Source organism: Nicotiana tabacum, chromosome 21, assembly GCF_000715075.1.
Source record: "Nicotiana tabacum cultivar K326 chromosome 21, ASM71507v2, whole genome shotgun sequence".
Classification (NCBI taxonomy): Eukaryota; Viridiplantae; Streptophyta; class Magnoliopsida; order Solanales; family Solanaceae; genus Nicotiana; species Nicotiana tabacum.
Window position 1 is genome coordinate 43,621,692 of NC_134100.1, and position 72,089 is coordinate 43,693,780.

At 38.5% G+C, this 72,089-nt stretch overlaps 1 protein-coding gene and 1 non-coding gene across 3 annotated transcripts; one reads left to right on the forward strand and one right to left on the reverse strand.

Annotated features, from left to right (window-relative positions):
• The first annotated feature begins 2,836 nt into the window (after positions 1-2,836).
• Positions 2,837-33,193, forward strand: LOC107779401 (uncharacterized). Of its 2 annotated transcripts, none has more exons than XM_016599837.2 (9): positions 2,837-3,266; positions 11,599-11,667; positions 11,750-11,845; positions 18,534-18,581; positions 19,027-19,098; positions 21,974-22,032; positions 22,573-22,660; positions 22,759-22,917; positions 32,839-33,193. In XM_016599837.2, the coding sequence occupies exons 1-8, from the start codon at positions 2,937-2,939 to the stop codon at positions 22,912-22,914; spliced, it is 918 nt and encodes a 305-aa protein (XP_016455323.1). In that variant the 5' UTR covers positions 2,837-2,936; the 3' UTR covers positions 22,915-22,917; positions 32,839-33,193. The 2 variants fall into 2 exon arrangements, with proteins under 2 accessions (XP_016455323.1, XP_016455322.1); XM_016599836.2 differs by having other exon boundaries at positions 2,838-3,266; positions 32,829-33,193.
• A 15,319-nt stretch (positions 33,194-48,512) lies between these two features.
• On the reverse strand, positions 48,513-48,619 carry LOC142175640 (small nucleolar RNA R71). Its single transcript, XR_012704735.1, has one exon. It is a non-coding gene; the product is annotated as a small nucleolar RNA R71 (small nucleolar RNA).
• Between the last annotated feature and the right edge of the window lie 23,470 nt (positions 48,620-72,089).

A 72,089-nucleotide genomic window follows, 5' to 3' on the forward strand; every position in this document is an offset into this window, starting at 1 on the left:
ATTCGCGTTTTTGGAAGCTCCCGATAGTGCATGCTTCAACTCCGTCATACCTTATCCTGCCATGTGGGGTGGCCCAGAATGATCGCTTGTTGCTCTTATAGGACCCTTACCGCATCAACGACATGATCCTTTTCAGCATCATCGTGAGTTGCCTCCCGAACATATCACGGGTACCGCCTGTCGTGGACCGGCGTGGCATCGTTTCCCTCATTGTGGGTATCACTGATCGAATCCTCGAGATGAGGCTGGTCTTCTTGAACCTCAAGATTATGTGTGTTTCTTAACACCATTATCTGCCATTTCCAATGATTTTTTGTTAAGATAAATAATCAAAACACGTTAGTAAAAGAGGTAAGGATCAACTTAATTATACGGCTATCTAGGCCCCACGGTGAGCGCCAAATTATTTACCCCTAAAACGATACAGTTTAATTTATACGTAATTTCTAGACAAGTGAATTAATTTGATCCTGAAATAATAAAATAATTAAAGAAATGCACAATACTTAACCTTGAAATGAAGATGAAATCACGAAAAATAGTAATTTTGGAGGCAGAGTTTCCGGGCAAAACAGTGATGAAACTAAGGAACAAGGAAGTAAAATTGTGTAAAGCTTTTAATCAATTATAGCATAAGTTTGCCAGAAAAGTCGTGTCCTTACAATGATAACAAATCTTACTATTTATAGCTACGCCTAGGGAACAAGGTCCTAGGATCGTGCCCTTCTTTAATGTCAATTATGAAGGCCATTGATGAAGGTGTAACGGTGAGCATAAATGACAAATTCTCTGTAACAGGCAACGCACTAAATGCTGTAGAATATTCTCCATTAAATGCTACCGGTCGGAGGATATTTATTGCATCTTTATGAGTGTCATTCTTTATGGTGACAAACAGGATAATTACCTTCGGTTCTTACTATCCCTCGCCTTAAGTTCCACGTGTCATTCTCTTGGGAGGCCACTTAGCATAGCGTATTTTATCGTATACACCCCCTCCCCAACAAAACAAACAAGTAAAGATTGAGAGAACAACAAGTTTATGTCACTCCTCAACTACAATGTCTGAGCATGCCACTCCCCTCGTTGGCTTATTTTTTGTTCTTTTTTTTTAGTTGTGAGAAGAGGGTGAAATGAGGGAAATGAGTTAAGATTTTATTGAAGGAATCGTCTTTAGATTCAATTATAGAAAGTGTCACCTTAGCTTCTTCTTTTATTGTCTCCATTACTTAGCATCCGTTTAATCTGCTTAGTAATTAACAAGCTTTGTTATGTTACTAGTGTTGGCTAATCATTGCTGGATAAATTTTGAGCACACCATCTTTTATCAGGTTTCAATAATATTCCATTGTTTATGCCTGAAAAAGACTTCTCTAAGCCCTTCAGCTAATATAGAGTAACTGCTGATGCATTCTTTATGCCTAACAAAGACTTGCTTATAATGTAGCACTGCTTCATTTGTACTGAGTATTCTACAAAATCTTATGTTTTAATTTGGTTATGAACTTTCTCCTATTATACAATATATACTTTTCAATATAAACTACTGATGTACTTCAATGAAAAAATGTCGCTAGCATGAGGTTTCAATACTTTATATTTCTATGTCTCTCTTGTATTCACCATCTTCTTTGTAGTTTACCTGTATATACGTCTTCTGATGCTATGTACATACGTGTTTCAAACCCCCTAGCTTGTGTATGACAGGTACCACAAATAATAGCCTACTACTTTTTTTATCTACCAAATTACTTTTGTCACTTGTCATTATTGATATCCTTTTGTTTTCCAATATTGCAGAAAATATGGTCAATGCACTTCACTTTATGTAACTTATTGGCATGTATATTTATATTTTTGTTAGCCGGTAAAATATATTGGTCCTGTAACTGATGTAAATAGTGCTTGCTCAAAGACTCACCAGTAACTATGATCTCCTTTTTGGCTTGAATTTGTTTTCTTCGTTCTATGATCTATCGAAGTTTCTAAATAGAAACAAAGTCATTGTTTGTCCCACTGCAAATATGAAATCTAGAGCATTATTTAAATTGTTATACGAAACAAAGTAATTCACAATGAGTTTAATGCAGTTAAGTCGTTTACTTTTTTTAATTGAAAATTCTTTTGCTATTCGTCTCAGTTTTTTCATGATAACTTAAAAGGGATTGCTCTATTACTACTGTGTTAACTATAATGTGCGCTATCCGAAAATGCGGTAAAGGATACAAATAAATGTACATAAGGAATTCCTTTTTAGTTGCTTCTATTACATAAGTATTGATTGCCTATTGATCAATAGTCTCTATACCCATTAAGCTTACTTGAGTTTACATACATGAAAAAAATCCCTACTTTTGAACTTTTGAGAGAATTCTTCTACGAGCTAATAAAATATTGTCATTGGGGATTATATTTGAATAACAAATAAACTGGTACATTTCAAATCCGCATTTGATCATAATACAAGTTACTCTCCATCAAAAGTTATTCATTATTCTCATAAGTAAATATTAGTTGCTAACTTATGAAGTTTTGGGCCGGGCTCAGCACGGGCCATTCCTCACTAGTATTAGATATAACCAGTTAGCCTAAGTTATTATATTTATTATTATTATTATTGTTTTTTAAAAGATAATAAAACCAAATAACACTATACTAATACTATTATTAAGGGTTCGTTTGGTACGCAGAATAAGGTGAAATAGGGTGATCAATTAAATTTATACCATGACCATCAACTAAACATAATATAACTTAATATTGGATATAACACCTTATTAACACCTTATTACATCAAACTTAAAATTATTATTAGTCAGCTTACCAAATGACCCCTAAGTCATCCCCTGCTGTCTTTACCTCGGCTAGTCCGCACTCCAAAAACCATCAAAAGGTGTTTGCTTCTCACTCTTGTAAGTCTCAAACTCCTTTCAAGAATGAGAACCAAATCTGTAACTGGGGCGGGTTTCTTCCTGCTGTTGATCCTTACGACGTCAGATGGGTTCCAGTCCGACGAGCTTCTCGTCGACGATGAAGAGTTCGGTCTCGAAGGTGGAATCCGATCCCGTGCAGCTGATCCCAATGACGTCAAAGTAGGTTCAGCACCTTCTTCTCCTGTTCAGTCGACCCGGAAGAGGTCTACCGGGTCGGGTTCCGATTCAGATTCGAAGATCCAGTTCACTCTAGAACATGCCTTCGGTGACTCAGATTTCTTCCCCGCCGGCACCTTCACTGCTCGCATCAAATCTCCTTCTCATGGTTCCCAGGTTTTCCCCTAATTATTCTTTCTTTTGACGATTGAAACTTTTATATAGTTATCAACGTAATTGTAATTATTTTTTGTTGAAAACTATCTCCTTAATCGTAATTATAGACATTGTTGGGTAATATAAAGATCGCAGAGCACAGGTTGATATCAGTTTACTTAATAATAAAGATAGTTTGTTAATTTCACGGACTTGCAATCTGATTTAAAAAAAGTAATGCGACTAAACAACTTTAAAAGACAAAATGTACAAAGTAATGACTCCAAAATACAATCCATTATCCGTAATATTAAGAATATTTACTGTAACTACATGTATCTGCTGCTCGTGTGAAGCATAACTCTGGATGACTTTGACTAGATGTGACTTGCAAGAATGTTATTTGGACAGAGGGACTAGGAAAACTTAGCCTTTTGGTTCTGGAATGAGGTTGTTGAGATATTGATGGGTGGGGTACTAGCACTTGTTTATATTCACAATTGTTGGGTGTCTTGCAATAATATTTAAGTCTATCATAGTGGTTGTTAAAGAACAATGGCTATAGATGGACATTTTGTTAGAGTGGGAATGACCTTATACTTGTAATTGTACAAGAAGTATCTAGTGAGAACTAGATCATGCTAGAATTTTCCTTTACCCAAAAAAGATCATGCTAGGATTGTCTGTCCGGCTTTTACCCTATATTAAGGTAGAGCATGTATAAATGGCACAACTTCTATAAAGAGTCCATTATGCAACTTGGAAAATGAATCCATTGAGCATTTGTTCTTCATGTCAATATTCAGCTGCAATATGGAGAAGATGCTACATTGGCAAGGGGTTAATATGCAAAGCCAGTGGCGGACGCACGTGGTGGCAAGCGGGTTCAACTGAACCCGCTTCATCAAAAAATAATACTGTGTATATGTATAAATTAGGATTAAAGCTGCGTAAATTTTGTATAAATATTTTATTTGAACTCATTTGACAACTACTATTTTACGACTAAAGTTATGTACTTCTAAGATTAAACCCGCTTGCACAAAATCCTCGGTCCGCCACTGTGCAAAGCTGTGGGTTGGCATGGGCTGTTGATCATGCACACATGGAGGTTTTCAGGGGCAATTATATAAAGAATGGCTTTGGCTTGCTGTATATATAGTGTCTGGTGTGAAAGGAATATGAGTATTTTTCAGCAGCAGAGCAGAACTGCCTCGTTGATTATCAATCAGATAGTTCAAGAGGTACACTGTAGAGGTGCTATGCTAGCCAGATTAAATAGCAGTTTGAAGAGCCCAAATTTTTACCCTTAGTTAAGCTTTGATTTGTAGATACTGTCACAGTCAAAAAATCCCACCAAAGGTCGTGATGACACCTAACCCACAATGCTAGACAAGCCAATATCCAAACATAGATCAAACTAAGCATAATAAGATATAATATAACTGCTATAGCATAAATACGCGAAATGAATCCTTTAACAACAACAAACACAGAAGTACTACGACAATAGTTTTCCCAAAACCCGGTAGTACAGAGTCATAAGCTCTAAAATAAGATACAACATAATCTCTCGATATTACAAATAATGTCTGAAATGTAAATAACAGTATGATAAAAGAAGGAAGGGGACTCAAAGGGTCTGCGGACAACCATGCAACACTACCTCATGTCTCCTATATTAGCTACTGGGCACCCTCCTGAGGTCCACTCGAGCCAATGCCAGAATTTGCACAAAAATATGCAGAAGTGTAGTATGAGTACGAGACAACGTGTACTCGGTAAGTATTAAGACTAGCCTCGTGAAGTAGTGATGAGGTTCAAGTCATGTGATACCTACTAAGAAATAAACCTGTACAATCCTTATTGATACACAACAAGATTATGCATGCAGATTTGGGGTTGTGTCCAAATGTTTTTTTTTAGTGTACATATTATACTTGGTAAATACATTTTTTTCTCTAACTACCTCCTTCCATAAGGATTGTTCTTCTGAGGCAAATCTCCATAACCATTTTATCATCAAACTTTGATTCTGTACTCTTAAGCTCTTGATTCCTACCCCCTGCCTTTTTGTTAACTGTAAGGGAGTTCCATCCGACCAAATGGATTTTCTTTTTATCACTGTTGCCTTCCCATAAGAAATTTCTTCTCAAGGCATCTATTATGTTCACTATGTTCACTGGCATAGGGAATAGGGACATCATATATGTAGGTAATGCATCAAGAATTATATTTATCAGAATTAATCTTCCTCCCCTAGACAAATACTGATTCTTCCCGTGAGCTAGCTTCTTCTCACATTTCTCTAAGACCCCATTCCATATCTTTTTTGTCTTGCTTTTGGACCCCAGCGGCATCCCCAAATATACTGTAGGCAGTGTCCCAATATTGCCTCCAAGAATGACAGCCAAATTTTGTAAGTCACTAACCTCATTAACTAGATAAATAAAACTTTTATACCAGTTAATGTGTAATCCAGAAGTAGCTTCAAATAGAATAAATATAACCCTCAGCATTTGCAGTTGTTCTCTGTCAGCTTCACAAAACACCAGGGTATCATCTGCATATTGTAAGTGGGAAATCTCCATGTTACTGTCTACCCTAGAATTCACCTTGAAGCCCCATATCCAATTATTTGATTGAGCAATCTTCAACATATCATTCAAACCTTCCATAGCTATGATAAATAAAAAGGGAGACAATGGGTCACCCTGTCTCAGACCCGTCTGGGACGGAAAAAACCCAGCAGGAGACCCATTAATCAGAATTTAAAATCTCACAGTGCTAATGCTTTGCAGTACTTAACCCAACCCACCCATCTACCACCAAAAGCCATCTTCCTCAAAGTTTCCAGCAGAAAGTTCCAGTTCAGATGATCATAAGCCTTCTCAATATCTAGTTTGCATAGTATACCAGGTTCCTTGCTCAAAATTCTTGAATCAACACATTTATTGGCAATTAAAATGGCATCCATTATGTGTATGCCCCTAATGAAAGCCATTTGTTGAGTATCCACCAACTTGTGCACCACTTTCTTAATCCTCCCTGTCAGCAATTTGGAGATGATTTTGTAAATACTGCCTATCAGACTAATTGGTCTAAAGTCCTTCAATTCTTTAGCTCCCACCTTCTTAGGAATTAATGCTACAAAGGTAGCATTAAAACTTTTCTCAAATATTCCTTGGTCCGGAAAGTTCTGTACAACATCTACCACTTATTTATTCACCACTTCCCAACATTGATGGTAGAAAGCCATTGAAAAACCGTTAGATTCCGGTGCTTTGTCCCCTGCACATGCCTTTACACTATCCCATATCTCCTGAATTTCAAACGGACTTTGCAACATTTGATTGTCCTCATGGGTAATCATAGGGAAATTCCTAAGATTACCCTGTGGCCTCCACTCCTGTTCTTGAGAGTATAGTTTTTGGTAAAAAGAGACAATCTCTCTCTTAATATCTCCTTGGTTGTTAACAGGTTCCCCTTCTACTACCAGTTGATCAATGTTATTATATCTCCTGTGTGCATTTGCAGTTCTGTGAAAAAAATTGTATTTATGTCCCCTTGTTTCAACCATAAAGTTCTGGTTCTTTGCCTCCAAGCCACCTCCTCACGTTTTGCAAACTCCTCAAGTTCCATAGACAAGGAAGTTTTTGCATAAATTTCCTCGTCATTCAGGGGTCTTTGGTCATGAATCTCCTCCAGTTCCTGAATCCTTCATCCCATTCTTTAGATATTAAAAATCTATGAAGTCTTGCTCCTATAACATTTCTATCCCCCTTTTTCCAAGTGTACTTGCCTCCTGCTAAGTGTAGATCTACCAATTCCATGTCGTCAATAAATTATGAGAAATCCTTCATGGCTCTTGTGATTCTATTGCAGTTTTTCTTTTCTGATGGGAACCTCACAGTGTTAAAATCTCCACAAACTACCCATGGCCCAACAAATAATCCCCTAGCCCGTGCCAACTCCCACCACACTTCTTCCATTTTTATTCTGTCATTAGGTGCATATACACTAGATAAATGCCAAAAAAACTCCTGAGTCTTACCAGTAAACTTACAGGTAATTGAGTGTGCTCCGAGACTACTAACCTCCCCATCCCAATAATCAATATCTGCTGTCCCACAAGACAATAATTCCCCCTCTAGTCCCACTAACTTCTAATTGTGCAAATTTGGCCGCCCACAATTCTTTTACAATCCCCCTGATATCCCCCTCTAATTTGGACTCCTGGAAACAAAAACATCTGCTTTCCAGCTGTGCATCAAACTTCTCACCAAACTCCTCTTCCTTTGTCGATTTAACCCCCTAACATTCCATGAAAAAATGTTAACCTTCATTGATCTTTTATAATGAGATATCCCCCCTTACTTCTAGTCCCATTGCTTTTGAAACTACTCCCCATCTCCGGCCCTTTCAATTCCTTGAAACCCTTTCTTTTGGAGTTTCAAATCACCTGTGCTGTTGACTTCCCTTTGTTTCCTTGCCTTTTGTTGTCAATTTTTGTAAAAAGCTCGAAAGCTTCTTTCTCACCGCCATGGAAATCCTCGCTAAATTCCTTGCTAACTCTGATGATGTTCTGATGAACCCAAATTGTAGCATCAAATTCTGGGTCCTTCTCTTCCTCTAAACTCATCAAGTTTAAAGGTATTGCCTCTTCAATTGCCCAATTGACAGTTTTCACCATGGCTTCTGCATGCATGTGTATGCTATTGATGCTCTGTATTTCTCCTGGACTTGCTTTCTCTTGTATTAGTGACAAAGCATTGCCCTCTTCGATCAACTCTTACTGAAATTTCTCCCCATCTCCTTCTTAAGCTTCTCTGTTATTTTCTTCCACTGAATGCTCTTCTATGCAGGCTATAACTTGTGATTCTAGTGAAGTGCTCCATTCGTTTGCTACTATCTCCTCTAAAAAAGGGTCAGGCCTGGGCTCTATTTTACCAGCCCTAAAAGTATTCTCTACTGGTAAGCATTGGGCCAAAATATTAGGGCCCAAAATCCTCACATTGTTTGGTTGGCCCATTTTTAAACCTGGGAGTACAGAAGACCCCTTCTTACGTGAAAAGTCACGGGTGGACTTCAAATAACCTTTTGAACTTCCCACGTGCCCCGTCAAATCAGAGTTATATTGAGCCCCTCCCCTTGTACTATGGGTGTCCTCTTTTACCCAAAGGTCCGATTGTCTCTCTCCTCCATCTACTCCGGTACTGGTACGCACCGGAGTTTCGCACCAGATCTGAACCTCTGAGACTATACCTTCAAACTCCAACTTCACGACTTTTGGATCTAATCCTCCATCACCTCTAACCTTCAATCTTGCCCATTTCAAGTGATTTTTAACTCTGTTTCTTCCTCATTTGGATCCAGCCACCGCAGAAATCCCCAACTTCTTTAAACACCTTTTGAGACCACAAGTGTAGAGGAAGCCCTATCAGTCTGATCCATACCTGATTAATCTTCTCGTTTCTTGGCACCGAACCCGCTGTCGGAGACCACCATTGAAGTTTAACTTTGTGCTTTTTCCAGCTCCAATCACCTCTCAGAACATGTTCGGCAGTGACTTTCGAAGAGAATTCAAAGAGAAATAGGTTATGACCCATCTCATATATGTTGGTACCATGAGCTTGCTTCCAAGTGCTGCTTGCCCAACGGCGTATCTCCGATAGAACAGGGATATCAGAGATGTCTTCTGGGAGGCTACCCACCAAACTTCTGCCTAGAAGGACGTTTTGTGTTGGGTTGGATTCTCCGGATATGCGTATTGTATCTCCTTCTGTCTGGATCATGGCTTCATTCATTTCTCTAGAAGACCATTTATGTCTTCTGGTTGTTTCTGAGTACAAAAGCCCTTCCTCTGTAATTCTTGGAGCATTTATAACTGTTCTGTTGCTTTTGTTATTAATGAACCTTTCGATCTTTAATGCAATATCCAGCCATCCCGTATTAAATGCCATCTCGGGTATAATAATGACTGATCTCCTTCTTCCTTGGACGCTGATGATGGTTATGTATCGAGCATAATTGTTATAGTTCCTGGCACAGAAAAACTCAGAAAAATGATCATGAAATTTCCATCTCTTTACATGATTGCCCTTGATTTTTGATGCTTCCTTCAATGTCTCGCATAACCACGCCATTGTCTTCCTGTTGAAAGTGGTTCTTCTGATTAGGTTCCTACCGCGCTCCGTCCATTCATACCACTCGTCGGCTCTGGTCACACTTCTAATAATATCATATGACTTAAATCCCACTGCAAAATAAATGATATTGTCACCCATGACTAATAAGGTTAATAATCTTAAACTTTTGTTGATAAAACACTGCTTAAATTCCGGCCAGTCAACCGAAATTTCCCCTGAAAAAGTGGTTAGGATGAAAGACAAGACTAGAAAGAAATTAGTCTTGGGAAATGTGCCTGGGAGCATTCAAAATTTTTCCATACTGGTGTAGCCTTGAAATTTTCAAGTTCTCGTTAGATTCTGGGGGATAATTATCATCAGTGTGCAGTATGTTGTTCTTAGTGTTGCAGCAACTTCATTTTTTTGTAAAGCTGTATTACAGCAACTTTGTAGCAGCTTATAAATAGGTTGCGTATGTATCTTAAATCATGCTACGTCTTGTCATTAATATTTTGAATAGAAGTTGCACCCAAGGGTGTGGCCTAGTGGTCAATGAAGTGGAAGGAGAACCATGAGTTCTCAGGTTCTCAAATCCCAGGGATGCAAAAAGCACTAGGTGATTCTTCCCATCAGCCTAAGCCTTGGTAGCAGAATTTTCTGGTACGTGTGCTAGTGTGAGGTACCTGCTACCCGATGGAATAGTCGAGGTGTGCATTTGTTTGATTGGTAAAATAAAAGTTTTTTGTTTCAGTTATTCAATTAGAGTTGTCAGTGATAAAACTGTTGAGAGCCTAGATAAACCTGTACCTGTTCCTATCTCTCTCCCCTCTTGTCATGTCCTCTCAAATACCATCCTAGTTCTTGCAATTAGGTGAGAAAATTACTCTTTCTCTAATTTAGTACTTGCCTCCTCTCAAAGACCAAGAGAAACAACATACTAGCATCTCACAGATATATGCCATCTGTATCAGATGGCCACAATGAGATATTAAGTAGTAATGAAATGATAGGAGAAGTTATTTAAGATATTACCCGTCCAAATGGAATTGAAAAAAAAGACGTAATTACTGATATGCAATCTCACATTCATTTGCAAATCATTTAAAGCTGAAATATGACAACTTTTTGGACTTTAAACATCTGGGGTTAAAATCATTCTACATTTATTGAGATGTTGAGCCAGTTCCATTTCTTGGGATTAGAATTAGGAAACATTCCTTACTAAGGGTGTAGAAGTGTTATATTGGCATGTGTTTTTTTTGTTGTTTTTTTTGAACTGTCGTTTAAGTTTATTACTTCCCAAGCAAGCAACTAGCAGGAGTAACAAGTTCTGATCTGGCTCGTTATGAATTGATATTAGTTGTTTCTGCCTTCTGTGGTAATTGCAGCTAGATATAAAAAGCTTTTAAGTTTTAAGGCATTAGCAGCTACTTAAGAGAATAGTATGTGGTAGCTTTGGCTTATAGAAAGCTTGTGTAGCGGGCTAGCAATGATAGAGTTATCCAGAAACTTAGGTAAGTACTCAACTTTTCATGATGCCATATAAATGTCTCTAGCATTCAATTGAGGGAGGTGGAACAGAGGAAATCTCTTTGGTAGGTTGAAGAGCTTTTTCAATATTTTATAACAAGATTGTGCTTTGAGCCCCACTTTTATTCAAATTCTTTGAAGCAGTAAATTATCTAGAGTTTTGTCCAGCTATCATTTTCACATGAAACAACTCTTATCTTAATAACATCCCATATTAAAATTGCTAATAAATTTTGTTGGAGAGAGAGTCCAATAGCTAAGGTAATAAGTGTGTGTTTAAAGTGATGAAGAGATGTGAAGTGAGGGAATTATTGCTTCATGGGTGAAGGCATGCGCTTTAGAGAAGTTTTCGCTATCCACAACTTGATTTCTGTGTCGCTTTTTTGAACATCATCTTTGAGTTGGATTAATAATGGTTGTATATTGGATGCTGAAATTAGTTATGTTAATTGCAGTTTAATTTTTAATGTACTAAATTCATAGATGGTTGATACTTTTTTTAATTTCTCGAATTCCCGTACATTGTGCGCTTCACTTCAAAGAACTCACTTTTCGCTTCAACTCCAATGGATCTGGTCGCTTTTTGTGCTTTTCACTTTCAATAATTCTTGGCTGACTTTTACTGTCCACCTATGTCTGGTTGATGTTTGACTTTTTACCATCCAGTAATAGATTTTTTGCACTTCTTGTTGCAGACGCAAACGCTGACAAAGCTTCGCTTCTCCAGAAATGCTTTTACTGAAACAGAGAAGGAGGATTTCAAAGTAATTCTATTTTCTGTTCGTACAATCATGGCACCCTTTTTGTTTTATTTGTAACTTTTCTTGTGAATTTTATGTGATGCAGAAACTTTTGAAAGGTGATGACTTTTACAGAATAAGAGTACCGTCAAAAGTATTGAACCTTCCTGGAAGAGAATATGTTCTTTCCTCGGTGAAAGCAGTAAGTTTGGAACTATTGTGGCTAGAAGTATCAGCATTTTGTACATGTGGTGTCTATACATTTAAACATTCGTAAGGAAGGAATAGTTTGAAATGGTGTCAATACTTTGCCTTTGTGTACACTGTACAGATGTATGCCCATGTCTTTCTGTCCTTGTGACATTGAAATCTTAGGAATAGGAAAGTTAAATATTATGGTGAATGACAGCACGAGTTTTCTTTTATCAAGCAAGGGCATTTTGTCTGTAAAACTTCTTTCTGGGAAGAAACTTTCATGTAATTTAACACATACTTTCTAAAGGGCAAGTTTTCTTTTATCTAGCGAGGGCATTTTAGCTAGTAAAATTTGTTTGTCAGAACAAGAAGTTTCATATATTTGCGACTTTAATACTGTATCTCTTATGGAATCTTAATAGAAATATTGAAACTTATTAACTTCTTTCTGGTGCTACTGGATCTGCGTATGTGCATTTAGCCTTGCTCTTGTTTTGAGTTAAAATTTATATCGCCCTAGGAAGATTTAAATCATTGAGAAGCCGTCCAGAGTGCTAATTAACAATTGCTTACCCCAGTTAGATATTTCTCCCCCTCAAGAAAAAGAAAAAGTAGTGCATAAAAAGCTGAATGAGCTAGTTTGTCCCCCTTTACAATTTTATTCCTCTGTTTTGTTAGATGTAAACAGCATTGAGAAAAAGTTCCCAAGAGGGCCCTTTCTTGCTCAATGATACTTAATCATAGTTTTATTCTGTGAAAGTCTACAGCTCGCTGGCTGCTCTGCCTATAGTATCCAGTTTCTTGATATTGATTTTTATTTTGTACCTTGGAATTATCGGTTGGTTTAAATTGATTATCCAATCTTAACCTTTGTAGTACAAACTCTGAATTCTTTTCAACTTAGGTGCTCTCCTTTGTCACACACGATCCTTTATACTCTATTTTTTTTGAAAAAGTTAACAATTATATTCTTCAGCACCCAAAAAACAGGGCTGGTATCTAATATTTTCAAGTATAACCCCTGAAAATCTTACAGAGAATCAAAAAGGTCTAGTAGTGATTCTACATCACCTTTCAACTGTTCTTTACACCAAAAATGAAAAAGAGAAATGCAAGAACTCTTGATTTTCTATGTTGAACTGCTCTTGCCTTCAAAACATCTTGCATTCCTCTCGTTCCAAATTGTCCACCATATGCAAACTGGAACATTCTTCCACCATTCCTTGTGACAGGTTCTTCCCCTAATACTGTTCCAGCTGCATATCAGGCCAATGATATCTTTGGACATCACCCAAACAATACCAGCTAGTGCTATAAAGAGCTGCCAAAGTTGTCTAGTAATAACATAATGTAAGAAAAGATGTTCATTGGTTTCATCTTCCTGGACAACATAATGTAAGAAAAGATGTTCATTGATTTCATCTTCCTGCTGACATAGAAAGCATGTAGAGCTAGTCTGAATACCTCTTCTTTGAAGAATTTCTAGAGTGAGGCAGGCTTTTCTTACCACTAACCATGAAAGCAAGTAACTTTGAATGGTACTTTGATCTTCCAAATCTTTTATCAAGGCCAAGGATTGTTGGGATGTCCTCTAGATGATAGATAGTTGTATGCTGGCTTAACTGTAAATTTAGAGCTACTGCCTCCTTTCCATGTAAGAGAGTCCTCCGCCTCACTTAATCCTGCAAAACGTTCTAGCATTTTAAGAATCTCAGTAGCTCTAGTGACTTCCCAGTCATTGAGAAGCCTTCTAAAAATTAGGTTCCAGCCCTGGGAGCTCCAAGATTCTTCTACTGTGGCATTAGGTGAAGTGGTGAGATTGAATAGATCAGGAAAAAGGTCTTTCAATGCTCCATGACCAATCCAATCATCATGCCAGAATGATACCTTCCTCCCATTTCCTATCCTAAAACCTGTGTTTGTTGAAAACTCCTTCCATAGATTCCTGATGGCTTTCCAATTGCCAACTCCATAAGGAGTTCTCATTGGTTTGGTGCTCCAATGTCTTGATTGCTCATACCCGCATGTGACAACTTGTCTCCATAAGGCTTGCTTCTCAGTGTTGAATCTCCACAACCATTTCATTAAGAGGCTCTTGTTTTGCAAACTTAAGTTTCTAATGCCTAGACCGCCAACTGTCTTGCTGGAGATGAGAGTGTTCCAGTTGACAAGATGGGAACCTTTGGACTCCCTGTTGCCTTCCCAAATAAAGTTCCTTCTCAGCTGGTCAATTCTTCTCCTTACTTTGGCTGGGATAGGAAATAAGGACATAATGTAGGTGGGCAGGAGTTAAGTATTGTGCTTTCCACCTTGTAAGTCTCTTTTCACATATATCCAAGTACCCCTTCACATATATATGCAACTTTGTTCTTGGAACCTAATTATAATCCCAAATACTTAGTTGGTAAATTTCCTACTTCACAACACAAAATGCCAGCTAGAATTGGACTGTGGAGGATCTACTAGCTGTAGATCATTGATTGTGTCGGAGAAATCTCTCATAGCTCTGGTTAGACAGTGGTTGTTGCTTCTTTCATTTGAGTGTATGGTTGTGTTGAAATCCCCACAAACCACCCATGGCCCATTACAAAGCCCTTTTGAGGCTGCTAGCTCCCACCATAAGTCTTGCCTCTAAATTCTAGAATTTGAGGCATATATCCCTTTGATGAACCATGAGAAATCTTGGCCTATTGCAGTCAATCTACAAGAGATACTCTGACTACTAGAAGTAATCAACTCCCCTTCTAATATTCTTTTATCCCACATGATAAGAATTTCCCCACTAGTACCAATAGCTTCAAGATTGACAAAATCCACCCATCTACTCCCCCATAAATGTCTGGCAACAAGAGTTATCACCTTCTATCTTTGTTTCTTGAAGAACCACTACATCACATCTCCATTCATTAAGAGCAGTTTTAATAAGTCCCCTTTTCTCCCCATCATTCAATCCCCACACGTTCCATGACAGTATATCGATCTTCATTAATCAACTTTGAGGGTGCCTCTCCCCCTGACCCTAGACTTCCCATCTTTATATTTGATGCATGATTTTAACCTCTTTAATTGCTTCTGACCTTTTGGTTTGATTGCAGTGTTGCTTAAGGTTGTGGTATCTTCCATCTTCTTGTGCCTTCTACTGTCAATCTTCATGAATTAAGACATGACATCCCCTTCACACCCTTCAAAATCAACCCCAAATTGCTTAGTTTAAGAACATTCATATGCACCCACAATGAAGCTTCTTCTTCCTCCCTTTGTATTTGCATGTCAATTGGAATAGCTTCTTCATCAATACATGCAGATGGATCCCCAAAAATAACCAACTGTTTGCTACCCTCGTCCGCATGCAATGACTCCCCTTCTCTGATGAGTTGAGTTCCCTGGACCGAGTGCAAGATTAGAGGAACCTGTACCAAGTCCTCTTCAATGCTCAGAATAGAGTCAGTAGAAAGAGAAGAAGAATTGAGTTCCAAAAGCATAGGATCAAAATGGTCTTCCTTCATCTCTTTTGTCTGCTCCTTCGAAGACATAAACATCAACACTTCCAAAGATGGCAATTGAGATCCAGAAATTTGCCTGATGTCTATTTGGTTAGTAATAATCAGCCCATTAGAGTCTTTGGTAGATGGGCCATTAGAATGTTCGTCAGTTCGGCCTTTAGGGATAGCCACATGTGGTCCCTCAAATTCTTGGATTTGCATCTGCAATAAAGGGTCAAAAGAATTAGGATCCGCACCAATTAAGAATTTAGGGTTGGGCCTTTGCACCAAGAATCAGTTGATGGATCTGTCAAAATTGAGCCCACACGAATTAATTAACTTTGGCCCAGAACTCCCTTTTGTTTAAAGAGTTCAACATCAACCTCACGTGACTCGGGCACGTGATGTTACACTGTAGAGGTACTATGAGCAGGTATTGATTGAAGGATGAATGAACCAAAACATGTAACAACTAATTGACAGGTAACAAGGCATGAATAACTAGGCATGAATAACAAACAAGGACATGTGGCAAATCAAAGCATGTAACGAAATATAACATAGAATAAATAAAGATATAAAGGTAAATAGCCCAACCCGCATGCTTGAACCCATGGCAACACATATGCACTCGTCACCTCGCATATACGCCGTTCCTACACATAGGTTCACGTAGCAAATAGACCAAACAAGTCCTAATTCTCTCAAGGCAAAGTTAAACATGATACTTACCTCTTTCCGCAACCAAATCAATACTCAACCACGACGTTTTCTTTGGAACAAGCCTCCAAACCAACCGAATCTAGCAAAATATCGTTCAAACAATTCAAAATAAGCTTTAGAAACTACCCACGAGTGAAAACGATTCAATCTTTAGTTAAATTGAAAAAATCAACCCCGGGCTCGCTTGGTCAAAGCCCGAGATTCAGACCAAACCCGATTACCCATTCACCCCCGAGCCCGGTTATGTGATTTGTTTCGAAATCCGACCTCAATTCGAGATCTAAATCTCAATTTTAGAAAATCCCTTAATTCTACCCGAAACCCCTAATTTCTACCATGAAATTTCTTAGATTTGATGTTAACAATTCATGAAAAGTAATGGGAATTGATTGAAAACTAGTTAAGATTACTTAGTGTTCACAAATGCCATGTCCGCAAATGCGAGGCACTGGTCGCAAATACAAACAGTGCATTAGATACACAGATTTGCGAAGGACACCCCCTTAGCTTCGCAAATGCGAAGATCCAGCCCCCAGTCCATGCTCGCACATGCGATCACTGACCGCAAAAGTGAGGCTCGCAAATGCGAGCTAGACCTCGCAAATGCGAGATCTGCAACTGACTATCAGCAACTGAAATGCATCAGTTATTCCGAATCAATCCGCAACGCCTCCGAAACTCACCTGAGCCTCTCGGGTTCCAAACCAAACATGCACACAAGTATATTAACATCATACAAACTTGCTCGCTACCTCAAATCATCAAAATAACATCAAATAACAAGAATCGATCCTCAAAACTCAAGATTTCAACTTGAAAACTCAACTTTCACAATTTTTCACATAACACGCCGAAATTTGCTCGGTTCACCCCGGACCCCAACCAAACATGCGTACAAGCCCCAAAACATCATACGAACCTACCGGAATGTCAAAACACCGATCCGAGGTCGTTTACCCAAAATGTTGACCATGGTCAACTCTAGCCTCATTTTAAGTCAAAAATCACATTTTCATCAAAATTTTACGTAAAAGCTTTCCGGAAAACGACACGGATCACGCACGCAAATCGATAAACATCAAATAAAGCTATGGGGAGTCTCGAAACACAGAAATAACGGCTAGTACCCAAAACGACCTTATCGGGTTCACAGCTGTCCACTTGTATATCTTTCGGCACCTTACTCCCATCTCCCTTCACTTTGATTCTAGCCCCGTGTAAATGGTTTTTTAGTGTTGTCTCCTCTTCCGTTTCAATCCAACCACCACATTGATTACCTATTGCTTTGAAAACTTTCTGTGACCCAAGGTTAATAGGAAGTCCCAGAAGCCTAATCCAAACCCAATTACGCTCCACCTCTTCAGGCCAACAGCCAGTAGTAGGTGTCCACCATTCAAGGATCACTTTGGTCTTCTTCCAATACCATTCACCCTTAAGAACATGTTCAGCATCCTTCGTTGAAGTTCAAACAAGAACTTGTAATCGTTCATCTTGTACACATTCACACCAAAGGTAGATTTCCATGTGTCACAGGCCCATCTCCGGATGTCATTCAAAGTTGGAGTCTCCTTCATAGGAGTCAGAACTTTTTCAACTATGCACCTTCTTAGCACATCTTTGTCCGATAATTCTGAACCCCCAGGGATGATGACTTTGGAATTGTTGGATTTGATCGGAGAAGATTTCGTCCCTTCTGATGGCCATCTACTGGTTCTGATTACTTCGTTATAGGACGACTCTCGCTGTGGGTTTCTGACAATAGGGACATTCTTCTCTTCTTCTGGGACATTTATGAACCTTTGTATTTTTTGAGCTATGATTCCCCACCCTGCCTTAAATGTAACTTCTGGTGTAATAATGACATACCTGCGCTGCCCCTGTACAGCAATGAAACTGATGTACCTTCCGTGATCATTGTATTTAAGAGTGCTATAAAATTCTGCATAGTGACATATTCCACCTCCTTATTGCCCTGCCATGCTCCTTTGAGGCCACATTAAATACCTCTACGACCCACTTCATAACTTTGAGGCTTACATACAATTGCTTCCCTCATCAGGTTCCTGCTACGTTCAACCCATTCGAACCAAACTTCAGACCTAGAACAATTTTTTGTAATGTGAAAGGATTTAAAACCAGCATGATAGTAAATCCTGTCACTATCCATATTAACAGAATAACACGATTGGGGTTTAAACAATAATCACAGTAGGTGAGGGGGTGAATTCCGGTGGAGAATCACACCGGAAAAGGTTATTCGACAGTCCTAGAAAGTAGGAAAGGGAAGTGTCTCGGGAATGGTGCCTGGGAGCATTTTGCTCAAAGGTTCTTTACCTTAATGAAGGTCATTTCTTGTCTATTTTTATATTTCCATTTCAGACAATGGAATTTCCTTTGTGATTTGGCTAATTATTCCGGTATTTTCCTGGAATACTGCAAGCTTCAAATGACACGCTCATCATCTAATTGCTATTACTGTTTTTGCCTCAGAGGTGTCTTCCTCGGGATGGTTTGGAGGAGCACTTTGTCATACATATGGTAATATTCAACTTAATACTTGTTACCTAAGTTTTCTATTTAGGTTCCAGTATGATATGTTTCTTTTCAGTTTTCCTTTTCTTTATTTCCTTTTTTGTTGGATGTAGGTGGTTAAGAATATAATTCTGTCTTGTCTAACAGGATTTGTTAAGTACTTCGGCTACTGTGGAATGTAAAGAAAATAAAGTTAAATTAAGATATTTCAACATGACGTATTTCCTTTATATATCATATTAGCGTGTTTTGCATTTTGTATTTTCTTCTAAGGGAAATAGGTGGTTTCCTTGGCTAGTTTAAGTATTTTCTCTTGAATTTCAATAAAGACATATAAGGTCAGAGTTTTTGTTATTATGCGAACTAATCAAGTTGGCACAGTTTCCTCTTTATTTGTGCAAATCTTTCATTTTTATCTGTTAGGAATTTGACTTTGATGTGTTCATTGCAGGACGGTGTGAATATTTTGGCTGTTAATTATGGTTCCCCTGGTGCATGCCAATACCCTCGTCAATTGAAGCTTGTAAGTATTGATCCCTAAGTTTTAGACCCCTACTCACCAGCTAACCTCCCCGTCCTTTCTGCCCAACTTATATGAAGTATATCATGTATGTCTAATCAGTAGTTCTCGGATTTGAGCTTGAGAATTTTGATAGGGCAATAGAATGATACTACTCTGTTTGAAAGCTTTAAGCTGTTGGATCAGGAAATAACTTAAATGTAATTACCAATATCTTGGCAATCATTCAAAATTTGGGTGCTTTTCTCTGAAAGCATCTATTAGTATCTGAAGATCTTTTACCAAAAGATACCTTTTGGAAGATTACATGATGTATTTAGATTTCCTAAGGGAATTATAACCTCATTTTTCAAGGAACCTCTATATTTGCTGTACTTTTGATTTTTAGGTTTAGACCAATGACTGAGGCAAAATGATTTTTCACTCGCAACTTTTGTGATACTTTTTACAATTGAAGTGTTCTATTGCGAAAAAATAATCTATCTCATACAGAAGAGGTATACAATATAGATACCAGCCGGTGATTTTGACATCGCCACCAAGAATATTCTTTTCTTTATAACTGAGAAATCCCCAAGGGATAGTGGCGCACAGCTTGAAACTTGATGGATAATGGGCCTAGAATATCTTATATGCAGCTGCGTGCCAAGATATACCCAAAAAAACAGCAAAATCTATGGATAGTGGAAGCATTTTTCCCATCAGTAGCTCTTGTATTTCTCCTCCCAACTAGTCACATGATAGCTTGACAGATGATATCTCAAGCTCCGCTTCTTCCGATGGAGCTGGCTTTGGACCTTCAGCTCCAAAGTAGATTTTTGCACTGTTAGGCATAACCCAGTTTGTAGCGGAAAATTTCCAGTCTTGTCACCCTTGGAGCTGATAAGTGGGTGGTCGACTACCCATTTATCAGGAAAAAAAATATTATTCCAGTCTTGTCACATACTTGGAACTTATAAGTGGGTGGTCAACATCTGCTGTTTCTTTACCATAAGAATCTCCAAATGTGTATTCTTCTCTGCCTTATATTATTAGCCGTACGTATAGTGTTCCAAGCAGTTACATAAAAGTATCAACCTCCTGGGGAGCTCTACTTCGCAAGCTACTGAATGTGGAGAAGTATCTGGTTGGGTTTTTCAGCAAATTAGGATTTGACTTTATATTGTCTTGTCATATGTCCCTTCCATAGCCAAGAGGCGTTGTCCTCCCATTTTGTGTAAATTCAAGTCAGTCTGTAATTGCTTAGTTCTTCCTTTCTCTGTCTTGTAAAGCCTTTCTGAAGTGCAGGTCCCAAAACATTCATCCTCTTTCCTCATAGCAGCCTCTTCTGGTTCTGGAGATGCCAAAAGTGGCTAAATCAGATCTTCAGAGGCTTAATTCTCCACATCCAGAGTGAAAACTTTAACTTGTACTCAGCTGGAGAAGAAACAAGTTTTCAATTTCATTGAACTTCAAAATCCAAATGTGAGTTCTGTAATGTCCAGGTGCAATGAGACTTCTTTTTTCTGATAACCGAGAAATTCGCTAGGGCCAGCTGGTGCACGGTTCAAAACATGGTAGATAATGGGCCCGCCCCTCTACCCTTCTCTGCTCTAATATCTGGCTTTTGCTTGCGGCGCGATTCGACCTTGTGATGTGCCCCTTATTCATATATCACGTGCTACGCTCTTACCACTAGACCCAGGGCGATTCGATGAAACTTAAATTCTTGACTATTACCTAATACATAGATCATTGAATTCGTGTAATGGGGATGGATTAGCATTCACTACATAACCTAGACTCAGATGGTAAAGGCAGGTCTTTTGGTCATACATCAATATACGTGCAGAAATCTTGCTTAGACAGAGTAATTCTTTCTCAAGTTAGAGAAAACTTGACAGGCGTATTATAGTTTAATGACTAAGAAAAGGTTATTTGGGCATCTGAAAAAAAGAAAAGATTATTTGAGTCCACACTTCTGTTAATATGAGTTTGGTTTGAAAGACAAATTATTACTAAAAGCTAAAACATTAGAGAAATAATCTGGATTGCTATTCGGAACTATAGAACAAAATTCATGATATGCTGTGGAATATTCTAGTTGTGGAACTCTGTCTGGACCAAGTTCTTACTATTGAAATACGTAAACTGGAACAGCTAAGTTGATTCAGTCTGTACTACTAATCTTAAGAATTATCTAAAATCTGGTAAGGAATAATACTGCTATTTCGGTCTCTGAAAAATCTGCAACAACCCAAAGACCTTTTATACTCAATTTGAAGTTCAAAAAAAGAAAGTCTTGATTTCTCACCTGATATATTTCAGTCAAAGAATCAAGATAGTAACTAACCGACAATTCACATCAGGCTATTGAGAATTTTATAACCATCAAGTACTGATAAGTGGCAAAATGAGAATTACTTTATGCAATGTGATTTAGTGTAAGGTTGATACAGGTTATGGTTTCCTACAATTAGCTTTAGGTTCTTGAGAGACTCACTATTAGATTTGTTTCCAGGATGGATCAATTAGTACTGCTGGTGATGCTTTTGAATCATAGTGTATGAGATATTCATGTTCTCTATGTCAGTTACATTTTTCTATTTATAAAAATCTGGGGACTATTAGCAATGTCATGCATTAGGCAATATTTTTTTCGTGAGGAAGTAAACCGTTTCCAAATCATTTCTGCTGGTTCCGCTGATGGATTCACATGCTACCTTTTCTTTTCTTTGTATATTATTCTCTTTCTAGCTTATTAATGGGACTTGACATTAGCTAGTTTAGTAAGTGAAATGTAATAGCAAATTTTCATGGTATTGGAGAAGGAAAAGGATTTCATGTAAATAAGATGCTAATCCTATGACTGATGCTAAGTTTTGTGCTTCTATTTCAGCCTGCAAAATGGTCCTTTAACTCTCACACAGTCCTAAAACCTACTGAACAGGCACCCAGGCAAGTCACTGTAATTTTTTATTTTCCTTGTTCCTGACATTGTATTCTGCTTTTGCATAAAGCAAGTGACAGGTGGTAACTAATCAACTTGGGTAAAAAGATCATATCATGACACTATGCTTTGTTATCAGGGAGTTTATATAAGCTAATAATCTCCTTGAGAGAAGCTTCAAGTACCTGGCTGTGTGCCAAAGGATAATTTGATGTGGCTTTTTAAATTGTAAATATGGCTCCAGCACTGCCTTTGTTTTGAAATTGATTCATTTGACTATTCAAAAGCAAAATGTGTCAAACTAGTCAGGAGGGGTGGAGATTAGGGGAATCTTCTCATGCTCCTTCTGAGAAACTTAAAGAAATGGCTAGGGAACAGTCTGTCAGATGACAATGTCCCTACTTTTAGTACGAGCATTACAGATATTTTTGTTTTTGAGCTTCTGTAGAGCAGAAAAGGAAGATCAAGTGAAGCCGAAGAAATTTGTGCATGTTTCCATGAACTTATGTTGCTTATTTCCATGATACTAAAAAAAGTTGTTGGAACAGAACACCTATATTTTCAGAAGCTGTTGTTGGGGAGAATGGAGAGGGTGAAGAAATTCAGCCTCCAGAGAGATCTTTCTGGGCTAAATATGTGAGTTTGAATCAGTTACTTGTTTAGTTTCTTGTAAACCTAATAATTGCACACCCTCATTCTCATATTACAATTTTTTTATATGATCTTTATTTCAGTGGATGTATTTGATCCCTCTCGGACTCATTGTTATGAATGCTATGACACAAGCGATGAACATGGCCGAAGAACAGACTAGCGGACAAGCAGGGGCCCAAGGACAACAGGTTATTGGAGCTCAACGTGCACAAAGTACTGTGGTACGAAGAAGATGATAGGTGAGTAAGTTGAAGTTAGTTTGAGTACATTTGTGATTTATCTTCATTACCTATTTATACATCCATGGTATAAATTGTATTAGCCCTTCTTAGGTGTCTACAAATAATGTATTTGTGGTTCCGAGTATATTAAGTTACAGCAAATATCATGAAGTACTTTTTAATTTTATTTTCGATTGTTTGAGATTTCTTGTAGTGTCTTTTGTTAATGTAGTGATTAGCTGTCTCAATAAGTTTAGAGTTCCCAAAACAGAATTTTAATTTGAAATGGACACACGTTATGCAGAAAGAAATATGTGATGGCCTATCTGAAATGTTAACCAACTTTTATGGTTGAAATGTGCACTTTCGCATTCCACTTGTACAAGGCAGCACCATATACCTTAATTGTGTTTGATGCTTCCATTTCTCTTTCTTCGATCTCGCTGGATTAGTATAGCATATACCTTTATAGGTCGCTTCTACTGATATAGTATCTGTTTTGGGGGTTATATTTTATGGAAATTTGTGTGGTCATCACTTTTTCCGTTGTTTTTTGGATCTTTTTGTTTTCCGTTACAAGGAAAGGGTTTTTTGATGAAGACCCTTACGAGAAAAGGGTTGATGTTTGCTGTCCACAAATGGTCTTCTCTGAGAAATGTAGGACAGAGTGGAGCGTTGTTGGTTGCCTTACTCTAGCATAAACCAAGTTTAAATTCAAAGATGACTTTTTTTCTCTGCAGATGAATATGATCTGCCACTAATGACTCTCCACCCGTTCAAAAACCCCTTTGTCTCCTCTTCTTTATCACCCACCTAAGGTAAGAGGAGAAATCTTCTCAAACTTCCTTTGATTTATCTTCCTGTAGGATGTAAAGCTGAGCTTTTGCATTCCACAAGTGGTGCTTTGTTGGAAACAAAGAGGAGTGGAGTGTCTTGTTGATTCCTCCCATTCTAGCATAAAACCAGATGCATATGATCTGCCACTCAGGATTCTCCACCCGGCCAAAATACCTTTAATCTTTTCTTACACATTAGGTGCATAAGAAGAGAAATTTTCTTAAATTCATTTATCGTACGCTGTATCCAGAAGTTCTTGGTAGGAGTTGATCATTTAGATTCTACAATTGGTGCTTTTATTAGAAATAAAGAGGGGATGGAGTATGGTTGGTTACTGCTGTTCTAGCATTCTTCTTTTCCTCTTTTTGGATAAATATTCCTGCGCCTCTGGCATAAACCATGTTGAGCTGAGGGTCTATCGGAAACAACCTTTCTACTCCATCGGAGTAGGGGTAAGGTATGCGTCACTACCCTCCCCAGACCCCCCACCTGTGGGATTTTACTGGGTTGTTGTTGTTGTTGTTTTTGTTGTTGTCTCTGGAGATGCATGTGATTGCTACCAAATGCACCTGTCAAAGCCCTTTTGTCTTTTTTTACACATCACCCAAATAAAAAGAGAAATCTTCTCAAACCTTCCTTTGTTGCACACCCAATCCAAGACCTCTTGGCAGTGTTGGAATGTTGCATTCCACGTGTGAAAATGCACGGGAAAAAAATCTATTATTTATATTCTATTCAATTATGATACAACGAGCCCTATTTATATAATACATATCCTACTCCTATTCTATGTGGGACTAGGACTAATTAACGTTATTTACATAACTATCTAACACTCCCCCTTAAGCCGGTGCATACAAATCATATGTACCGAGTTTGTTACATATGCAACTTTACGAGGACCAGTGAGGGACTTGGTGAAAATATGTGCAAGCTGATCATTCAATTTCACAAACTTTGTAGTAATATCTCCTGAGAGTATCTTTTCTCTAACGAAGTGACAACCAATCTCAATGTGTTTAGTTCTCTCATGGAACACCGGATTTGATGTAAAAGGCAGCTTGATTATCACACACAAGTTCCATCTTACTGATCTCACCAAATTTCAACTCCTTGAGCAACTGTTTGATCCAAACTAGCTCACATGTAGCCATAGCCATTGCTCGATACTCTGCTTCTGCATTAGACCGAGCAACCACATTCTGTTTCTTGCTTTTTCAAGATACCAAATTACCTCCTACTAAAACACAATATCCAGACATAGAACGTCTATCAGAAGGTGATCCTGCCCAATCAGCATCTGAGTATCCAACGATCTGCCAATGGCCTCGATCCTCAAACAATAATCCTTTGCCCGGAGCGGATTTTATATACCGAAGAATGCGGGCAACTGCATCCCAAAGATACGAGGTAGAAGAGAGAACAAAAGTGAGTGGGGAAACAAGACAGAGAATGGAACTTGATTCTGGATAGCCGAGCATGACATATGATTAATAAGATAACAAGATGTGAGAACATCCCCCAAAAATGCAATGGAAGATGAGATTGTACGAGTAGGGTACGAGCAGTTTTAATGAGATGTCTATTATTTCTTTCGGCTACCCTATTTTGTTGAGATGAGTATGGACAAAATGTTTGATGAATGATTCCATGAGAGTTCATAAGCTGCTGAAATGGGGAAGACAAATACTTTAGGGCATTATCGCTACGAAATGTGTGGATAGAAACCGCAAATTAATTATGAATTTCAGCGCAGAAGGTCTGAAAAATAGAAAACAACTCGGATCGATTTTTCATCAAAAATATCCAGGTGCACCGGGAATAATCATCAATGAAACTGACAAAGTAGCAGAATCCCAATGTAGAACTCACCCGACTAGGACCCCAAACATTTGAATGGACTAAAGGTGACTCTACTCGATTGTCAAGACGCCGAGGGAAACGGGAGCAAGTATGCTTACTGAGCTGACATGACTCACTCTAGAGTGGACAAGTGAGATAATCCAGGTACCATTTTCTGAAGTTTTGACAAACTGGGATGTCCCAACCGTTTATGTAATTAATATGGTGAATCTGTAACAGGACAAGTTGTTGAAGAAAGACAAGATGTGAGTTCATGTGATTTAGCAAGGATAAGGTAATAAAGTCCATTTGATTCATGCCCGGTACCGCCGAGGGAAACGGGAGCAAGTATGCTTACTGAGCTGACATGACTCACTCTAGAGTGGACAAGTGAGATAATCCAGGTACCATTTTCTGAAGTTTTGATAAACTGGGATGTCCCAACCGTTTATGTAATTAATATTGTGAATCTGTAACATGACAAGTTGTTGAAGAAAGACAAGATGTGAGTTCATGTGATTTAGCAAGGATAAGGTAATAAAGTCCATTTGATTCATGCCCGGTACCAATGATCCGCCCCGTGCTGCGTTCCTGTATAAAAATAAGGTCATCACAAAATAAAACAGAGCATTTAAGTGATTTGGCTAAGGGACTAACGACTATGAGATTAAAAGGACTACAGAGAACATAAAGAACTGAATCTAAAGGTAAGGAAGGAAGTAGACTTGCTTGACCTATACCAGTTGTTATGGTTTTAGACCCGTTGGCCGTTGTGACTATTGGAAGAGATTGAGAATATGACATAGTAGTGAAAAGAGATTTGTTACAAGAAATGTGATCAGATGCACTTGAATCAATGACCCAAGAATCTGATGATGAAGATTGGTGGGAGACACAAGTCACGCTATTACCTGTTTGAACAACTAAAGCTATCTCCGAAGATGTCTGTTTTGTACTGAAGGGAACTCGATATAATCCGGTAGAGAAACCATCCAACTTTTCATAGTATTGGATCCCATTTCGCTACAACCAATTTCTCAAATTCTTGACTAAAACTTGTATGATTAACCGTAGAATGCCAAATCAGAACAAGTTAAGCTAAAGACTTCCCCTTTTGTTTTGTTTTCCTTGGTTAGACGGAGTTGGAAAGGAAAGGGCGACCTCTGGAAACCAAGTTCTTCACTTGAAATAGTGAAAAATGGAAGAAATATCTGAGAAAACACTGTTCACAACATGTGAAAGCACTGTTCACGCAGGAATCACTGTTCACGCCGGAAAAGTGCAATGTTCACGCTGGAAAAAATAAAAGTTGTCGGAATTTGGTTTAAATTGTATGGGTAGAAGCTTAGCGTCAACATTCGGATCCATAGGAGTGTCAACAAGTCTGCAGCGCATCATTCCAGTCTCAAGAATGTCTAAGGCATACTTCCGCTGTGAAATAACAATACCTGAGCTAGAGCGACCTTAATACCTAGAAAATACTTCAATCTACCCAGATCATTAGGCTGGAAGTGCTGAAAGAGATGCTGCTTCAGATTAGTAATACCATCCTGATCATTGCCAGCAATAACAATTTCATCAACATAAACCACCAGATAAATACATAGATGAGGAGTAGAATGCCGATAAAACACAGAGTGATCAGCTTCACTACGAGTCATGCCGAACTTCTGAATAACTGTGCTGGACTTACCAAACCAAGCTCGAGGGGATAGTGACATGCGCAATCAGCATACAAAACCACTAGACTCCCCCTGAGCAACAAAACATCAGGTGGTTGCTCCATATAAACTTCTTCCTCAAGATCACCGTGGAGAAAAGCATTCTTAATGTCTAACTGATAAAGAGGCCAATGACGTACAACATGCATGGACAAAAAGAGGCGAACATATGCTACTTTAGCCACGGGAGAGAAAGTGTCACTATAATCAAGCCCAAAAATCTGAGTGTATCCTTTTGTAACAAGACGAGCCTTAAGCCGATCAACCTGGCCATCCGGGCCGGCTTTGATTGCATAAACCCAACGACAACCAACAGTAGACTTACCTGAAGGAAGAGGAACAAGCTCCTAAGTGCCACTCGCATGTAAAGCAACATCTCTTCAATCAATAGCCTGCCGCCATCCTAGATGAGATAGTGCCTCACCATGGACAAAGATGATATAAAAGCATAATGAGGTGATGACAGGCGATGATAATTTAAACCGACATAATGGGGATTAGGATTAAGTGTGAATCATACACCTTTGTGGAGTGCAATTGGTTGACTAAGATGAGACAAGTCCGCAGTAGGTGCAGAATCTGATGCAGGAGGTGAATCACCTGAGCCTGATGCTGGACGTGGACGATGATGATAAGTCAAGAGTGGTGGTCTTGCTGCTGAGGATGTAGGAGGAGCAACTATAGACTCCTCAAAAGTATGTATAGGTAGTTGTAGTTGTGGTGGTGCTGTGGGTGTGGATTCCTCACAAGTAGGTACATGTAAGACTTCAGATATATTAAGATGATCAGAAGAAGCAAAGTAAGGTTGAGACTCAAAAATGTGACATATACCTATGAAGATCAGGTGAGTAGCAGCGATACCCCTTTTGAACCCGAGAATAACCAAGGAAAACACACTTAAGAGCACGAGGAGCTAACTTATCTTTTCCAGCAGCTAAGTTGTGAACAAAACATGTACTCCCAAAAATACGAGGAGAAAGAATGTATAAGGGTGACTGAGGGAACAATGCTGAATGTGGAATCTGATTCTGGATAGCAGATGAAGGTATTCGATTAATCAAGTAACAAGCTGTAAGAGCTGTATCGCCCAAAAAACGCAGCGAAACATGGGACTGAATGAAAAGTGTGCGAGCAGTTTCAATGAGATGCCTATTCTTTCTCTCTGCTACCCCATTTTGCTGAGGGGTATACGAACAAGATGTTTGATGGATAATTCCTTGAGGTCATAAACTGCTGAAACTGAGAGGATAAGTATTCTAGAGCATTATCACTACGAAAAATGCGAATAGAAACACCAAATTGATTTTTAATTTCAGCACAAAAATTCTAAAAGATGGGAAACAACTCGGAACGATCTTTCATTAGGAAAATCCAAGTACATCTTGAGTAATCATCAATGAAACTAACAAAATAACGAAATCCTAAGATTGAACTAACTCTACTAGGACGCCATATATGAGAATGAACTAAAGAAAAAACAGACTCTGAACGACTCTCAGCACTACGCGGAAAGGTGGCTCGGGTATGTTTCCCAAGTTTACACGATTCACAATCTAATGTAGATAAACTAGACAAACTAGGCACCATCTTTTGAAGCTTGGATAAACTCGGATGTCCTAAACGTCTGTGAATTAGGTCCGGAGGATCTGTAACTGGACATGCTGTGGAAGGATTGAGTGAGTTAAAGTAGTAAAGTCCTTGTGATTCAAGCCCTCTGCCAATTGTCTACCCCCTACTGAGGTCCTGCATAATAAAAGAATCATCAATAAAATATATACCACAATGGTGGGCATGAGCCAAACGACTAACAGATGCAAGACTAAAAGGACAACCAGGGACATAAAGAACGGAATCTAGAGTGACAAAAGATGAGGGATTAGCTTGTCCAACTCCTTTTGCTTTAGTTTGGAACCCATTGGCTGAAGTAAGAGTAGGAAGAGACTACGAATACACAATGTTCGACAAAAGTGATTTATTACCAGATATGATCAGAAGCTCCTGAGTCCATGACCCACGGTCCAAGAGTACTAGACTGGAAATACAAGCAAAAGAATTACCAGCAACATGAGTATCGATCTGAGCAACCGAGGCTACTTGTGGAGATGTCTGCTTACTTGCTCGATACTGAAGGAACGCATTATATTCCCCTTCAGATAAAGAAAATCCTTGATTACCTGTAGTCTCGGTTTGAGCAACATGAGCGTTTCTAGGTGGCCGACCATGTAAAGAATAGGATACTTCACGAGCGTCCAAGTTTATTACAATAAGAATACTTGGGTCGAGATCCCCCAAAACGACCTTCTCCTCGTCGATTCTCCATAGCCTGAGATGTTCGATTTTCCATTGTCTGAGATGCGAGAATAGAGGAGTCAACAGTTGGTGGTGAGACCACTGTGTGACTGGATGGCGCAGCAAGACGAAGCAATCGAGAGAATAATTCATCAACTGTAGGAACCGAAGGCCTAGCCAAAATTTGGTCTCTCACTGAGTCAAGGTCATTAGGCAGTCCAGCAAGTGTAAGAACTAGAAACATCTTCTAATGTTGCTGTTGTTGTTGTTCAACACTAGTAGTGACCAACATCAACTTCTCAAATTCCTCCAAAACTGCTTGCACTTCTCCCAAGTAAGTAGACATATCCAATTCTTGTTTCTTTAAGTTTGTCATCCGAGATATCACATCATACAAACGAGATATGTCATTAGTGTATAAAGTACGAGCCTTCTCCCAAATTGAATAACTTGTCTGGAATGGACGAAACAAAGGCATTAACTAGGAATCAATCGATCGCCACAACAAACTACATAATTAAGCATCAATTTTCTGTAGAGTGCTTTGGCCTTTTCATCTCCATCACTAGTCTTCTTGGGTAGGTGATCTTGAACACCTTGACCCTTGCACCACAACTCAGAAGAAGCCCAGGCTAAGTAGTTTGAACTTCCCATTAAGGGTTCCGAAGTAATCATCAAACTTGAATTTCCTGAACCCGTATTTTTAGAATCAAAAATATCAAGCCCCAAAGAAATTGTTGGACCAAATAGCACAGATAATCAAGAACACTAAAAAGCTCACAGGAACAGTGAAGAAAAAAACACTGTATCTCACCTGAATCTGAACAATCGCCGGAAATCTCACCGGAAAATAAAAAAATCGTCGGAATTTGATGTAACTTGGATGGATAGGCTCGTAATAGCCTCGCGAGCAAGCTGTTCAAAAGAACTTTCGTCAGAAACTGACCTGAAAGCAGCTCGCGCCGACGCGTGAGGAGATTTGCCGGAATTTTTTTCCCTTTGGTTGGCGCGTGTGGGCGCGTGTTGGGGTATTTTCCGGCGGAGTTTTCTGGGGTTTGGTCGCCGGAGGGTGTAAGACCCTGTGGTGGTGTTGGTTTTAGCACAACACTGAGGGAAATGTAGGTGACAGAATAATAGCCCTAGAAGTCGCCGGAAATTGACACACGACGACTGTCCGGCGGAGTTTTCTTTCTCGGATGTTTCTCACCAACGCTTTGATACCATGTGAGAAGTATAGCACGAAAACTTTTTATATTAATTATCTAAAGTGTTGTACAATGCCCTATTTATATACAGTGATTACATAATAATATGTATCTACTTCCCGATGTGGGACACTCTACATGATTAACTACTCAACATTTATATTCTATTTAATTATGATACAATGAGCCCTATTTTTACAATACATATCTTGCTCCTATTCTATGTGGGACTAGGACTAATTAACGTTATTTACATAACTATCTAACACCACGATATGTGCTTTATCAGAAACAAACAGATGGAAGTCTCCCCACTCTAGCTTAAAAATATTTTCTCGAGGTGTCTGCCGCCGGTTCATCCTACCCGTTCCATTTATATCTTATCTTAAACATCATCCACTTAAGATAAAAGGGCAGCCCGATGCATAAGGCATCCCGCGTTCACGCTGGGTCTTGTGAAGGGCCGGCACCTTAATGGGTGTGATGTAGACAACCTAACCTAATGCAAGCACCCTCCACTTACGATATAGAGGACAAATCTTTTCAAACCTACCTTCATTCCACACCTATGACCTCTTGGAGGAGAGTGGGTTTAGGATTGATTCCACATAATTAAGAAGTTGATGACTACTATGTTTCCGTTTTCTCTTCTAGGTTCTGCCAAAATTTTGCATAGCAAATGAAACGAAGTAGATAAATTTTAATGCCTTCTGCTCTTTATTTTGTTTTAAATGTTTTTATCTTATAGGTAGATCTCAAATTGCATATAGCGAAGTTGTCTCAAAAGACCTACGATCGCTTGGAAATTTGGAAACATTGTGGATTTCGCCAAGGACAGAACAAAATGGAAACCAAGGATCCATTTAGACAATACCAACTAATTAGGATTAAGACTTGGTTTCTATGTTGGTTAGGATTTCATTTATTCTGTTTTAAGACTGCAATGCCAGTGTGGGGTATGTGTGAGATTTAGAGAATTTCTAATAAGGACCCTTGATTTGCCTTAAAGTCGAATTATCTAGTATTTGAATGAACTGGACATAAAAAGAGTGCAATGGATACATATAATTTATGTAGCCAACCTTTACTATTGTTTTTGATTGATAAATAATAAAGACTCATCACACCGATCACAAAATAACAATAAAGAAAGACTATAGTCGTGCATTGAATTTCAGATATCTAGTAGAACTTTTCTTTTGTGTACATCCTGGCCAATAAAAATTTTCTGCACTCTGAGACTTATAATTACTGGAGCTGGCTCTTTTGTGAGAGTTAAAGAGAATAAATGCTTTGCGCATTACGAAGCCGGCGTAACTCATTGGCTTTTTGGCTGGACCAAAAATTAAATTTTATACGTTATATATGGCTGGTGGAGTGTTACATTTTCTGTGGAACAACTTTTTTGGCAATTGACTCCTATTACAGAGACCGTCGTACTCCCTCCGTCCCATTTTATGCAATACACTTTGACTGGGTGTGGAGTTTAAGAAAAAAGGAAAGTTTTTTGAAACTTGTGGTCTACAAACAAGCCATAGATATTTCTATGGTGATAAATCATCTCATTATGGGTAAATTGGAAAGTTTAAAGTTAAATTATTTCTCCATATAGAAACGTATCCGTTCTTTTCGTGACAGACTAAAAAGGAAAGTGCATCACATAAATTTAGACAAACGGCGTTTTACATACTCCAGCTTTTTGAGGGTTTGATAATTTAAAGCATTTTTGGGCTCTCCCTTCTATTTCTTTGTCCTTCCTCCTCTTGAGTGCTTGTAGGAGTTGGCAAGAGTGCATGTGATACTAGTTTTCTGGATTTTAGCTCCATCGCAGATTACTACTGATAGGATCTGTTTTCTGCAAGGTTCCTAGTGGAATTCTATACTTCCGTAAGGATCCAGTTGTAATTTTCAGCACAATCTTACTGCTGCTTTTGCTTTTATTTACTTATCAATAAAAAAATATCTTTGCAATCGGCAAGTTCAAACTTCTATCGGAAAACAACTAGTTGTTTGATTCTTTGTGCTTTGATGCCAGCAACTTGCAGATCCCCTGGATTTTCGATCTTCAAGATGGTAATACTGCGGAATCAGGCCCGTTGGTTCTGATTGAAATATCCATTGATATGCTTTTGTGGGGTGAACAATTAACCTCTGCAATGATTTGAGGGGAGTAAGGGCATTTTGAGTCATCAGTTATTTTTGATTGACATGATTGAGTGGTTAGTATACATTTTCTTCCTCTCTTATGGAAGATATTTGTAGGTTTTGATCGTTACATTTGTACCCATCTTTGAGTGTCGCTGAAGGATACTTTCCTAAAATGATGGCAGATGTAAAACATAGGTCTATATCCTTGATTTCAATAGTTTGTACTATTTATTTTAAAGTTTTCCACTTGAACATTCTCTCTTTTCATGCTTTTATTTATTGTCTTTGTGATTTCTAAGTTCCTGCCAAGCTTACCTCATTTCTTTATTCTTTCTCTTTTGATGTTACGAGAATTGACAAAAGAAAAATACCATCATTTTGGGGAGGTCTCAATTCAGTATAACATCATTTTGGGAGAGGTCTTAGCAAATTTGTTTTTGCCTATTTTAATATGAAAATTTTGAAAATCAGAATCATCCCCTGAATTGTTTATGATTTTGTGGCTGGGAATTTGTTTTTTGAAAAAATGACACTGTATACCTACTCTTAAAATAATAGCTGAAAAATGTATATTTATTGTATATACATTCTATATGTTATATACAAAAATTATATAAATTATACATTTTTTCGGTTACCGAATGTAAATAGTTTTCGACGCGAGCTAAAAGTGAAAAAACCCTTTTTTTTGGGGGCAAGATTCATGTTTACGTTTTAAAAAGCAGCACGTTTTTTCTTAACTTTGCCGGTGAGAATTTTACGACAATAAGATCCCCACACCTTATAAATGTTATACCATTAAGATGGTTTAACCCGACAAAACCCAGTTGAAAACTGACTCAAAGTTAAACTTTAATGAATTTTTTTCTAGTCTAGCTCTTATTTTTTTTGGGGTTAAAATGTCAACTTTGCGGTGAGAGCCTCAGAGGTTAGGCTAGACCTCAACCTTTGTTGACATCTAAAAGTTGAATACATACGAGATAGGGACAACGAATATGTCCACTTCTTGGGCAAAAGTTTGAGAGGGTCATATCTTTATATACTGGAATGCCCTAGGATATGTATGAAAGGCTATTGGACAAAACGGAGGTTTCAAAGTATATCCTATAAGCAAAAAGTATACATCAAATTGTTTCCTTCTGGTTTTTATTCTGAAAGTTGTAATTTGATCTCTATCTATCATTGTTGAAACTTTCACCTCTCTTGGTAAGACATTAGCATCCATGAAGACATTAAAGGTTTTGGTATGTAGGTCCCAGTTGGCCAGCATATCAGCATTACCATTTGCTTCTCTACTGCAATGGCTGAAAGTAGTGTTGCCTTGATTCTTAACCATTTGCTTAATTTGCCGGGGGGTGGGGGGGATCAAAATAACTGTTGATCTCATTTATCTAGATTTAAGAGTCAGATTCCAACTTGAATAGTCTTGTAGCCTTTTCCCATACACCATGTTATTCCAAATATCGAGGGTCATATCTTTATATACTGGAATGCCCTAGGATATGTATGAAAGATTATTGGACAAAACGGAGGTTTCAAAGTATATCCTATAAGCAAAAAGTATACATCAAATGGTTTCCTTCTGGTTCTTATTCTGAAAGTGGTAATTTGTTCTAATAACTATTTCACATGGATGATGTTGAGTCTGCTTTTGATTTTGTCCACCAGTGTACAAAGATAATTTCACTCATTAGTGATAGAAAGCTTAGTGAAAAGTATACTTACCTGGGTGAGCATAGTTGTTTCGATTTGGTATTTGAGCCTTGCAATAGATATCTCTTTACCTTCCAAAGTGATTGCTTGCTCCTTAGGTTCCACCAGGCTTTAGCTGCAAAAGCATTTGAAATGTCCTGAATGGATCTAAAAACTGCATCTCCTTCATCTTCTTCATAGCACAGAGAAGTCCAAGAGAACTAATGGATCTTGTTCTTCTCCTAATTGTTCCCCCCAAAAAAGTTACTAATATTGTTTCTCTATGTGTTGAAGGACAAATTTGGGAGGGTTACAACAGTAGATAGAATGTGCATGGGAATGGAATGTAGAACTGCCTTAATAATGATAACTTTCCTACCCTGCACTTTCCTACCTATTTTAACTTTAATATCACTAAAGTAGATTACTTTTTTCCTTCCTAGGTATATGGGAGCTCCCAGATATGTGAAGAGGAGGGAACTATTAGCAAACCTTGTCAGATCCTTGACTTGATTGATCCTTAGTGTCTGAGTTTGGATGCATGTAGAATTGTGATTTCTTATAGTTGATCATCTGGTCGGAAATATCAGAATAGTCATCTAGGCATTTTTTAATGATCTGTATAGAAGTCTGATCAGTTGAACAAAAAGGAATTGTGTCATCTCCATTTGTAAGATGAGTGATGCAAGCACCCTTTTTTTCATTCTATATGGTATGAAATCATGGCATTGAGCCGTCCCATTCAGCATCTTAGAAAGTATTTTAGAAGCTAGGACAAATAAAGGTGAGAAATGGGATCTCCTTGGATTTGAAGAAAACTTTCCTTATCCCATTGATAGCAATGGAGTACCATATGTTAGAAATAACAATGAATATCATATTTATCCAAATTTTATTGAATCCCATTATCCTCAGCATTTGACACAGGAAAGCCCATGAAACCCTATCGTAAGCTTAGGCATATACAATTTGATATTCACATTGTCTCCCTTGTTGTCTCTATTCATATTGCGTGCAAGCTCGTGTCATCGTGATATTGTCTGTGATTGCCATCCACAGATTGATTAGGGGATATCAATCTTGGTAAGGGTTCAGGTAAGCTGTTGTTCATAAGCTTGGAGATGATTTTGGATATCACATTGGCTAAACTATGTCACATTCCAACCTTGGGGAGCGAGACAAAGCGCTTAATACTAAGACATGGTTGAACAAGCCAACATTCCCTTAACTTCCCATCCATATAACCCATGCATAATTTAATATGCACATCCATTCTTTGAAAATATCTGCCTCCTATTAGTTTGAAAATATTAAATAATAAAGTAATTGTTATACATGACATGAGACTTCAGTAGAAATTAATAAATATATAATTTAACTCACAAATATCTATGGAGCTCTATGACAAGCGTGCAAAGAAAATAAATGAAATAGTAGTGATAAGGCTCCGTCTATACCAAAAAAGAGAATACCATAGACTGAAATATCAAAGATAGCACCGAAAATGAAGGAGACTGTCACGACCCAAAATCCCACCAACGGCCGTGATGACACCTAACCCTTAAGACTAGTAGGTAAACCAACATATAACATAAATAAAAAATAATCTAAACGAGATATAACATAACTGAAATAGTATAAATAGTGGAATAAATCTCCAACAACCGATAATATGTAGATACTGCATCATCAAATCCCTCAAGATCTGGTAGTACGGAGTCATGAGCTCTAATATAGAGTACGACGAAATCTCTCCATAATATAATACTGTCTATAATATAGAAAACAATATGAAAGATAGGGGACTCTAAGGGTCTGCGACGATCATGTAGCACTACCTTGAATCATCTATGTCAGCTACAAGACTCACTCGTGAAGTCCGCTACTGCCAACGCACAGATTTGTACAAAATATGGAGAAGTTTAGTATGAGTACGTGACAACATGTACTTAGTAAGTATCAAGACTAACCTCGATGAAGTAGTGACGCGGTTCAAGTCATGTGATACTCATTAATCAAATAAAACCTGTGCAGTTTATAATAATTCGCAACGAGAATTTAACAAAAGATGCAATATCATCAAATATCATATCAAGAGATATCAACTAAACATGGATAATTAAATCTTGACGAATAAGTCGTCAACATATAATAGAGGCATCACGTAACATGTTAGAATTCAACCCAGAAACATATAAAATGCATAACAAGGCATAAAAGATTCACTTGCATGGTCAAAACTTCCACCTTTATGCTCAAACACCATCAGATTTTATATCAGAATCAACCAACATCTATCAATTTACCACAATCCGCGTGTATGCCATCAAGAGAGAAACATAAGACGACGACCCTAGGGGATGTATTCAAATCCACACGTTGTACAGTATAATACTCGTGCAAAACAGTGACAATATCATCATAACAACACGACAAAGACTTCGCGCCACAACAAACGATAGAAACCTCGTTCCACTTCCAAATAAATTCGCTCAATATGTCCAATTGTGCCATAATTATAACATTCCGAAATAAAATTTCATAATCAAAGAGGCATGCTCACAAGTAATCAATAAGGTGCACAAGGACAATATATAAGGTGCGGATGTATGCTCAAGATGTGAAGCATGACAACGACTAAATCAAGTATAGCAACAATACACAAATAGCCCATCTTGGCCAATTACGAAATAGTAATCCTAAACATGGATACTAGCACGAAAGGAATAGCTTAAGTAGTCATATAATTAATTAAAACATGAATATAAAAGGCATACAATCCAAACAAGGCATAATAGAAACATAACCGGTCATGAATCATACATTGCACCCGCATATACGCTCGTTACCTTGCATATACGTCGCTTTTCACATAATCAAATTAGACAAATAAGATCAAATCCTAAGGGTTATTCCCTCACAACAAGATTAGGCAAGACACTTACTTTAATAAGCCAAATCAACTTTCCAAAATCGCCTTTTCTCTAGAAATTACCTCCAATCGGCTCGAATATAGCCAAATATTACTTAATAATGTTAAACAATATCGTAGGAATCAATTCCAAGTAATTAAGGTTCAATCTTTAATCAATTCCCAAAAAGTTTTCAACAAAGTCAATCACGGGTGACATGGCCAAAATTCGAGTTTAGGGGTAGATCCCGTTTACCCATAACCCCAGGAGTTCAAATATGCGTTTAGTTTTCAAATTCAAGTCCAAATTATAGCTCAAAATCTCAATTTTTACTCTCTTAAGTTGTAGGCAAAAGCATCAAATTTCTTCATAAAATTTCATGTTCTAGATATTAACAATCTATGTAGATTCTTGAAATAATACCATAAATGACCACTTACATAACATAAAACATAGTACATGAAAGAAAAAAGGCTTCTAATAGTCTTTTATATATTATCATCATTTTCTACAAATAAGTGAGGATATCTTCTCTTTGTATCTTCTTCCGCCTCCCAAGTCGCTTCTTCAACATGTTGGTTTCGCCATAGCACTTTAACGGAGGCGACCTCTCTTGTTATCAATTTTCGGACTTTCCTATTAAGTATGGCAACAAGAACTTCTTCAGAAGTGAAGCCTTCATTAATCTTGATACTCTCCGTGGGATAATGAGTGACGGGTCCCCTGTTACTTGCTTCAACATGAACACATGAAATACGAGATGTACGAAAGATAATTATAGAGGCAATTCAAGCTCATAGGCTACTTGGCTTATTATTTTCAAGATTCTATAAGGCCCAATGTACCTTGGACTAAATTTCCCTATCCTCCCAAACCACATAACGCCTTTCATGAGAGAAACTATCATGACTCAAAATCCCACCAAAGGTCGTGATTGCGCCTAACATGCTTGCTAGGTAAGCCAACACTCAATAATAGTAACAGAAACCCAATTATTAAGTCAATAACAGGATTTTGTTATAAAATATGAAAGTGGAATAAATCTCAAAATAGCATCATAAATACATAAACCAAGACAGGATCTAAACGTGACACAATTATCTTACAATATGCGCAAAACCTGATGTCACAATATCACGAGTATCTAACAAGAGTAAACAGTCTCGCTAATAACATCTGTCTAGAAATAGGTAAATAGACAGAAAGTAGATAAATAAGTGAAGAGGACTCCATGTGTTGGGGATCGAACAAATAGGGCAGCTCATCACGAAGTCTCCAATGCAAGCTCCAAAGAAGCTGAATGTGTCAATAAAGACCCAAAACAACAATAATTATAGAAATAACATAAGTCTGAAGTGTCAATATGACAAGATGCCGGTAATACAAGATAAATCCCCCCAAAACTGGTAAATACCGAGTCATGAGCTATACAATGGAATACAAATCTGAAACTAAATAATGATACTGCCTGAACTGAAATAACAGTACATAAGAAAAGACAAGTCAAAACTGAGGTCAAGAATGCAACTCTACCTCGCCTCTCGAAGCTCAGTCCAACAAGCAAATCTACTGCTCATAACTGGTCCCCACATCTGGATCTGTACAATTAAGTACAGAGTGTAGTATAAGTACAACCAACCCAATGTACTTAATAAGTATCGTAACTAACCTCGGCCTGGTAAAGGAAGCGAGAACTATAAATGATACTAGCTATAACCTGTACAGTTTCATCATTTTTAACAAGTACATAAAATAATGAAATCAAGTCATAAAGCACAGAAAGAAGCATCTGTGTGTGTATGTGTACAACTACTCAAATACTCTGCTCAGTCAATGTTCAACATATAGATATGATATGCAATTAAATCAGGTAATTAACCACGAAAATGCAAGACCCAAACAACACATTGGCCAAAATTTCCTCAATATCCGCGTGTACACCACTGATAATAGGCGATAAGTATGTAGTTTAGCTACTATTTGCACTCTAACTTAACTGCACTTGATATTTGAATATTAAATGATAACAAATTGTTCTAATTAAGAACTTTATGCTTTGCTGTAGCAAGTTCGGGTTATGAAGACGTTAAAGAGTATTTTGGAGCTAATATGGAGCATTGAAGGCCAATTGGAGGTTAGCGCGCTTAAAAAGAAGAAAGAAATATGCTGTAGAAAATCCTCCAGGTGAGCGGTCTATGCGCGGCCACGCACTGGTCGCGCATGTCAGGCAGAAATTGGCCAAAGTGCACGGTCGATGCGCGGTCGATGCGCGACCGCGCACGTGTTTCCGAGAAAAATCGTCCAAGGCCAATTTTGTAATTTGAGAGGTGACTAACCTTGACCTATATGAAGCCCAGCTCGCCCAAAAAGAGGGTATCTCTGATTTTAGAAGAACTTTGGAGGCAAGAACAAAAAGAGAGCAAGACGGAGAATTCTCCTACGTGTTTTTCATCTTCATCTTCTTAATTCCATTATTGGTTATGACTTTTTATATTGTAATCTTGCATAGTAGTATGAGTAGCTAAACCCGTTATCTAGGGTTGATGGAACTAATTGTTGGATGAAGTCTTGATTACGTTTTGATATAATTGAGTCGTTTTTACTCTATAATTGTTCAACTATGTGTTTCTTGTGATTAATTGAAAAGGTCCTTGATTCGTGTCTAGTTATCTAGTGTTGCTTGAGAAAGAACACTTTATTAGATTGTTGTTGAACAATGCCACTTTCGAGTAAGTTAAGAGATTAATTACTTGAATTTAATAGCGGGATTAGAGATAACGAAGCTTGGTGTGATATTTATGAGTTGTACAAATTGTTAACTAGAGTAGTTTGAGAGAATGCTTCTAGTAAATTATCGTAATTGATCGAGAGATAACTACGGTAAGCAAGAACTCATCATCTTTATAGAGTGTTACAGCGATATTATAGCTAACGTGTCAGGAATTAATCCGACAATTGGGAAAATCAATAACCCTAGATTTTTTTACCCTTGAATTCAACTTCATTCTTGCTTATTGATAGTTTTTATTGTCATTTTTCCTTAGTTAAATAATTTCTGTTAATTATCAAATAAAATCTTGAACTCTGAAAATTGTCTGAGCTTATCATTAGCGATACTAAAAGTTGTAGCAAATAGGTTAGTTCCCTGTGGGATTCGACTCTGGACTCTTGAACCGGATTATTTTTGAAGCGACCGCTTAGTCCTTTTTATAAGGCGTAGTTGGGCGTGTTCAAATTTTGGCGCCGTTGCCGGGGAACTAACAGTGTTATTTATTATAACTTGGAAGAATTGCTAGGATTTTTTAGTTTAGATCAATTTTCTATGGTGTTAAAAATATTTCCATTGAAATTCTAACGTTTGTAGTCTTGGGTGTTAAAGGTGCATGCATAGGACCTTCTCAAGAACTAGTGAACTGCTCGAAGCGTTATCAGATCTAGAGAAAGTTTTCAAGGCGCTAAACCGTGCAAACAAGAAAAGTAAACAACAACAAAACTTGACAGAACAAATCGAATTAGACATGGATGACGAAATAGAAAATCTAATCAACAACAGAAACAATGCGAATGAACCAAACAATCAGGGTGTGGTGCCTCTTGTACCAGAAGCAGTATTATATGAATGGGTATAACCCACCACCGACAATCTGGCAACCGCAATTGCAGTCCCTCAAATACAAGCAGAATCATTTCAAATCACAAACAACATGCTACATTTGTTGCAGAATATGGGACTGTACTCAGGGTCACATATTGAAGATCCTCAGCAACATCTGAAGAATTTCCTGTCGATATGTGTCATGCAAAGGTAACCTAACGTGACACCGTTAGGAAAAGCTAACGCAATAAAGCTGTTATTGTTTCCATTTTCGGTGACAGGAGAAGCTCAGACTTGGCTTAATTCACTCCCCATAAACTCCATCACTATCTGGGGGGAATTAGTTAAGTAATTTTTGAACAAATTCTACCCACCCAATAAAACTGCCCAACAAATTGATGATATATTGAGCTATAGGCAGAAACCAACAGAATCACTACAAGAAATGTGGGATAGGTTCAAGGGTATGCTGGTCAAGTGTCCACATCATGGCATTCCGAATCAGATATTGGGGCAGAGATTCTACATGAGACTGGCTGACGGCTTAAAGGCCAATGTTGATGCTTCAGCAGGTGGAGCATTTTTGAGTAAAACATTCGGAGAATGCAAGATCCTACTTGATAAGATGACCCAAAAGTCAGGATGGATAACAAGAGCCTCTACGATCACTCCGATAGTTCACTCAGTGGCTTTGGATCCAAATAACTCCATAGCTGAGAATATGGCCACTCTCGTTGACGCAAGAAGATTGATGAATCAGGCCAGAAGCAGCAGGTTCACATAGTTGACACAACTAATGTGGGTTTATGTACACCATGCATTGATCAACCATATGTGTGCTCGTGGAGTGCGGAACGTGACAACCAGCACTATCAAGAAGATATGAATTATGTAGCCAACTATGGGGGATAGAGGCAAGGTGGTCAGAATTGGGGTCAACATAATCAACAGTATAGACCAACCCAGCAACAATACAATACCATTCCAGGGGGAGCACGAGCACAAGACCAAGTCGTGCCTTATCAAAGGCAGCAGGGCTACAATTAGCAGCACCAACAACAGTTGGCGTACCAACCGCCTCATCAACAGCAGGACAGTAATATGATAGAAATCAAGGGCATGCTGCAACAACTCATGGGGACAAATGGAAAGATGCAATAAAAGTTAACCACACATGATTCGGCTATTAAATGCATTGAAACTCAATTAGGCCAGTTATCTATGGCCTTGAACAATCGTCCACAAGGAACGTTGCCTGCAGACATAAACATCAATCCAAAGGAGCAGAATCTAAATCACCTAATGGCAGTGAGTCTCAGGAATGGAAGGGATTTAGATAGAGAGCAAGAAGTTGTTCAATCTAGGAGAGACGCAGTACCCAGTACTCCAGTGACATTAGAGACCGACGAGTCAAGGGAGCTCACAGAGGTTGTAATTGAACATGCACAAGTGGACAAAGGCAAGGAGAAGGAATTTGAACAACTCCCAGAACAGGTGGTGGAAAAGGCTCCTAATAAAGAAAAGACACCAAGCAGTGGGCAGAAGCTAACTCCTGCACCATTCCCTCAAAGGTTGGCATAGCAAAAGAAAGATGATCAATAAAGGAAATTCATGGAAATGCTTAGACAAATTCAATTGAATATTCCGCTGATGAATACTTTGAGGGAAATTCCAGGCTATGCAAAAATGATGAAGGATCTGATGTCTCGAGAATTTGACTTCCAAGACCTGTCTACTGTAACTCTAACTCAAACTTGCAGCGCGGTAGTGACAATGCCTATGGCTCAAAAATTGTCTGATCCCGGTAGTTTCACTATCCCATGCACAATTGGAAGTTATGCTTTTGCTAAAGCATTGTGTGACTTAGGAGCCAGTATCAACTTGATGCCTTTGGTACAAAATTAGGCATTGGCAGAGCTAGACCGACATCAATGTTGTTGCAACTGGCTGATCGCACATTCAAAAGGCCGACAGGAATTCTCGATGATGTGCTCGTCTAAGTGGGGAAGTTTTTATTTCCTGCCGACTTCATTATTCTTGACTGTCAAGTTGACGAAGAAATACCAATAATTTTGGGGAGGCCGTTCTTAACCACTGGGAGAGAATTGATCGACTGTGAGACTGGAGAGTTAAAAATGAGGTTGAATAATGAGGAAATAATATTCAATGTTCAACAATCTATGAGGAGGCCCAGTGAATTTGCAAATTGTTCACTAGTGGAGGCGGTGGATGTAATAATATAAGAGGAGGATGAAACCCTTAATGTCGGAGATCCGTTAGAAGCTTGCTTGATGAATTTGGAAGATGTGGATGGTAAAGAGTTGGCAGAGTGGGTCATGGCTCTCGAAGGTCAAGGGTTCTGGAAAAGGAAACCCCAGTTTGAGCCACCACACTTAGAAGAAAGGGCAACACCACCTGCGAAGCCATCAATAGAGGAACCGCCACAGTTGGACCTGAAACCGCTTCCAGCTCACCTCAGGTACGCCTTCTTAGGGCCTAACTCTACTTTACATATTATTATGTCATCTGGTTTGTTAGCTATGCAGGTAGAACAACTCCTACAAGTATTACAGGAATGTAAGACTGCTATTGGTTGGACCATGGCAGAAATAAAGGGTATCAGCCCGGCCTTTTGCATGTACAAGATTCTCTTGGAAGAAGGGCACAAACCTTCTAGAGGACATCAAAGAAGGTTGAACCCGAACATGAAAGAAGTGGTGAAGAAAGATGTGATCAAATGGTTAGATGCGGGTATCATCTTCCCCATCTCTGATAGCAACTGGGTCAGCCCAGTTTAGTGTGTGCCAAAGAAGGGTGGAATGGCGGTCGTGCAAAATGAGAATAACGAGTTGATCTCGACTCGTACAGTCACGGGTTGGCGAATTTTCATGGATTATAGAAAATTGAACATAGCCACCCGGAAAGACCATTTCCCCTTGCCATTCATTGACCAAATATTGGATAGGTTGGCTGTGCGGTCTCACTTCTACATTTTGGATGGATATTCGGGGTACAATCAGATCTCAATAGCCCCTGAAGATAGAGATAAAACATCCTTTACTTGTCCATATGGCATTTTTGCCTTTCAGAGAACACCGTTTGGCCTGTGCAATGCATCGGCTATATTTCAGAGGTGTATGTTAGCCATTTTCACTGATATGGTGGATGATATTATGGAAGTCTTTATGGATGATTTCTCAGTGGTGGGGGATTCATTTGAATACTGTCTTCACAATTTAAGAAGAGTGTTAAAAAGGTGTGTGGAGACAAATTTAGTGCTGAACTGAGAGAAGTGCCATTTTATGGTACAAGAAGGTATAGTATTGGGGTATCGAGTGTCCAGTAAAGACATTGAGGTCGACATGCTAAGGTTGATGCGATTGAGAAGTTGCCACCACCCACTTCGATCAAGGCAGTGAGAAGTTTCCTTGGGCACGCCGGGTTTTACATTCGATTTATAAAAGATTTCTCTAAAATTGCTAACCCCTTATGTAAACTCCTTGAAAAGGATCATCCCTTTGTGTTCTCTAATGATTGCAGGTTGGCATTTGAGGAGCTAAAGAAGAGACTGGTGACTGCACCAATCATTGTTGTACCCAACTGGGAGCAACTGTTCGAGCTCATGTGTGACGCGAGTGACTATGCTATAGGAGTAGTCTTGGGGCAGCGAAAGGACAAACTGGTGCACCTAATTTACTATGCAAGCAGAACGCTAAGCGATGCACAACTTAATTATACCGTGACTGAGAAAGAGATATTGGCGGTGGTGTTTGCCTTCGACAAATTCAGGTCTTATTTGATTGGTTCAAAAGTGATTGTTTATACTTACCATGCAGCACTTAGGTACTTGATAGCAAAGAAGGAGTCAAAGCCACGCTTGATTCGTTGGGTTCTTTTGCTACAAGAATTCGATTTGGAGATCCGCGATAGGAAAGGGACAAATAACCAAGTGGCAGACCACCTTTCAAGGTTGGAGGGAGCTGAAAAGAAAGTAGAGGTTGAAGATATAACTGAGACATTCCCGGATGAATAATTACTAGCAGTGGCAATGGAGGAGACGCCATGGTATACTGATATTGCTAATTATTTGGCAAGCGGTATTGTACCTTATGAACTCTCTTCGATTCAAAAGAAAAAATTCTTTCGCGATTGTCGGTCTTATTACTGGGATGAACCTTTACTCTTTAAAATATGTGTAGATAACATGATCCAGAGGTGTATCCCCGAGAAAGATCAATCTTCTGTTTTGCAGGCTTGCCATGCTTCACCATATGGTGGGCACTTTGGAGGAATTTGGACAGCGGCGAAGGTGTTGGAGTCGGGTTTGTATTGACCGACTTTATTCAAGGATGCCCATGCTTGGGTGAAAAGTTGTGATGAGTGCCAAAGGACATGCAACATATCTCACCGTCACGAGATGCCGATGACTACAATTCAAGAGGTGGAAGTATTTGACATGTGGGGGATTGATTTTATGGGACCATTTGTCAGCTCGTATGGTAACAAGTACATATTGGTAGCAGTTGACTACGTTTCCAAGTGGGTCGAAGCTGTTGCCCTTCCAACAAATGATGCCAAAGGAGTGACATGCTTTCTAAAGAAAAATATTTTCACATGTTTTGGCACTCCGAGAGCTATAATCAGTGATGATGGAACCCATTTTTGTGATAAAGCGTTCACAAGGCTGTTAGAAAAGTATGGAGTTCGCCATAAGGTTGCCATACCTTACCACCCACAAACGAGCGGGCAAGTGAAAGTGTCCAACAGGGAAATCAAAAGTGTCCTGACCAAAACAGTGAATGCGACAAGGACTGATTGGGAAAAGAAGTTAGATGATGCATTATGGGCATACCACACAATATTTAAAACTCCAATTGGTATGTCTCCATAAAAGTTGGTGTTTGGAAAAGAATGCCATCTTCCAGTGGAGCTTGAGCATAAAGCCTTATGGGCACTGTGGCAGTTGAACCTGGAAATGGAAACCACAGGCACAAGTAGAGTCACAGAGCTACATGAACTTGAGAAATTCTGGTTCCATGCATTCGAGAATGCAAGATTGTACAAAGAAAGGATGAAGATGATGCATGATAAGCACATTCTAGATCAGAAATTCAAACCCGGAGATCAAGTGTTGTTATACAACTCGAGATTAAGATTGTTTTCGGGTAAGCTGAAATCTAGATGGTCAGGACCATTTAGAGTTGTGCAAGTGTTCTCAAGTGGAGCAGTAGAAATTAAGTGTTTTGCACTTAATGTGTGTTTTATGCCTTGCAGGAGTGATTCCGAGCTATGTAGATGTTGTGGAATGAGTTCAAGCGATTTGGTGCTTTGAAGTCTGAGTAAAAACCTAAGGGATCAGATCGGGATCGGGTTCGGGGGTCGAGGACCAAGTCTGGACGTCAAAAATTAAAGTTTGGTTCGTACTCTGAGAATTCCCAACTGCCGCGGCGTGTGGGGCGGCGCGTGGGGCACCACGCTAATGGATCTCTGCTGTTTGTCAGGAATTAGATCTATGGATCTCCACACTAATGCCCCGCATGGCGCGTCGCCCCATTATTACAGAGTTATTTTCCTATTTCAACTAGGAGAAGGTGGTTTCGTCTGGGCCCGACCCTATTTGGTATAAATACATGGAAAAACGTTATTTTCTGGACTTTGACACATATTCGACCTAAGGAGGTTAAGAAGGAGTTGGAATAACACGAGCACAAGGATTTCATCATTCCTTCCTCACTCAAGACACGAGTTTGGATTGAATTTATGTTTTCCTATACTTTTATTTTATTTGTGATGAATTGCTCCATATCTATGGAGTAGTTCTCTTTAGGGTTTGATGGATTTGGTGTATTGATGATTGTTTGTGGATTATAACTCTAGTTTTATGTATTGAAGCATTTTTGGATGATTTAATCATTGCATCTATATTTACTTGTTCATGTAATCGAGAGAGGCATAACTTGTGATATCTTTGCATTATATTGTTGGTTGAGTTCATTAATTCTTCTTAATAATCGAAAGAGGCTAGTTGAATCATTGATTATACCTAGTTAGGAGGATAATCGAGAAAGGTTCTCCTAAAGACCAATCCACTACGCATTCTTGCATATCTTCACGTGCTTAAATTGGTTCATCTTGTGAGGTTAAGACTTAATCGAGAGAGGAGTGTGCCTCACGTTTGAGCTAATAATTGAGTGAATTCGAGAGACTCACTTGAACATTATAAGTGAATTATCTAGATTTAGACCCCAAACAATTATCTTTCACTTATCCCATCAAAACCCTATTTTCTCCAATTGATAACTTCCTTGCTTACTTTTGTTGTGATTGTCATTAGTCAATAGCTTTAGATTCTTAGTTAATTGTAGTTAGAAGTCACAGAAATCTCAATTGTTGATCATCTTGGATAGCAATCAAGCTAGAAACTACAAGAATACTGTTTAAATCCAATCCCTGTGGATACGATATTATACTATACTATATTTGACTAGCTAGCATAATTTAAGTGTGTGTTTCTAGCTCGTCAAATTTTGGCGCCGTTGCCAGGGATTGGCAATCAATAATGTTTGAAATAGTTTGTAGTGCTAATTCAAGAATTTTGTTTTCTTTTTATTTTATTTTTCCCTTTTTACGTTTGGTGTTCTTTGGTTGTGCGCATGTTATCGGTTAAGATTGGTGCATGGCTCGAGCTTTTATGAAAGTAGTGCTACCATACGAGCCAGAGTGAGAAACAAAACTGCGACAACTGAGGAAGGAAAAAGATCTCACCGAGAAGCTAAAAAAGGTTGGGCAATCCTCAACTCAAGAAACTATGGCCGAAAACGGTGATGATAATGTAGATTTGGATATGAGGGAGGCAACACAACAACGAGAAAAAGTTGCATGGGATGCTGAGGAAGCAGCTATTAGAGATGCACAGATCATCTATGAAGAAGAGAGGGGCCACAGACTTAATCAACATCAACCCTTGGTTGCAGACCAGTTTGGAAATATAGCTCCCAGGCCTGGGAGACCACTTGGCGATTATGCTAGACCGGTCTACAATCAAGGATTATCCAGTGTTAGACCACCTCCAATTATAACAAAAGATTTCGAGTTGGAGCAAAGGTTGCTTCAAACCCTTCAGAATTGCTGTGTCTTTAGAGGGAAGCCAAATGAAAATCCAAACACACATCTTATAGACTTTGAGGAGATTATGAATACATTTCAATACAATGGGGTGTCACAAGATGCAGTGTACTTAAGGGCATTCCCCTTTTCACTTAAAGATGATGCTAAGGAGTGGCTTCAGAGTTTGCCCAGTGGATCGATCAGAACTTGGGAGGAGATGACTAGAAAATTCCTTGATAAATATTTCTCCTCAGCTAAGATGAGCAAGATTAGAAGAGAAATCCATAACTTCTGCCAGAATGAAACTGAAACTATTTTTGAAGCATGGGAGAGGTTTAAGGAGATAATTTGAAAGTGTCAACATAGCGGAATTGAACTCTGGATGAAACTCTAGGATTTTTGGGAAGGATTGACACCGGCCTCGCGTAGAACATTGAGCAATGCAGTTGGAGGCCCTTTGATGAAGAAGACTCCAGAAGAGATAGTTACAATTCTTGATGAGTTATCTGAAGATGCTAATCAGTGGTCCTCTGAGAGTGCTGAAAGAAGAAGATCAACTCGTGTTCACCAAGTTGATGCTAATACATATGTGCAGGTACAACTTGATGCTATGGCTAAAGAAATACGAAAGCTGACCTTAGCCTCAATACAAAATGAGCCTCACGCAGCTTGTGATATATGGGGAAGAGGACACCCTACTCATGAGTGTCAAGCCTCAACTGAGAAAGTGAATGCTGTGGGAAATTACAATTTTAATACAATGTATCAGAGACACCCCAATGTTTTATGTAGTTCACTTGGGGGTACTGCGAATGCATGGAAACAAAACAATCCCAGACCCCAGGGACAAAGAGGTCCTAGATTTATGAATCAACAGAGGCAGAAATTGCAGCCTCAACAACCCATTCAATCTGGCATATAAGAGCTCACGAAGGCCTTCATTCTGAAAACTGATGAGAGGCTTGAAACTCATAGCGCAACTACACGGGAACATGGAGCAGCTATGAAGGAACTGGGCACTAGTTTTTGAAACCTAGAGAGACAAGTGGGACAGATTGCAACAATATTATCTGAGAGGGCTCCAGGAACTCTCCCCGCTGATACGTAGAGAAATCCCAAAGAAACAGTGAATGCTGTAACTCTGAGAAGTGGGCAAGTGTTGAAAGATCTCATCCCAATCCAAAAAGATATTAAACTTTAAAAAGAAAGTGGGAAGCATCTGAATAATGATGTTGATAAAAAGAAGAAGGGCCAGATAAAAACTGAGAAGAATAAAAAGGAAGAAAAATCGAGAAGGGAGGAACCTGAGGAGAGCCACTATATGCCTGTTTTATCCTTCCCTCAAAAGCAAAGTAGAGAAAAGATAGACAAGCAGTTTGGGAGATTTCTGGATGTGCTGAAACAAGTTCATGTAAATTTTCCATTCACCGAAATGCTTGCTTATACCAAATTCTTGAAGGACATCCTTACAAAGATGAAGAATATAGAAGAGACCTCAATGGTCAAGCTCACAGAGCATTGCAACGCGATATTGCAAACAAACTCCCACAAAAGTGTGGAGATCCAGAGAGTTTTACTATACCTTGCTCATTAGGAACTATCTATTTTGATAAATATTTATGTGATTCTGGTGCTTCAATTAATTTAATGCCTTTATCTATTTACAGAAAACTAGACAAGGAGATTGGAGAGATAAGGTCTGCACCCATATCTTTGCAACTGGCATACCAAACGACTATAATACTCGAGGGGATAGTGGAAGATGTGTTAGTTTGGGTGGATAAGTTTGTATTTCCTATGGATTTTATAGTGGTGAATATGGAGGAAAACAAGGAGGCCCCCGTCATCCCGGGAAGACTATTATTAGCGACAGGCAGAGCTATATTAGATATACACGAGAGAAAAATCATGCTTAGAGTGGGTGAGGAGACTGTGACTTTTGAGATGAATGTAGCAAAGGGAGCACAAAAGGAAAAACCAGCTGCAAGTGTTGAGTGGAAAGTGAAAGGCTCGAAAGAGAAGGGTGCAGTGAGCGAGAAAGATAAGTGTGGGGTGTACCCCCAAAAGGCTGAGAAGAAGCTATTTGCATGGATATGCATATTAGTTCGAAGGCGAGGAATGGAGCCCGACTTCGACTCAGACCCCGACTAGATGTTCAGAGAAGTTTCCTTTACCCTATGCTTTTTAATTGTGTGTCATGGGGACATGCCACAACTTAAAGTATGGGATGGGGTATATGTTGTATGTATGCATGTATGTATATTAGTTTTAGGTTTTGTTGTTTTAGTAGTTAGAGATAAAAAACAATTGAGAAAAAAATATAAAAGTTTTAAAATTTCCGATTTTCCCGACGATGGATATCATTCGATGGGTTTCTTGAGGAAGTAAAGTTGAAAGAAAAAGACAAAAAGATTTTCTTTTATTAGGTAGTGTAACAATTCCCCCTTGATTTTTCTTTGTGCCGCGGTTCTTTTCCAAGGGTTTTGTTTGAACCGGGTGTAGTTAGTTTTTATTTTTATTAGGAGTAGGAAACTTTGTGCTATGATTTGAATGGAAGGCAATATGTCATAACTTTTTAATACCTTGAGAATAGTGAGTACTTTAGTTATGACGCTTAGGCTCTGTTTTTGACTCATTTATGAGTACCTTAAAGTGTATGATCTTAACTTTGCTTAACTGCTTTGACTAGAGTGTCTTGATAGTCCAATCTTGAGTGAGTTATGTACCATGTGTGTGTGAGGTTTTGTGTTATTCTGTGCATTGCATTTGATATCTATAACTTGCCCCGTGTGTTTGCAAAGCAAAATAGTAGCTTTATTCAGTCTTGGAAGTGATTTAGCATTTCGTTGTTGAGCTAGTTATATGATTTTACCCACCTAATTGTTATGTATATTAGTTAACCCTGTTGAGCCTGTAATCCTGTTTCTTTGGCAACCACATTACAAGTCGTACCTAATTATTTGAATTGACCATTTATTTGAGGCTTATACTTCTTGTGAGCACTTGAATTTGTTATGATCTTTGTAAAAGTTGAAGTGTGGGTGTAGTTGGTTTGGATTTTGAGTGGAACTATTGAACTAAGGAGAAAGGTGCACTGTTTTGAAAAAGAAAGAGCCACTTGAATTGGAAAAGAAAGGAAAAAAACAATTAAGTGTATGATTGTGCAAAATATTCATTGATAGTGGTAACTTGATGTAATTGTGCTTAAAGAAGTAGGGAGTTAATGTATATTGGTGTAAATGTGGAGTTATGGTTTGACATAAGTGTGGGGTTTTGAATGGTAAGTTATATGTATTAAAGTACTTAGGGAGGTGTAGTCACTCTTATATCTAAATGTATCCTACTCATCCCGCAGCCTACATTACAACTAATGATAGTCCTACTTGATCCTTGACTGAATGAGCTCAATTAGTAGAGTAGTACACTACGGGCAAGCCTATGGTATGTCTTTTGTGGCATATGAATGTTGTTTCTGAGAGTGAGTGAATTCCTTCTATCTTGAGTTCCTAATTGTTCTTAAATTTTATTGTATGGGGAACTACTCTCTATTGTTGTGTGAGGGAACTTGATTCATGAAGGAAAGGTAATGTCGTTGACCTCTGTGTTAGAGTAAGTAAGCGGGTTATAAAAATGCGTGGTGCTTTTGAGTCAATTATTGAGGCGAGGATGTTACAGTATTGTTCTTATTCCATTTTAAATATTCTTGGTATGATGAGTTATGAGAGTTGTTTAAAAGGTTCGTGTCTATATGAAGTGTAGTTTGATTGCTCGAGGACGAGCAATGGTTTAAGTGTGGGGTGTTGATGGTAGGCTATAATTATGTATTTTAGTTGCTTATTGCACTCTAATTCATTACACTTTATTCGTGTTTGAGCTTTATTCAGTAGTATCAATATCCGGACGGCTTGAATCTAGCCAAAACAACGCAATGCCATCAACAAAAGCCATAGAAAGTGATCCCAAAAGATAAAGCTAGATCTTTAACTCAAGTAAAAAAGTCAACCCCCGGGCCCACACCTCGGAACCTGACAAAATTCATAAATTCCAAATACCCATTTAATTAGGAGTCCAACCATACCAAAATCATCCAATACCAACCACAAATCAACCCTCAAATCCTCCAATTTCACTCTCCAATGACATAGTCCAAAAATCCCCAAATTCTAACTTAGATTCATGAACATTAGGTGTAATAATCAATGGGTATTCAATATTTATGGACAAAAGTGATTAAAAGTCACTTACCTCTTCAATTAGGAAGAGAAATACTCCAAATATGGCCTTAGACCGAGTCCCACAATTCCAAAAGTGAGAAAAAATTGAAACACTCGACTTTAATACACTGCCTAGCTATTCTCGCTTCTGCGGGCTCAATTATGCACCTACTATACCGCTTTTGAGATAAAAGTCTCGCTTATGAAAAATCCATTAAAACCCCGACCTGCCGCTTTTGCGGCCAAAATCCCTCTTCTGCAGGTCTGCTTCTGCGGTTCTCCTCGCACTCCTGTGCGTCCGCACCTACGTAAGTCTTCCACATCTGCGATCCTCAGCCCCTCAAGCCAAAATCCGCTTCTGCGAAACTTTCCTCGTAGAATAGCATTCGCTTCTGTGGATCTCTGCATGCACTTGCGAGAATCCCTTAGCCAGTCCCAATTCCACTTATGCGTCCCTCCAGCCTCACCTGCGGCGTCACATCTGCGACCAAGCGCACTGCACGTGCGATTACACCAGTAATCCAAAACCCTTCAGCAATGCTCTAAGTTCAAATATTGATTCGATAACCACCCGAAACTCACCCGAGGCCCCTGGGACCTCAAACATACCAACAAGTCATAAATCACAACATGAACTTAATCGAAGCCTCAAATCGCATCAAACACCATCAAAATCGCGAATCGCACCCCAATTCAAGGGTAATGAAATCAATGAATTTCCAACTTCTAAAACCATTGCCGAACCATACTAAACCAACTCCTATTGACCTCAAATTTTGCACACAAGTCATAAATGACAAAACAGACCGATTCCAACTCTCGAAAACGTAATCCAAACTGGATATCCACAACATCAATACACGGTCGAACCCCTCAACCTTCCAAACCTTCGACTTTCCATTTTTTTTGTCAAAATGCACCAAATCAACCTACGGACCTACACATCCAAATCTCGACATATTCCTAAGTCCAAAATCACCATACGAAGATATCAGAACCGTAAAAACTCCATTCTGGAATCGTTTACACAAAAGTCAAACTCCGGTCAACTCTTCTAACTTAAGCTTCCAACCTTGGGACTAAGTGTCCCAATTCACTCCGAAATATACTAGGAACCAAACCAACTACCCTAGCAAGTCACATAACCATAATTGAACATAGAATAAGCAATAAACAGGGGAACGAGGCTACAATACACAAATTGACCGCCTGGGTCATCACAATACCTCAATTTCGATTCTTGGCGATACTACGATGTTCCGACACTCTTACAACTTCAATCGACAAACATACAAGTCAATTGGAACATTATTAGCAAGAATACCCATGATTTTGTTGTATCAATCTGGCCAGTTTGTTTTGTATTCGAGCCCCGTTTACCCATTTGATACTTCCTGTATGCTTAGTTTTTGTTTTGTAACTTGCGGGGATGGTTGATTTGGTTCCGGAAAGATTTTGGAGTCAATTGCAATACTTAGTTTTATTGTTGGAAGCTTAAGTTATAAGAGTTGATTAAGGTTTGAATTTTGTGTTAACGACCTCGAATTCATATTTGGATGGTTCCAATAGGTTTGTATAGTAATTTTGGACTTAGACATATGCACGAATTTAGATTCGGAGGTTCCTAGGATAATTTGGCTCTTTTTGCCAAATTTTGGCAATTTAAAAGTTTAGAAATTTTATAAGTTTGACCATGGGTGTACTTTGATTCCATTAGGTTCGAATTGTTGTTTCGAGACTTGGAATAAGTCCGTTTTATCATTTTAAACTTGTGTGCAAAGTTTGGTCTCGTTGCGAGTTGGTTTGGTAGGTATGAAACACTTGGTTGTGAATATTGAAGCTCTTGAGTTTTAAGGCTTGCATAATGCGTTTTGGTGTTCGATTCGTGGTTTTATATATTATTTTAATGTTCCAAGTTTGCGAGTGAGTTCGTATGGGATTTATGTACTTGTGTGGATATTTGGTGTGGGCCCCAAGGGACTTAGGTGAGTTTTGAATTAATTTCGGAGTAATTTGGTGAAGCTTCAGTTTTGGTGCTGCTGCAGACCTCACATTTGTAAGGGTCCGCAATTGCGGACTCATTATCACATTTGCGATTGTTGTCCACCAAGGGGGACCTCGCATTTGCGAGGAATATGGTCACATTTGCGACATTTGTTGGCAGGCTGGGACTTCACAATGGCAAAGTGGGGGTCGCATTTGCAACATCTCCTGGGGAGTCTGGGTTCGTATTTGCGAGCATCAGGTCGCAAATGCGATATCTGCAGCTGGTTATTAGTTGAGCATTTTGGGACTTAGCCCCATTTATCATATCTTGAGCCCTAGAGTTGGTGAGGGGCGATTTCTGAAGAGAATTTTCACAAAAGATTATTGGGTAAGTGATTTTAACTTGATGTTAATATTATATCTTGATTTCTCATGGATTTGTACACCCAAATCATGAAAGTTGGAAGGGAATGTTTGGGGTTTTTTGACTATGTTTTGAATAATAAAAATTGGGGATTTGAGAATCGATTTTAGAATCTAATCACATATTTGGACTCGCAGGGTTATGAGTAGTCGGGATCTACCCCTTGACTCGGGTTTTGAGTGTATGCGCCAAAGGTTGACTTTTGTTGTCTTTTAAGAAATTGGGTTAATATTGAGACTTTATTGTTTGGAATTTATTCCTTTAGCATTGGTTGATGTTATTGAGTCGGTTTTAGCTAGATTTCAGCCGGGCGGAGGTGACTTTTAAGGGAAAGGCATTTTTGGAGTATTGATTTGTCTTGTTCGAGGTAAGTATCTTGCATAACCTTGTGTGGGAAAAATATCCCTTAGAATTTGGCCTTATTTTACTAATGTGTTATGTGAAAAGCGATGTATGCATAAGGTGACTTGCGTGTACACAATTTCTATGTATGGTTATGACCATATTTGGTCTTAGGCTATTAATATGCCTTAATTTGATGATGTTCTTTATATGAAACATGTTCAATCACTTCGTGTCTACATGAACTTGATTGCTACAATTGATTTATCCGTAGTCTTATATGTTGAACACCCATTCATATTTTATTATTATCATGTCCTAGTGCATCTTGTTGATAAATTAAGGGTTATCTTTGATGGAAATTTGGCATACTACTTTATGATAATTATGGCACATGTGGACATATTGGGCAGATTGATTGGGAATTGGCACGAGGTCTTTGCCATGCAATTGTGATTATTGTTATGCCTATGTGGCGAAATAAGGGTGGTAATATGTACATGTGGCAAAATAAGGGTGGCATTTCTTGATATTATACATGCAGCAAAATAAGAACAACACTATTGATGATGTTATGTGATAATTCTCTTGATGATTTTTATGTGACGAAACAGGGATGATATTTTTTGGTCATATACATGTTTACTTTAAAACTCTGTCATATATCTTAATGAGTTTTCAGTTGTATTTGACATGCTATTATATGCCTCTGTTTTTACTTGATGAACTGTTGTCGAAGATGGATTCTCCTACTTTGAGTTGTTATTACATGTTCTAACGAGATTGTTGATATTGTCTTCCATTATATATTCTATAGTCAGTTATTGATATATTGCATATGTTCTTAGACTAGTGAGTATCATAATACTTGAACCTCGTCATTCCTTTATCGATGTTAGTCTTGATACTTACTAAGTACCGATTGTGATGTACTCATCCTACACTTTTGTATATTTTTGTGCAGATCCCGATGTTAAAGGCATCAGACCTAGAGAGTGAGATCATGCACTTATCGCGGGGGTCAAGGTACAGTTGCATGACCGTCGCAGTCCCTTGGAGCCTCATCCTTTATGTTGATACTGTTAGTTTTACATTAAAATAGTATTGTATTTTAAGATATCCTTATATATTCAGTTAGAGCTCATGACTATGTACTACATAATCCTAGGAAGTTATATTGGGTATTGCCATTTTGGCTTATGTTATAACTATTTATGTTGTTTCTTGTTAAATTCAATCTTCTTTCATCTTATTTTGATAATTCGATATTGTTGATATGATGGGCTTATCTAGTCTTGAAGGTTGGGTGACATCATGACTCCTTTGGAGGGATTTGGGTCGTGACATTTGATCGCTTAGGCATTTAATCAATCTCTAGTATGCATATATTACTATCACTAACAAATGGTGTTTTTTCACCCAAAAGTCTCTCCTTCATACCAATAAATGATACTAGAACATCTTTGTGCTACTAATAACCTCCATTAGCACAAATACAACCAACAATCAACTCATATCCACCCAAACCTCGATTAATAAATTACATAATCTTTACAATACCCACTGATTTTGGTATAGAACTTATGGCTTCTAATCACCATTTCATAAGTTATAACACTAAGTTCCTACTTATATACTCACTATCAATCTATGCATGTAAGTTTTAAGGGTGCAGAATTACCTTTTGGAAGCAACTCAAGAAAATCCTTCACTTGAGTTCTTGAGAAGACTTGTTGACAATCTTTGAATTTCATGACTAGGATGTGTTAATTATAGTGTTACGATGTTAGAATAGGCACTAATTCATGGATTTTTTTTTATCTTGAAGTATATAGGTGTCGGGGATGCTCCTCCTTCTCTCTACAATGGAGTCCCATCAAAGAAATATTTGTTTTCTCTCTCTTTCTCCAAACCACCCTCCGACTCCCTTATTAGAGAAAACAACATGTGTTGAAATATAAATATCCCTTGGTGCAAGTCTTCAATTGCATAATGGACTGCAGAAGTATTCTATAGTCCGCATAACCGTGAATTAGCCTTCTAGAACTGTTAGCTTAGGAAATTCAATCTCGCAGATATGATGACATCGTGATCCTTGAGAAATATTCAGATAGGAGTTGGGGTAGTTAAATGTACCGTATAAGTGTTACGAAAATAAAAGAAAGTGCCACTGGGGAGATAGTCAAAATTTCAGTTCAGAAGCAACCCTACGAGCACAAGGGCGCGGAGGTAAGTAACTGAGGATAATTATAGGTGAGTTGGAACATCAAATATTTCTTCGGGTATACGGTGTAATAAGCTTGCAGCTTTACAAGAGTCAGAGGATCTCCCCTAAGTACTACCATGAAAGATTAGTTGAGGAAATAAGGGAGAAGGCATCAACCTAAGCATAGTAACTTTAAGAAGAAATGATCTTGTAACAACAGTCTCACTACAATATTGTATACACTCCATAAGAAAGTGGCACCTATTGTGGCTAATGAACGGGAAGTAAAAATCAAAAGTGATATTTAAGATCATATGAGTTATTGGAAATTCCAGTATTCGTGGGCACTAAGATAAGCCAAGCATTAATGCAGCAAGTGGCGGAACGTCCAGGATAAGTAAATGCTTATGTTTAAAGGCAATTGAGAAGGCACAAAAAGAAATCTATGGTGCTAGCAAGTTAAAGGAAGGTTGCGAGTAGTATGAATAGATATGTGTAGGTCACAAGCTAAAGTATCATAGAGCGACAAGGTTTTAGATAGATAGGAGGAAGGATAAGAAAAGGCGAGTGAGAAGATAACCAGAATAGGTAAGTCCTCGGGATTAAATCCATCAAAACAAGAGAGCTGATGGTTTCCGTAAGTTATAGAAAGCTCTGTATATCCAGAATGAGCTCACAGGAATCTAAGACTAGGAGCAATTAGGAGAGATGAAATGCCGCCCTGGCAGTAGAATAAGAGAGTAATTATGATAGATAAGAAGATGACGTTTATGCCTTTGATTGAGTAATGATTTAAAGACAAAGGATTTCATGAATTGCACAAGATTAGAATACCCCCCATAAGATGAATCAGATTGGGATGCTATGAAATACGGTTATTGAAGTATAGTATCATCACTAGGTGGATCAGGAAAATCACTTCAAATGTTCCCCGATGCGACATGAGCCTTAGTGACAATGTATTACGTAAGAGGTTTCAAGTTATCAATGGTAGATTATAGATCAACATTAAGGTGAATCACCAATAGATGGATAAAATTTCAAAAGTATGAGATGAGACTAGGCTGTCATTATTAAGATAAAAAGTAATGAGGAAGCATTAAATGACTTAGATTTATACATATAGGATAAGCAACGAGAGCGTAACCTAGAGTTGGGTAGCAAACCTCGGTAATAATAAACTGAATTAAGTGTTATGGTATAGTATGACCTACCTAGATGCAGTAAAGACACAAGGATAGATAACCGAGGCTATGAAACAAGATATATCAATAGTCGTAAGTTCGATAAAGTACCAAGCGAAGGACTTCAGTACACCTATAGATGCCTAGAGGGACAGCTTGTCATAATTCTGTGTATGTTCACAAGGTGAGGCCTAGATATTGGCTAAAAGATGGAGGAAAAATGAGAGAAGAGTCGCATAGGCACACAAACAAGGACAAAGTCATAGAGGCTGCATGACAGAAGGTAGCAACATTTATGAGATTGGAAGAATTCCGACCATAGGTCGTGGTATGAGAGGCCTAAAGGGGGGAATACCCTGGCCTTTGGATTTATTCACAGAACAATTGCCTAGATGGCAAGGACAATATTAAAGTATTCGTAAGAGGTATAGGCTATGAGACTAATAAACGCATCAGTCAACATTCGAGGATGAATGTTCCAAAGGGGGGAATGATGTTATACCCCATATTTTCGTATGTGAGAGTACGTCGTAAGTCAATTGATGTAAGTTCAGAAATGAGATCATTTTTGAAAGTACATAAAGTAAGTTAATCATATTACCTTGGAGGTTACAAATATTTAAGATCACGAATAACAAGTACCAAGAGGGTTGGAAAGCTTAGACGCTAAACGAATTGAAGAAAATGAGTTTCGTCGACAGTCGACAAGTTTGGAATATTATAACATGTAATTTTGGGGTGAGACTAGGGTTCTTAATATGATAAGGATGTTATGTTATGAGTTATTTTAGTCGTATGATAGTCGTGTGTTACGTTTTGAAGTCAAGCGATTTATGGAACAAAAGTTGACGAAGGTCATCACAAGTTACATTCATAATGTGCTGAAAATTAGGTCAAATGTAGATGTGTTTTTATCCAAATATACTTGGAATTAAGGGATGATCCATTTATCAAATTTGAAGATATACGAGTCTAGTTTCTAACGAATTAAACCATTTGTCGATACAATATCAGAGTAGAGAGATATTCGCATTTTTGCAAGACCACGCAAATAGCTCCCAATGGGACCCACTTAGGCGGTGGTCGACCTACTTCACTATATAAACGATTTGGACGCCTATTGTTTGCTCCTTTTATACTCAACTTCGTCTCCAAACTTCTCCTAACCCTCCTAAATAGATACCATAATGGTTTGAGTGATACCAAAGTGATTACACCATATTTCAACATCAAAAGTTAGTTCTAGTGAAGAACAACACCTCTTTGAGGTTGTGTTGTCATTGAGGATAGTTGTAGGCTATGTTTGGCTGAAATTTCAAGTGTTTGCTGCTGTTTTAGGTATTTATAATACTCTACTCCATGTTGTAAAAGTTTTTTGTATGTTGGTTGCATTATTTGAGCAAGATACTACAAGAGAAGACTTGAAATAGTTTGAGATGTTATTATTCTTAATGGACTGTTTTGGGAAGGTTGTTTCCATGAACTTTAAATGGTTGGAAGCCTTAAAAAATAGCTTTTTATGCTGTTATTTTCATGAATATATTGTCTACATGTCGAACTTGCTATTGGTATTGTGAATAAGAAGATAAAGGACAATATAACAATGGAAAGTTGTACTTGTTGTTGGATTGTTGGGTTGTTTGAGTGTGGATTAGGTGATTAATAGGAGGTAGGAAGTCCTCCAATTTTACTTGGTATCATGCTGGACATGTTTTTAGGTTAACTAATGTATGATAATGGGGTTGAAGGGTGCTAAAGGGATTCAATCCAAGCTTGCCGCTCGTCGTGATATGTTGATGACTTGTTAATGGAATATTTTGTACCCTATTGTTGATGTTGTTCTTATTGTATTGCTCTGGTTGTTTTTGTCGGTATATGGTATTGGAGGAGGCCCTTGTTATAGGGGAGATGCTTCCCAAATTTACATAAATGGGCTACTAGTTTAAGTTGCAGACTTAGCCTTTACTCAACACTGATTTTGAATCCTCTTATGCTATGGTAGATTGAGTTGAGTTGCTTGAAGAATTTCTTGGAAGGTATTAAGGACTCAATGGAGTTAAGGTATGTCAAGTCTATCCCTTCTTTCCTTTCATCATGATCCATATGATATAAACGAAATGAGCAATCATGGAACTTTCACAAATGACTCTATTCTTAGAAGTACTAGGGGTGCCTATATTCTGGATTCCCCATGTATCCTATTATTATATAGTCTATTCATGGGTCTCAGGAAATACGTAAGTTGATAAAGTTTATTTCATGATATTAACCAAAGGCATATTGATCTTATGACATCCCGAGTGATCTTATTGACTTACTTCTTATGCATTGCATTCATTTTTACATTTACATTGACCCATGACTAGATGACATTATATAAGCGTATATTATATGTATATGGGGTATGGGGAAAGGTTATGGTGTTATATACGCACCACCACCTAATCATCTAGTATACGTTGATTTCACCCACAAAGGCCGAGATGATATGATGGGATGCCCTTAGAGGCTTGATGATGTTATGTACGCATATACCTATGCACGATATGACATTTATACGCATATGTATGACATTATAAATGTTTTATGATTCAAAGAGCTATTCAGACTTACAAGTTGAGTTCTTTACTCCATGTTTCTTTCATGTCTTTTATATACTGCTTTCATGCCTTACATACTCGGTACTTTATTTGTACCGACGTCCTTTTTGCCTGGGGACGTTGCGTTTCATGCCCGTAGGTCCCGATAGACAAGTTGACAGTCCTCCTAGTAGGCTATCAGCTCAGCGAAAGGTGTTGGTGCACTCCACTTGCTCCGTAGTTTCCTATTTGGTCAGTATGATTTGGACATGTATTGATTGGTATGGCGGGACCCTGTCCTGACCTTTATGATGTTTATGTACTCTTAGAGGCTTGTAGATAGATGTCATGTATATGGATACTTGTATGGACTTGTCGGCCTATGTTTTGAGTGTACAAATGATCATATCGGCCTTATAGGCCCGTATGTCACATGTATAAGTTTCTATATCATGTTGGGTAGTCCTATGTCTAGCATCCCTTATGTTTTATTCTGGTTATCTCATGACGACCCTTCTGGCCCATTTACCCATGATGGTGTGATAAGAAAGATATGTTACGTTGGTACTCGATTGAGTAAGGTACCGGGTGCCCGTCGCGGTCCTCCGATTTGGGTCGTGACAAAGGCAATGCACATTTTCAACTCATGGGTAAATAAGAACTCAAAACACATTAGAAACTCTCACAAGGGAGATCATGGTGATTTACTATGGAAATACAAATTCAAATCATACGCTCTAGTTACAATAACCATGGCCACATTTTATATCTCACTCCCACTTCTTTCACTTCCAAACATCGTCATAGTTTATCAATAATAAGGGCATTTGGAATAGAGATTTGATATGTATATGAGCTATAAGAGACTTAAGCACATTGGGTTTTCTTTCCAAGTTGAGCATAATAACTTGCAATGAAAACATTATTGAAATCATAATATTTCGATACATTGGTCACGTTTGAATACATTCCTGAATGAGAACACAATATGATAGGAGCATTCGGCACACAATTCTAGTATATATATCTTTCAACACAAGCTTATTCAGAATAGTCAAATTTATAAGGGATAACTCAGAACATGGGAATTAGGAACTTGGCCCAACCATACTTTAAACTTACAGGAACATCATGGAATTCAATTCTAAGAGAGAAGTTTAGCCAACATACTGCTTGAGCTTTCCTTAAGTTACTACAACGTCCCAACACCTCTAGAAATATCAATCTATAGGAAGATATCGAAAATCAGATAATAATTAGAAGGATTCTCATAGTGTAACTCTCTTAGGAATTTTGTCAAACACCTATTATGCAAAATTAACTACAAAGCTCTACAATGGTAATCCCTTCCTCCCTCAACCAATTTCAACAAGAAACTACCCCAAATAGTTCAACAATCCCACATACTACCACCTAATGTCACATGCATGGCCTATCTCTAACTCCACAATCTACTTAGACCCTAAACAAACTTGCATGGATGATGTAGGACAAGAACATACCCGGATAGATGATGGTCTAGTGAGTGACTTGCATGATTCTTGAAGATTGGGGCAATAATGGATGATTAGAATGGATAGGTCTTCTCTTTCTCTCTCTAAAATACTCACATCTCTCTAAAATCGTCAGATGTATGCTCCAAAATGAGCCCCAAAGGCTTTTAATCAAAATGGGGTTGGGTTATAAAAATAGAAATTGGACCCTCCGAAATCAACTTTGCGGTCGCAGAATGGACCGCAGAACAGATATGCGGTCCGCATAATGGACCGCGAAATCGACTTCAAAAACTGGGCTGCTCTGAACAAGTCTGCGGCCAGTTCTGCGGTCCGCAGACCAATTATGCGACCGTAGAATCACCTATCAAAATTATTCATGCCAAATCTGCGACGAAAGTGCGGATCACAAAATGATTATGCGGTCGCATGATGGACCGCACAATGATCTTCAAAATTCAACAATTTTTTTGCTCAACTCTAAGATGGGTATGCGGCCCGCAGAATGGATCTACGGTCACAAATCTGACCGATAATTGCCTTTTTCTGCCAAATATTTCCACCAACTCCTCGATGCATTCTTCAACCCAAAAAGTCTGTACCGCGGTGAGCAATCTCACCGCAAATATTAACCACTACCTTCGAATCATATTAGACTACCTTGGCACCACAAAACCTTAAATTCCTTGGTGAAATTTATGGGGCCTTACAATCGACAAGTCCGCAAGCTGAGAACAAAGGATGTAGCTTTCGTCAAAGTATTGTGGAGGAACAAGAATACAGAAGAAATGACATGGGAAGCAGAAGAGGAGATGAAGTCTAAATACCCTTACCTATTCCAGATTGAAGATAACGAGGATGCCGGGGGAACGCAGGATGCAATAGAAGCTGAAACGGCTCTATGAGTTAAGCAATAGCTTGAGAATAATCTTCCTTAATACAAAATGGTGATATGCAAATAATGTACATATCCATAATGCTTTGTATAGCTTTGTGAGGCCATAGGTTGGGTTTAACTACTTGCAAGTTTGGCTAGTGTCCATTTTATAGGTGAAACTTGGCCAAACATTTCCGTCGGAATCCACGATGAGTTAGACTCCCCATAAACCCTTACATTCGAGGACGAATGTTCCTAGGGGGGGGAGGGTGTTACAACCCAAATTCGCATACCTTAGTTCACGCCCTAAGTTAGTTGACATAAATCCGAGAAGAGATTATTTTTGAGATGATAAGAAGTTAATCCTATTGGTCTTAAATGATACATGGGTGTATAAGAGTGGTTAACATGTATTAGAAGTTAAACGAATCAAGGATGTTGTAACCCGTATTTTCGGGTAAAACTAGAAGGGATTAATATTATCAGGAGGTTGTGTTTTAAGGTCTTTGAATCATATAATATCCATATCATAAGTCTTGAAGTCAAATGAGTTATGAAACAAAAGTGGACAAACGTTGTCGCAACTTACATTCATAATTTTACTTAAACTTTAGGTCAAATTTTACTAAGATTTTATCCAAATTTACTTGGAATTATGGGGTGATATACCCACCAAATTGAAGATCTATGAGTCTAGTTTCCAATGCATTAAACTGTTCATCGATACGACGTCGGAGTAGAGAAATATTTGCCTTTTTACGAGACTGCACAAGCAACTCTCTATGTGACCCACATAGGCGGTTGAGATATATCGATATGTATGAGACGCCTTAAGCCCATTTTAACTCATTCTTTTTCACTCTCTTCAGACCCAAACAAAGGGCAAACAACACAAATCATGTGTCAGGAATCCCGTGGTGCTAGTAAGTTTCTTGTTCTTCTTGATGTTGCTGATTTTTGTGTGGTTCCAGCTCGTGTGGGAGGTTGTTTTAAGTGTTTTAAGTTCTGTAAAATATTCTCTCAAGTTTTTAATATCAACCCTAGGTGATTTCAAGTCTTCCAAAGTGATTCTAGTGCCAAAACACCCGAATTGATTGCTAGTTTCGCTTCCTTGTTCTTGTGGCAGCATTGGAAGGATATTTCGTGGTGAAGTAAGGTCAAATTGGAGTTGTTCTATCTGTTTAGAGGTAAGGAACCTATTACTTTAAATGTATTTAAGATTATCCAAGTTGCATTTAAGATTATCCAAGTTGCGGATAAGTTGTTGAAGCTAGAACTTGTGAGATATCTATCGAAAGGCTTGTTAGTAATGTTGTTGGTTGGTGGACTGTTTTGGGAGGCTTAGTATGATTATTATTGATGTTGTTTGGCCTGTTTGGTGATTGTTTTAACTTATGGGAAGTCATATAAATAGGGGAGGTGCTGTCTGTTTCATTGTAAAATAGGTTGCGATCGATATATAATAGTTACGACGCTTAAATGATAACGATAGTGTCATTTCTCTTATTGTAGACTAAGGAGTCGTGACATTGGCATAGCTTGAGGTTGGGCAGTGTATACAAGGTATGTGAGGCTATCCATTTCCTTATTTTGCACGACTCCGATTGTACATAATGTAATGAACGAGCTTCCAAAGATACTCCACTCTTAGAAGCTAGCAGTAGTTACATTGTTTCCCTTCTTATGGAACGTTTGATGTTGATGTTGCTTCTCTTATTCTTATGTTATCAATGTTATTGGTACTTCCTTATTCTTATAAGATTCATGATGAAGATTTAGTCCTAATAACGGGTACGGAGGATACCGACCCTACGTCACTCCGAAAGGTTCAGAATGTGATTCCAATGAGTCCAGCATGCATTTTATATATGTACCTATTTTACTCTACCGAGCCGCGCTATAGTCGGACGGGTACGACACCTATTGTGCAACCACTGATCAGTTGGTTTTACTGAGCTCCACATGGCCGGGTATGATTCTACCGAGCCTTATGATGGCCGGGTACGTTTTACCGAACCTATTACGGCCGGGTGCGATATGATGATGATGCCCACAGAGGCGTATGTTTCTTGGTATGTATTTTTGTTATAGACATTATGGGTATGTCGGGGCCCTATTTCGGCAATATTGCAGCATTTATGTTCCTTTAGAGGCTCATAGATATGTGTCGACTCATGTATAGTTTGGATTGCCTTGTCAACTAATTTTTGTTGTATAGTCTCTCATGGCAGCTTGTCAGCTCATACCTTATATATAGCTTCATGACAGCCTTGTCACCCATGTTCTATATGTTCATGCCATTATCTGTTATTGTTGGTTGCTTAGGATTCATGTCTACCATTTATGTTGATCTCGTCGGTGCTTATGGATAATAAGAAAGGTTAGATAAAATGTACGCTGGTACTCAGCAGGTATGGCTCGGGTTCCAGTCATGGCCCTCCAGTGTGGGTCGTGACACAAACCTACATATATAGCCCGCCTTGTCACGCCGCATGTGAAAATATCAATAATAACAATAGCACATACCACTCATGTGCGAACACCCCCGACAATCCTCTCAACAATACCACGTGTGCCAAAAAACACATAACAACACAATATAACAACTCGCATCAGATGTGCCTATATGCCACAACAATTCCTTAAAACAATTCCAATACCACAACCACGAATAGCCCACAACTCAACGACACCGAGCACAACAACAACAACAATAACCCGGAAGTATGGCAAGTAAATCAACACAAGAATTACAATAACACAATGAAATGGAAGAATGAGCTCACAATGAAAGACATAACAAGTATTAACGACTTCAAATAAGTATAACCCAACAATGAGAGAGATAATATGTAACAATGATATTGAATAAGAATAACTCAAGAATATGAGAGATACATGTAACAACGACAATAGGAGAGATACATGTAACAATGATTTTGAATAAGAATAACCCAACAATAAGAGAGATAATGTGTAACCATGATATCAAATAAGAATAACTCAATAATAGGAGAGATAACATGTAACAATGATTTCAAATAAGAATAAATTACAATGGAAGAGATAATATGTAGTAATGAAAGAGGCAACAACCTCAATTAGGGCATATAAGGGTATATTTGGCAATAAAGGGTAGAACATGAACCAATCAACTTCAAATAAGACATGTACAATGGAGGATATAACATGATAAGACAACTTCATTTTAATGTACAAAAGGATCTAAGAGTCTAAACCGATCAAATTTCCATATATAAGCCGTGTACACACTCGTCACCTCGTGTACACGTCTTTAACGTAGTTCAAATAGTACAATCAAACCAATCCCTATAGGGTAGTCCCCCCACACAATGTTAGGCAAGATACTTACGTTTAAAGCCCTCAATCAATACTTTAAAATAGCTTTCCCTTTACAATTCACCTCCGCTCGGCTCAAATCTAACCAAAATCGACTCAATAACATCAAATAATGCAAGAGAAAACAATTCCAAAAATTAAAACTATGATCTTTACAATTCCTCAAAAGTCAACAAAAGTCAACCCAAAGCTCGCCCAGTCAAAACTCGGGTCCAAGGGTAGATTCTGACTACCTATAACCCCACGAGTCCATACATGCATTTTTTTTCAAAATTTGAGTCCAAATCGACTCTCAAAATTCAAATTCTTATTTTTCAAAATATAGACAAAATTTCTCAAAATTTCACTTTGATTCTCATAATTGTTTATGTTAAAACTCACATATAATCATGTAATATAGTTGGAAATTGAGCGAAAATACTTACCTAATGATTGTAGATGAAAACCCCTCTTCAAAATTGCCTCCTACCGAGTTTAGGGTTCCAAAATATGAAAATGAGACCAAACTCCCGTCCCTCAGCTCTTATGTCCAGTCGCAGGTGTCGCAAATGCGACCCGGGGTTCGCAAATGCGACCCGGGGTTCGCAAATGTGAACTTCGCAAATGCGACCCTTAAGATCGCAAATGCAAACCAGCTCAACCAGGCCACCCCATCGGAGATGCGAATGCGGGGTTCGCAAATGCAAACCCATCGCAAAATATCGCAGTTGCGATCAATATGTCGCAAATGCATATCTGAAGCACCTATGCAAAAATCAGCAATGCTAGAATCCTTCCAAACACTCCGATACGTGTCCGAAACTCACCGAGCCCTCGGGGCTCCAAGCCAAACATCAACACAAGTCTAAAAATATAACACGAATTTGCTCACGCAATCAAATCATCAAAATAACATCCGAAACCATGAACCGGACCTCCAAAACTCATGATAACAACATGAAACTTAAGAACTTCTAAAAACACAACCGTGAGTCTGATTCCTATTAAATGAACTCGGAATGATGCCAAACTTTGCGGATAAGTTCCAAATGATAAAATGGACCTATTCCAACTCCCAAAATAGAAATCCAAATGCGATATCTATGAAGTCAACCTACAGTCAACTTTATCAAAATTCTAAGTCTTTAAATTGCCAACTTTCGACAAAACTACACAAATCAACCTATGGACCTCCGAATTTGATTTCGGCCATATGTCCATGTCTAAAATTATGATACAAACCTATCGGAGTAATCAAAATACCATTCCGGGGTCGTTTTCATAAAAGTCAAACCTCGGTCAACATATTTAACTTAAGCTTCTAAAGTGAGAATCACTCATCCAAATTCATCCCGAAACATCCGAAATCAAATCCGACCATGTAAGCAAGTCATATAATACACAATCTTAAGCCACTCCAGACATCGAACCGTTGAACGAAATCTTAAAGCTCAAAATATCCGGTCGGGTCGTTACATCTTAAGAGTCAAATAAAGTAAAGCATGATAAAAATTTCTTTTTTTTAAAACTGTTATATTACCAACAACTCAACAGAATATGAGATAATGACTCCACACAAGAAGATTCATTTTGACAACCAATTCACCAAGTAACAATGTGTTACACCCCATATTTTTGTACGCAAAAGTACGTCGTAAGTCAATTGATATAAGCTCGTAAATATGATCCTCTTTGAAATTATATAAATTAATTTAATGATATTACATCCCGTATTTCCGTTCAACATATAAACGACTAGGTCGAAGATGAATGCACTTAAATGTGATAAAGGAGATTTTGGACCAATAAAAATGAGCTGTTTGCTTACCCAACGTGCCTGCTTCACCAACTTACATGCCGTCCTACTTGCTTCGTGATTATTAAACGAGGATGAGACACATATTTAAATTAATTAGGGCATCATGTGATACAACCTAGTGAAACAAGTAGGTGACTAGTAGGTGTGTCACCTACTTGCTAAAATGAGAGGCCCAAATTAAAGGGTTGTTTGTAGCCCAAATTAAAGGTTAAAGAGAGGGCCATTGTGGCAGTAGTTTGGTCGACCATAAGGTATTATTAAAGCCAATATCTGACCATCTTTACCCATCTTCATCCAAAATAAAGTTCAACAATATCCTCTCTTTCTCTCCCAAGCCAAACAACCACCCTTCTTTCTACTAGGGTTCTAAGTGGAAAGGGCTTCAAGTTTCATTCTTCCTTATCATGTGAGATGATTTTCATGTGTTTTATATTCTCTCCAAAGATCTCAAACGTTTCTATACCAAACAGCCCAAGGCAGCCCCTCTCCTCCAAGGTTATACCACCTACTCTTGATTAAAAGTGTTGTGGAAGTGGTGGAGATCACTTGTTTGATGTTGTTGCTAAGTTGTGAGCATTCTCAAGTTAAATGAGACTTTTTCTAGGATTTATTCCTACTGCATAAGGTAAGGAATCTTCCCTTCTTCATGTGTTTGAGCTTATTGGAGTCAGCAAGGCTCGTGCATACAGTCAAGATCTGGGCCAAGGCCTCCTGAAGGCCAGGGTTAACAATAGGCATTGCTGGTGCTTGAGCTGGTCCCACTGGAGCAACTGGTGGCTCCACAAGTGTCGCTCTGGCTGTAGTACGAGCTGCACCTCGGCCTCTACCACGACCCCGGTCTCTCGATGCCCTAATTGGTGGTACTAGTGGACGTCTGCCTGATCCGGTCGTATGTATCCTCACCATCTGTGAGAGAATCAAAGAGTCAAGTTTCAAGCTTCGAATATAACAAATCCGCACGACAAGAATACAAGAAAGTGAAGTTTCCTAACAGTTAGGTAGACTCTCGAAGATAAGTACAGACGTCTCCGTACCGATCTACAAGACTCTATTAAACCTGCTTATGACTCATGAGACCTAAGCAAACTAGTGCTTTGATACCAACTTATCACGATCCAACTCCCACCGGAGCCGCGACGCTGCCTAACACTACATCCTAGGCTAGCCAACAGTTCGCAAAATAACTAAACATTTGGATAAACATGGTTTAATAAACTTAATAGTGGAAATATCATAATCATCTAACGAAAAAAGTAACAATACTAATACAACCATCTCCAAAATCTAGTGTCGATGAGTACATGAGCACCACTGCGTATCAAAACATAAATCAAATCCTTAGTACAACTGTATGAGTAATAGAACACTACTGAAGAAAATAAACGGAAAGAGAGTCAAGGTCTGCGGGCGTCATAGCAGCTACCTTGAAGTCTCTAAGCACCGGTACTAGCACGGATTTATCAATCACCTCGTCCAGATGCACCTGGATCTGCACATGAAGTGTAGAGTATATTGAGTACAACCGACCCCATATACTCAATAAGTAACAGAACTAACCTTGGGCTGAATGCATTGACGAGCTCTAAAGAAGACAATCAGAAACAAGAATAAATGACAACATAGATATGGTGATGACAATAGCAACAAGTAACTCAAGGAATTATCACAATCAGCTCGTTCATTTTATAGGAATGTAGACTTGCTTTCAAGTATAACATTTAAGCCCAACACTTATAAGAATATGTCAGTTACAGCTAGCATGAGGAATGATACATCTCGATGCCTACATGTCAGGTATGCATGCCAAATGGATGATTTCACGGTAATATCACCAAAAGCTCTCACTCTCAACATACTCAAGCCATTTGTCTCAATGCCCACCTCATCACACATACACAATGACTCAGCACTGTACGGGTTCCTGGCATCAATGACCCTCACCAAAGCACGTGTATATATAATAATAATAATAATAATAGTAAAGCCAATATGGCATGTTGCGGTGTGCAGTCGGATCAACAATAACACTCTCAATACGGCTCTAAGTCCCACCTCAATCACTAATCTCTCAAGTCTCTAGGGCTAAAAATCTCATTTCACTCAGCCCAACAACTCCACATAAGGAACAATAATGATAATATGCGATGCAACGATGAATGATAAATAGAAACTGAGATATGACATGCCAATGAAGAATCATGACTGAGTGTAAAAATACAGTTGAATCAGATAACCCAAAACAATAGAAATAACTTCATCATGTCTCAATCAAGTAAACACATAGCCTAAATATAATTTTTAACATAAATCATGGCTCAATTAATCTAACAACTGAGAAAAACACAGATAAAATATGGTATGATAGCAACATAGTCCAAATGTCAACCCCGATCATGATTACCCCGGTGCACTCCCACACGCCCGTCACCTAGCATGTGCGTCACCATAACACAATCTTAAATAACACGTTTTCCAGGGATAATTACCTCAAAGCACACAAATCAATACTCCAAAAGGCCCTTGCCTAGCGAATCGGTCTCCAAACGACTCGAATCTAGTCACAACAACTTCATAGCATCAATAATAGCCACAGGAAACAATCTCAAATGATAAAACTAGAATCTTTAATTAAAATCGGAAAGTCAACCCCGAGCCCGCACCTTCGAAACCGACATAATTTACACATTTTGAATACCCATTCAATTACAAGTACAACCATACTAATTTCATCCAATTCCATCCAAAAATCAACCCCAAATCACCAAATCTTACTCTCCAACAACATAGCCTAAAATCCCCAAATTTCTACCTCAAATACACATAAACTAGGTGTAATAATCAATGGGTAATCAATATTTAACATCAAAAGTGATTAAGCTTCACTTACCTCTTCAATTGTAGCCAAATCCCTCTCAAACATCGACCTTAGCCAAGTCCCAAAACTCTCCAAATGAGAAAAACCACTAAACCCTTCGAAATATAACATTGCAAGTCAATCCGCACCCGCGGCTACTTAACCGCATCTGCGGCCCCGCTTCTGTGGAAAAGTGGCCACATCTGCAGTCCCAGACCTTCCAGCCAACATCTGCTTTTGTGGTCATATCTGTGCTTCTGCGCACGCACACCTGTGCCTCAACGTTCGCATCTGCGGAAACCCATGACCACACTCCACTTCGCTTCTGCGCTCTACTTCCCGCATCTGCGAGCTCGCAGATGCGGACCAACATTTGTACCTATGCATTTCCCCAGACCTAGAATATTCTACACCTATGATGTCCTGACCGCTTCTGCGGTCTCGCACCTGCGATCGAATTCCCGTAGGTGCGATTGCACCGGAACTTGAAATTCTTCAACATTTCTTCTAAGTCCAAACTTGGTT

Coding starts and splice junctions, on each gene's coding strand:
- LOC107779401 (XM_016599837.2), top strand. CDS start 2,937: ATGAGAACCAAATCTGTAACTGGGGCGGGTTTCTTCCTGCTGTTGATC. Junction 19,099..21,973: donor ACCCTCGTCAATTGAAGCTT/GTAAGTATTGAT, acceptor CTTCTATTTCAG/CCTGCAAAATGGTCCTTTAA. Junction 22,661..22,758: donor GATCTTTCTGGGCTAAATAT/GTGAGTTTGAAT, acceptor TCTTTATTTCAG/TGGATGTATTTGATCCCTCT.